Below are 51,881 nucleotides of genomic sequence, written 5' to 3'. Positions count from 1 at the left end.
CTTGGCAGCTCCTGATGCTTGAGGTCAGCCTGCATATCAGCTTCCTGCTGGAGTTCCTGTTGTGTTTGGCAGACAATAGATGAAATGGGAGATCTGGCAAAGGACAGAACAAGCCCTTAAGTTGTTTCTGTGATTCAACAGTAGATTTTTCTTTTGTTAAAGAACTCATACCAGTGACTGTCAGCTGAACAAGATGTATCTGTCTTCTAAGGACATTTTCTAGATTGCCTTCTTCCTCAGCACTCATCAAGATACAAATAATACTGTCTTTTACTTTAGTGCTTCCTCAGGGAGTGAGGTGGACCCATGGTCACCTGGGTCACTTATCCACACTTAGCATATTTGGCTACACAGGTTTGTCTGCACGCATGTATCTAGTTACACATACAATGTGAGATTACAGCTGCTGTATGAAGTAATTCATGGTGCCCTTGGAAACCATCCTTATATTAATTATATATATACATAAAATCTCATGGAAAGCTTTACTGCATTTTTCCTGCAAGAGGCCTTGACAGATGCACTGACTACAGCTGGGTGAGTTAATGTCCTGATAGGTTTCATCTCTCTCTGGGAGTACACAGTGGTACTGCTCGCTATGCAGCCTCTGCTTTGTCCAAAGATGGTTTCAGAGAGTCATGAGTGACAGGCAGGCTTCCTCACAAAGCACTGCACGTGCCCGTGTTGATTTTGCCAGCCAAGATGAAGGGCTGGGTGCCGACCTCTGGGCATGCAGCATGAGTACAAGGAGAGCGGCTGGAAGGAACCTGCTTGATGCAGGGCCCTACCCTGGCCAGGCAAGAGAAGCAGCTGCCTCCCCCCACCGCCGTGCCTGGATGAAAGCTGGGGCTGGCACTACTGGGTGACTCATGCCATGCTGGTTGCCCTGAGCGCGGCCGCGCCTCAGCCCCAAGGCGCTTCACCACAACATGGCAGCCCTGCCATGGCGGCTGGGGCTGGTTGCCCTGCTGGGCTCTGGCCTCGGGCTGTTTGCAGGCAGCTGGCCTGTGCAGCCATGGGGCCCAATACGGGGGAGCGAGGGGCAGCAGTGGGGAGAGGCATGGGCCCACAGGTGGGGCAGAGGCAGTTCCAGAAGTGGGCACCAGGGTTCCTCGTTTCAGCCCTCTGCTCCCACCACAGTGTGGGACTCTGCGTGGGATCTTGGGACATGCGTCTGCTCACTTCAAAAGGGGCGAAAATGTTCCCCTTCATGTCAGCAGGAGCATACACAAGTCTTAAGCTTCATCTTTTACACTTTGGCTTAATTCTCATCCTACTGTGTGACACCACAAAGTCAGCTTCCTCCTCTTCTTTACCAGAATCCATAATTACAAAACCAGGAGGAGGCAACAGAAGCACACATAATAAGGTAAGCCAGCTATGCATTACCCCTGGAGAAAGTGCTGTTGTTACACTGCTCCCCCACCACATGATTTTGTACTGCTATTTTTTTCCTTCCTGGCAGAAGTGGCAAGTTGTTCAGTATTGGATATTAAAGTGTTCCCGTTTTGTCATGAGAATTTTCTAGTGACTTGGAACATTATTCCTGTTATCTGCTAAGCAGTAGATGACAAATTATTAACTGTCCAAATGAGTTTGAAACCCTGCCCCAAACTTATCGATCAATGCAGTTTTATCTCCTGAATGTAGGGTATGGGTGGTGGGTAAATGATCTGATATAAATACCATGACATTTAGTACTAAGTGAATAGATCTTTGTTGGAGGATTAATCTTGCCATTTCTGAACCAGTCACTTTTAGAATTACAGTTAACAATCACCAGGGCTGAATATGGAAGAATTCCCATCCTTGTGAGAAAGCTGCTCAACTCCTAAAAGCTCTGGTAGATACACGAGTGCATATTAGAAAGGGACAGTTTACTCTGTCTTTGTATGGCCTAGGAAAATGGGGCCCTCTTAGTGAGATGTTTGCTAATCAGGCCTAAAAGACATGGAGGAAGGTTATCAATACCAGTGCTAATTGCCTCTAAAACTCACTAGGAAATTGCTGACAGGGAATCTGTGAGCACTTTTACAAGCCTTGTATTAACTCATATCCCAGGAAATACCTAAGCCCTACAAACATATTCCTGTACCACTCAATAGGTGCCAGATACAGAGGGAATACCACAGGTTACCACGTTCTTTACCAGTAAACATTTTTTTTTTCTATCATGAACATGTTTAATATTTTTGATACAAACTACTTAACAGGTTATCCTTTCTGGCAGATTTTAAAACTTAATGACTTGGTGTGTCTTGGCAAAGTGCACTTATTGCTGTAGTATATTTGCCATATTTTTTGTTTCACATATATATCTGTATTTTCTCAATACGTAGCTTTAGCCGTCAAAAGGATTTGCAGAAACATACACAGGAAACTTATCCTCAGTAATCTGTCCATGTGTAATACAGGAGTCAAAAACAAAACATGTGAAAAGCTTCCTTTCCAGCTTTCTCTTCTGTAAATATCTTTTAGATCTGTGCCAGTGGTTCTGACCTCAGAGAAGAATATTCTCACTTATTCCTCCACACCTTTTTAGACCTCTCTTTCACATAGCAATGGATATCATCATTTAGTTGTTTGCAATTTATTGCTGTTTGCTGTGTGTTTTCATCTCATAAATACCCAATGCCTATTATGGCCTTCTCTTTTTTTGTCCTGTGGCAAGCAGCAGATTCTATGCGATACCATGCAGATCAAAGGCTTCTTTACAGAGCTGGATACTGAGTTATTTTGATGCTTCTTCAAATGGAAAGAGCTTCCATAATACAGATCCTGTTCTGTATCTTTAAGCTGCCAAAATGACTCTTCCCTTATTGCAGCCAGTGGCATGATTTGAGCATTTATGGTCATCTGGGTTGAAATCAGAGTGGGAGTGCATTAGAAACAAAGGGCCAAATTTTGGAGGGTGAGAATAGTGTGAGTGTTCTTTCAGGTGTCTTTACCTCTGCTGTGCTCTCAAATGTATTTTCTGCTCATCTCCTTGTGATCTCTCTGTGTGGAAGGTACTGGTGCAATATTTTAGCTCTCTGAATTACTGCATTCTCGTATCTGTGTGAGCATGTATTTTACAAATTCTCTTACTTATACACAATAAAACATTTATGTGTCACTGATCTTTACAGATGAGAGAATGACTCATTTTATAGTTCCACCTCTCCATTGATAAACAACTGGCAAAGCTTTTAACTTTCTATTTGTGTTGTCTTAGGGAATTTCCCCAGGTTAAGAAAATAAGCCAAGGGGAAGTATTGAGTGAGCCAACATCAAGATTATGTATGCTGTTAATTTTGTCTTGCACCTGCTCTTTTCTTCCAGTTATGATGAGTTAGGAGGTGAGGGGGAACTTTATCTCTTGATTAAAACCTGAATGCATTTATAGTTATATTTTTCTGAGGTATCCTGCTGTGTGATTGCATCACTATTGAAAGCTGCTTTTTCGTTCCTGATTCAAAGCTCTCCACTTCAGCCAACAATAGTTTGGTTGAAAACAGTTTGAAAAACTAGCATACTGAGCTTCTGACAAGGCTGGAATTCAGCAAGTATATTCACTACACCAGCTAAATATACTCACCTGTGGTGGCAAGTGACCACAGTTTGGGTGGTAAAACATGAGAACATGGACATGTTGGAGCAAGTCCAGGGGAGGGCCACGGGGATGCTCAGAGAGCTGGAGCACCTCTCCTGTGAAGACAGGCTGAGAGAACTGGGGTTGTTCAACCTGGAGAAGAGAAGGCTTCAGAGAGACCCTAAAGGAGGTCCTACAAGAAAGCTAGAGAGGGACTTTTACAAGGACATGTAGTGATAGAACAATGGTAAGGGCTTTAAACTGAAAGATGATAGATTTAGATTAGATACGAGGAAGAAATTCTTCACTGTTAGGGTGGTGAGGCACAAGAACAGGTTGGCCAGAAAAGCTGTGGATGCCCCATTCCTGGAAGTGTTCATGTCCAGGTTGGATGGGGCTTGAAGCAACCTGGTCTAGTGTCTCTGTCCACAGTAGGTTTGGAAACAGATGATATTAAAGTCCCTTCCAACCCAAACCATTCTATCATTCTATGATTCTAAATATGGTTTGGGAAATTGTTCCTTCCCAGTGCTAATACACAGTAAACAAGAAGAATGAGAAGGTTGTCTATAGATACAGACAGCTAATCGTCCTGTACAGAATAAATTTGTATGTAAATAGAAACACAAATAGTCATGGACTTAGCAGTGCCAGCGTGGATAAAGCTGTCCAGTTTGAAACACCAAATCAAACAGACAGTTTCAGACCAAATAAAGAAGAAATATGAGTACATATTTGTAAATTCAATTGATGCATGCATTGACTAATCCAGTCGTACCCATTTTTGCTGGGTCATACTTAATCTTTGTGCTCTTGACATCTCTTCTCATTGGCTCTTGGTGTGAGTACGCATGGCTTCTAGTCTGACGTTGGTCACAGGTAAACATGGGGAGAGAGGGAAGGAGGAAGGACAGGAGAGTGGATCTCACAAACACATCTCCTGTTGAAGAGTAATGGTGTCTGGGAAACAGTAGAGGCCTGATGGATGACGATCCACTGATAGTGACAGCAGAAGTCCCCCACAGAGGATGCACTCAGACCAGAACTAGTGAGATGTATGGGAAAGGGCAGAAGCTTTTCCAGCTTAAGACACTTTTATGTTATCTTCAGACTATCCAAATACATCTCTGTAGGTTAAAAAAGGAACACCTTGAGTTGACGTCATTTGCCAGTACAAGCACTAAGCAAAGAAAAGGCCAATATCTAATATGAGGTTCCAATATAGTATGAGGTTTCTACTCATTAACAGAGGTCACTGCACAGGTCTGAGACTTCAAAGGCAAGTGCTGAAGTTTTGTGTGCATTTGTCAGCACAGGCCACCATACATCCAGCTTGCAAACATTCCAGAGAGTTGCAGAGCTAAATAAACCTCATACCTAAATGCTCAGTCCACTAAGCCTCTTTGCCAACATGACCTTTTGGAGACCTGCTGTGCTGGTTACTCAAAGCTTCAGTTTTGCCCTGCTTTCCAAGAGATCTGCTGGTCCTGAAAGCTGATCTGGTTACCCGACCCCTGGGACCCCAGAGTTGGGATGTGATTGAGCTGTGGTTTCTTCCCAATATTCCTCTCAGGTGGTGTAGTCCTGGTCTTCTCCTTCCTCTTTCATGTGTATCTAGTGCCAGCGGAGTGCAATCAGCCACAACATGCCACCGTAGTAATAATGGATGATGGGAAAAAGCCTCAACAATCCTGCTGTCGAGCTATGCCATTAGGCACTTACACACATCCTAGCTCCAGGAGCACACAGAAAATAATGTAGTGAAACAAAACAAAACAAAACAAAACACAAAACCACAAATCCACAATGATAAGATCAGAACTTGCACTTCTTTTTTTTTTTTTTCTCCTAAAAAAATAAAATAGCAGGTTCTGATATTTGTAAGTTAATTTTATATAGTTGTGATATCAACCATGGTGTTTAATTGGACAGACTGTATAGTGAAAATTGGAGCCAGGTTTATAAAAATGTGTTCACTCAGCCAACAAATAACACAATTAAGGAAGAAACCTATAAGGTGGCATGTTTCAGGGTTATTTGTATTCTTGTATATATTTAAATACCCTGGCTGTGTACTTTTCTTTACACTTGTATATAAATCTTTTCCCCTACATTTTTTTTCATGTGCTGTTTCAGTCATTAATAGGATAACCGGAGGTTAGCTGGCAAATTTCATTTCACTGTTAACACTGCCAAGTACGGTGAGGTCTCTGGATTACACGATGGAGGAAAGGCCCCTTCCTTAGCCTGTTTCCCCATTCTCTTTGCCTCACCCACCAGTGTGCCTTTCCCTCCCCTTGTTACTCAGCAGAGCTGAACAGAAAGCTGTCTGTCAGCAGCCTGTGCCAAGACGAATTAGGAATCTTCTGGTTAGAGCAGTCTTCCTGGGGCTGAATTCACAGTTTCTTTCATCTTTTCAACTGTAGTTGGAGGAAAGGGTGGATAGAAAAGCTAAACAAATATTGTTGCTCGTTTGTCTTAAGCTAGGGCGGGGAGGCTAGTTTGGCTGACCCTTTGTAGGACATGACTGTCCCTTCTCTTAAGGGATTTCAGTGTAAAAGGTGATAGAAATAAGCATTATGTGAAATGCCCAATAATTGATCTAAAAACGATTTAGGTTTATTTTTAAACCATACAGTATTATGTCTCCCATACAGTAATGTGTCACATCCTAGAAAAGGAAGTTAGTTATTAACACCTCGTGTTCTTCATGGGTTTTATTTCATGTGTTCATATATTTATGTGTTCCCTACGTACTTTTAAACTGTAGGGACACATAGTCCGTAAAGACCTTGGCACTGAGGTTTTTTCATTCCAGCAACTTCCTTTCTTGAGGGAGTATTTATGGTTCATTCACACTATAGGTACCACACTCCATTTTTAATCCATCTGGAGAGGAGGGGTATATCTCAGAGCCTTTAGTAAAAGGCAGCTGAAAGAACTTTCTATTAAATATTAAGTCACGGTGATCTGAAATGATGCACTGCTGTGTAAAGTGAACTAAAAGTCTTAGCATCAGTGATGTACTTGTGCATCTTTGAGAACTTCTCTAGGAAGGCCTCAGAAGCATCCTGACCTCTTCTGCAGTGTGCTGTGGTTGCTGGTTACTGCTACAGCCTAGTGGATCCGCAGTAAGTGAGTATGTCATCCAGTCTGACAGTTTGAATATAGAGATAAATATCTGCACGGATGCAAACAGCCATGAAGATGCTCTGTTGTGTGAGTGAAGGGTGTGTGCCTTTCCAGCATGCAGGCCCATAGTGATATCGTGGCTCTGGATTTAGAAACCAGTGAAATGTTTCTTAGGTGCAACTTGTGGAACTTAAAATGGATCTTCAAGAAAACCATGTATGGAAAGATGATTTCCAGGCATCATTTCCAGTTCACATCTGAAAAGAAGTAAAAGGGATCTGCCATCAATACCTGTGTTTTTCCTGCTTTCCTTGCTGGAGAAATAAATTCCAGAAAGGCAACTAAATGAAGAGAAAAAAAATATAAAAAAAAAATAATCCAAGAGTTGCTAAGTGTTTTCTGAAAGCCAGGAACTCTCATTTTAATCCCACATTATTATTACCCTTGGGAAGACTTTGCTGAGAGTGAACTGATGCCAGACCCATTGGCGGTCAGTCTTCCTGCACAGGGCATGTACTGGCTGCTAACTTTGTTATGGTGTCGTCCATTGCAATCTGATAATCTGATCAGTTACAGAACTGGGGGGTCTCGAGTGAAATTTGTGTGTCAAAGAATTCCTCTGTCTCCTGTTAGTGTAACCAGATGCCTGCAGAGCCACGTTTCGTAACAGTGCTAACAGAAATGCCATCCTGATCTTACGTAAGATGCCTGGGAGAAACAGCCTCCAGTACACGGTGTAACAGAATACTGGTGCTGGCAGTCATTTAATGAAATGTCCAAAACTTTAAGTCTTGCAGTGAAATGGCTGGTTTCACACTGTGACTGTAACACATAAATCATAAGGAAGTGGCACAGCTTTCTTCTCAGAACAAAACAGGGGACTTAGCAAAGTGTTATTGCTAAAGCTTCTCCATCCCCATCCACCTACCACACAGTAAGAGTTTCTACCTACAGTTCTCCCCAGCTCACTCTGTTTGCATTCCTACTGTAGAAATAAACAAACAGGATACATATCTTCACGTCTAATAGCTTAAATTTATTTGGCATTTAAGCTTTCTTGAGGGAAACAGAAAGTTTCCCAAGTGTTTGAAATTTCAGCATGCTAGTCCTCCACCTCTCTGTCGTACCGGTTGCTTTGCTGCACCCGTTCACTCGAATGCCATCTCTAGCAGAAGTAGACAGATTTCTAGATGCTGAGTAGTGGTACCCGTGGTCTTCAGGGACTCTTCTGTGTAAGTAAGCTATCTTATGGTGAGGAAGCAATCTAAGCACTTGGTTTCTCTGTTGAGAAAATCCAGGAAATGGAACTCAGTGAAACCCTCAAGGCAGACGCACTGTAAAACGTAGTCAAACCATGTTTGTAAATTGTTCTGAAAATCTCACATGGCAGGTGCTGTGGAAATCGTTAGGCACTGAGGTCAAACAGCTTTGCAAATGTTTGTATGGGCGTGACGTTTGCTCAACTTATTATGAATATTTTTTATGATTTCAATATTGTTTTATTCACTCTTGCCCTGTGCATTCTACACTTGAAATGTTTTCCTGTCTCAGCTTTGTGTTGTCAAGCTGTAATCCAGAAGCCACTAAAGTACCTACTTGATTATAAATACATGCTCATGGCTTTTGCTCCTTGCTTAAACACTTCTATACACCAGGAATTGTTTCACAGAAGGCACCGAATCCGCACCATGACAGTACAGCCATGCCAACCTGATACCTGGGAGCTGCCAAGAAGGACAGTCCCACCCTCTTCTCTAGCCATCTGCCCTACGTGCCCAGCACTAGTTTCAAATCCCATGATTTTGTGGTCTCATGAAGAGTCAGTTCAAATAGTACATCCTGTTAAAATGTATCCCTCAAAAAAGATGAAAAAATTTTGAAAAGAGTTACAAGTGTTATGCTATAGAACGTAGATCTTCTACATGAGGGGAACTTCTCAGTGATGCTAGTAAGCTCTATTTAGGAAAATAATAATAATAATAATAAAAAGATCTGGGTTAGGAGAATGAGACATGAAGAGAGAACCTGACATTGAAACAGGGGGTATCAGTAGCCACATTGACAGGAGCTTGATCTCTTTGTGTCTAACATCAGTCTCCAAGACAGTGTGATTTTCCTTGGGAATCATTGTTTCAGTTTTGGATGCCAGCTCTATGTAATGAACTTTTATTGTTATCATTGGCAATAATTCCTGGCTGAGCACTGTCTTTTGAATTCTACCCTGGAAACCACAGCTAATTTCTTAATTCTCATCTGTGGTTTATGATTAACATGGATATTTGTTCTCTGGCAATGGGCTATTTGGATGTCTTTCTGGAGCAGATGTTGGGTGAGTGATGCTGCTTGGTGGAGAACTGGACTTTCTTGTTCAGAGTCATTTTCTTTTCTTCCTTTTCCTGGGCCAGTCTTACAGGAACAATTTTTCTACACAGCTTTATGTGGTGCTGTGTTACAGAGTCCCTGATATAGCTGTGACTGCATTAATGCATCTAATGCACAGCACAGACCAAAGTCAAGAAAAGTTGCTAATCAAGTCACAGCAGCAGCATAGTCTCATTAGCATAATGCTTTTTTTTTTTTTTTTTAGTTGGTCAGGACTAATTAATTGTGATGAATGTCAGGGTTTCTTGGGCTTTCCTGATTCTGATTCTAGAGCCAGCTTAGATCAGTATCTTTATGGAGGGCTGCTGGGTGAAGTAGACATGTTCTCTGATGATGGTGTGCTTTTTTTGTTTTGGTGCTCTGCCCAAATGCAGGACTTGCTTCCCTTCTACCCAGAAGACATGCCTCCTCTTCCACGTGAAAAGCTTCTCTCTATTTTATGCTGTTCTTATTTCCACAGTAGAGCATTTTGACAAATCCATGATATGTCTGTCTGGAAGCTGCAGTGTTTCCAACCTACATTGTGAACGCTGGGTATTGATTCAGTTAACTGTAAACTCCGATTCTTTATCCATGCTGTTTGCTATTTTCTGGTATTTTGTATTTGATTTGTCTTCCATCCGCTCCTTCTAGGATAATGCAATGCAAGTCTGAGAAGGAAAATGTGGGCTTTGAGTCATCAGAGCTAGCTAAAGTACACTGATTACTTCTGTGACTCTCTACTCAACACCATGCCTCATTAGCCCTCCACAAAAGGTACTATGTTTTGCCAACTTTAACAGGAATAGTTTCTAGGAAACCCATTTTATCTTACTGAAAACCTATTGGTGAATGATTCACATTTAAAATATATATTTAGATTCCACTTGCTTTTGAAATCAGTAATGAAGAGTGACTTTTTAAAAACATGTTCTCAGTGATTTTGCAACAGTAAAAGCAGCCTGTCTGTTCCCATTGCTATAAGGGGGTAACTCCTTTCAGGCTTTGCTGTAGCTTTTCATCTGGGGTGGCAAAAGGTGAGAAAAGGACCCCCTACACAGGGGTGCAGCCAATATAAAAAGTCCCCATTCAGCTGTGAAAGTTCTCCCTCCAGATTACTTCACTGCTAATGTTGAAGATCTAGATGCAGTGAGTTACAGCTACTCCAAGTGCCTTAACTCACAATACGAAATACAGTCTCAATAACATTTCTTGTTTGATGACATTTGTTTCTTAAAGCCTCAGGCTCCCATAGATAGAAAGGCCTTCAGCATTCCTATTTCTTCCGTCCTCAATTTCTTAGGAATACAACAACAGCAAAAAGTATCTCAATGTGAACGTCAGAGTTTCCCAAATCTAGGAGGCAAATAAAAGGCATCTCTCGCCCTTGTTTATTTCCTTTTTTTTTTTTTTTTTAACCCGTCATAATAACTGTGATTTTTTTAGCCTGATTGTGTTTGCTTTGGATAATTAGGTATGGGGAGATGGAATTCAAATGAGTTCAAGGTTCTTGGGAAGTGTTTCTTTGAATTAGGCATTTTGTTTATTTGCTTGCTTGCTTGCTTGTTTATGATATTATATGGCCAGAAACTAGTTTTATCCAACTGGGAGTGTCCTTCCTCTCCCCTTCCTCCACATTACACCAAGCCCCAAATGGCTGGGATGTGTGCCATATGCTTCTTTTTAGTGGATCTTTGTCTTCACAAAGCACGGCTTAGAATTGTCTTATCATCTACTCAATATGCATATGTGCTGTGCATAAAACCCACTGTGTTTCATTGCCAATGAGTATTGACTGGTCATTTCAGAGCTGGCAGCATGGTTTCATGCAAGGTGGCCTGAGGACTCAGAAATGACTTTTGTGAGCAGTAGAAAATATGTTTCATATTTGTGTGATTGGAACATCACAATGAATTAGAAAATGATAAATCAGTTGCAAGTAGGAGAGTTGTTGAAAAGAGAACATTCTCTAGCACTGAAATTACTACATGAGAAGGTAATTCTTCAAGAAGCTCTTCTGGACAAGGAAGAACCTCACTTCCATTTGTTATTAATGAGAAAACAAATACAAAATAAAAAGGTAAGAGACAGTCTTGGGTTAATATATAATAGGCTGATATTAGAACAAGCACATTGCTTTCCACTGAATAATGTAGATATACATTGTTAAGGTGAGCTGAACTCTTTGAAATGAGGCTCACCCACTAAGTAACTGAAGATAAGTTTGAATAAGCTTGATAAAAACTGAAGATAAAATTCAGTGATAAGGCACTTCTTATGAATGTGGAAAGAACAGTTAGTGCTTGGAAGAACACTTTTTCTTTCACTTCCCAAACCCACAGAGCAAGACCATGAAACACATCCTCACTGACGGTACCGGTATGTTTTAGGAGGTTCTTGTGTGTGTTAGTTTGGTATTGCACCATGATAAAAGAAATTAAAAACAGTATTGTATTCTGCCCCTGAATTGTAATGTTCCCCAAGAAATTCCGTCTTTGACTAATAAGTGGGCAGGTGAGAATCTGGAAATGATCAGTGATGGCTGGCATTAGAAGAATGAATACATCAAAATGGGTTATTTTTCTTTCATCTGTGAAGATTTCTCCTCAATTTTGTCTTCTAGTGATTCAAGTTGACTGAGGGGCTTAGATGTCCACAAGTATTTTTTCCCCTGTTGTATTAGTAGACTTAATAAAAGATAACTGCATTTCCAATTGCATCTGCCCTCTATATTTCTTTTAACTTCCATTTTATTGGGAAGCTAGGGTCTTAGTAAGCATAGTTTTTAAACAACATGCTCTTAAACAGGTGAAAATTAATATCTCTCTCTTTTTTTTTTTTTCAAAATTATGTCTAGAGTCTGAGCATCTCAAAGGAATGCCAAGGTCTTAAACAAGTGAAGTCAATGGAGTTTCAATCATGTTGTTTCCTTTTGTATGCTCCCCTACTACCTCTAAGTGTAACATGACTTTCTTCATGAGCTTTGCAAGATATATGTCAGAAGTAGGTGGTCAGTCAAATCTTGAGTTGACAGGTGAGTAAGGTGAATCAAAAGGCATTACAAAATTTAAAAAAGACAGAAGTTTGATACTGGCAACTCTCATATCTTTAAAGCACATGGTAAAACTTGTTTTGCATTTTAGACAACTTTTATTTAAACAACTTTTATGGTAAAATGTATGGCAAAGTGAATTAGAGATAAGTTTGCCCTTGGGGCATAAATTGTCACAGGTATAAAAACTGTGGAATCCAGGCTGCCTAACAGGGAAGCTTATTTTTGCCTTGGCATCACAGCAACAGGCTGTGATGAAACAAATAGCTTGTCTACTTTAACTAGCTCACAAAGAATAGATTCTATTTATTTATTTATTTATTTATTTTGTTAAGGTAATATCCTGTTTGCTTTATAGCAGTAAAAATTGGCCTATACTACTAAATCTAAACTTGGTTTGTTCTTTTGGTTCATGAAGAACTTCCCTTTTAAACAAGTCAAGTGTTGTTGTATACTAAAAAACAGCAATGTTTCTTCTAAGATAATTAAAAACCTGTTTTTAATAGATAGACTTTTCAGTCAGTTTTCTATGTCTCATTTCATTACACAGATGGTGATCTTGGCTAGGTAATGAGGGTAATCTTGCCCTTTCCTCAAAAGGACCAGAGGGCTTGTTCACAGGTAAGTAGGACCTGCAGAGGGCATGGGAGGTTAGGTACAAAAACTACCCTTGCATGTGGAGTGGTACTACCATAAATGTCCAAACAGAGCATGAGCTGAAGAGTGGTGTGAGGCTAGTGGGAGTTCAAAAGAGAGAAGAGCCTGAAGACATTGGACTCCTGGGCAAGAGGAAGATGGAATTTCCAATGATTTCTGCAAGAGAAAATAGCTCGTATGCATTCTTTAAGCATTTCCGTTGAAACTGTAAACAAGTGATTGCTAAGAAAACATCTGACTGCGTCAGGAGTTCCTACATCAAACAAAGCACAAAAGTGAAACCTGCTGCCTTGCACCAAAGAGCAACAATACATTTTTCTGGGTTCATTTCAAGGACTATTTGCCTTGATCTCACCTGCCAGTCAAAGGGAAACCTAAATGAAACTAAGTTTAAAAAGCGTATCTTCTAGAGCAAAATCTAGGATTAATGTAGTTATAGATGTTCTAGATCTTGAAAAGTTGACAGATCCTCAGGTAGGTGATGGTCTTTCATCAAGTCTGTGATCCTAACATAGAGTATTTTCAGTGGAAAGCCAGAGTGAATGTCCCAATAACAGTGAAACAGATTCTGCTACTTTCATTTGTATCTTTCATTTCCTCACTCTCTCTTAACAAATGATGAGAAAGCTGGAGAATTAGTGTCCTAGCTTGTGTGACTAGGAAAACAGGACCCATATAGTTCTAAAGAAACAAGATGATGAAACAGAGTGAAATCCACCCAGGAAAATGTAGGAGAGAAAAAAGACACAGGATAATACTTTTTGTAATGGAGGCACGGGAGGTTATCAATTAAAGACTAACTAATACAAGTATATATATATAATACAAGAATCTCCACTCCAGACAGGGATTGCAGGAAATTCAAGTACTCTTGCTGTGCCAGCACAGGCAGCAGCCCCCAGAAGGTGGGTATTAAGACCCTCTGAGCTGCAGAGTAAGAGGGAACTATTTCCCCTTGTGAAGCTCCCCAAGTGCTCTATCTGTTTAGCAGCCCAAGTATTTTGTGACTGAAAGCAAACCTGAGGCAGGAAAGACTATTAAAAATATGAGATAATGTAAGTGTTTAGGTCATTGATGAGCTCCCAGGCACAGAGATGTCTGGGGTTTCTGTCATTATCGGTCACTGAAGAGAAGGAAGGTGGGTGAAGATGTGACCCTGGACAGGTGGCAAGCTGTGTCTGTCAGTATCAACTGCCTATAGTTAGGGGGTGCTTACTTGCTAAAGAAAACACGGACAAACTCAGGTAAGAATGAGAGACCTGGTTATCAACTATTTTCCACCTAGTCCAAAGAGGTGAACTAGCACAGATTTGTGGCTGCTACAACCTCTTTATAGTATTGGAAAAAACAAAGGTTGATACATTTGGTGCATTTGTAGCAATTTGGCATTCTGATCCAATAAAAATACATGTTAAAACTGAATACTTCAACATCTACTCTTAAATAATTCAAAATATTGCAAAATGTGGTTGGGGAAAAAGTTGTATCTTTTGATTAGAGCAAGGCTTTTGAACTCAAAACAACAAGGTCTGCATCTTAATCATGCATTACCCAGCCCCAAGATTGCTAAAATACCCTCCTGTTCAAATATCAAACAGTGTTCAGGTGTGATGCATTACCCACTGAATTCTGCAAGTCTTTCCTTTTGACTCACTAGACTTTGAATCACGTTCAGACTTTGTTCAGCTAAAGAAAAGCAAGCATACTTCAACAGGAAACTTCAGAATTTATTATAGTACGAGTCAGGTGTGAGAATTTCATTACATTGGCTGTGATCCCACCTGTGTAAGGGATTAGCTGAGGCTGAGACGTAACAATGCAGCCTCACCCTGTTTAAATTACTGACTCCTTCAATACAAAATGTCAGTTTTACAAATGGAAAGAGTACAGTAAGGAGGAGAAAACTTATCATGGGGACTCGGAGTTACCTTTGGCACTTCGTTTTCTCTCTTCTGTGTAAGTTAAAATCTTACTATTTACTCTCGTGATATATTTTGAGGTCCTGGAGATAGATTTGAAACAATAATCTTGAGAGTGGTGGGGTGGTGGTTAAAAATCAACATAAAATAAATGCACATAATATTTACAGTTACAATTTATTTTTAAATTTCTATTGAATATGTATATTTCAGTAGGTATTTTAGTGGGGACATTTTAGTGGGTATTTTAGTGGGGTATTTTCAGTAGGTATTTTAGTGGGGACATAAAGCTACAAGTAAATACAATAGTGAGAGCAAAGTATGTGGAAGACTCATCTAAAAAGATGAAACACAGCATTTGACCAGATTTTCTGATGCCTTTTGTTCTTAAATTTCGTAGTTATGAGACCATTGAACACTGTTTTGCTAAGAAAATGATATGATAAGAAATGTGGAAATTTTCTTATCTATGATAAGAAAATGTGGACAGGGTTATATTAATCGTGCTGTTCACTCACTGTAATGGAAGATCTGTTTGAAATACCTAGAAACTAAGAGTCCTCCCTTATTTTACTATTTCTGTCTAGCTCCATGTCATTCAATACAGATGAGTGTAAGTTTCTTTAGTGATTATCAGTAGTTGCTATTAAGAATCCAAGGGATACATACAGAGAGTTGTACAACTTAAGCTGTATTGGGATGCAGAAAATTTATTGGTCTGTAGGAGGAATTTTGCAAAATAATTTAACTTCTTTACTGAAAGGGTTGTTAGACACTGGAACAGGCTGCCCAGGGAGGTGGTGGAGTCACCATCCCTGGAAGTCTTTAAAAGACATTTAGATGTAGAGCTTAGGGATATGGTTTAGCGGGGACTGTTAGTGTTAGGTTAGAGGTTGGACTCGATAATCTTGAGGTCTCTTCCAACCTAGAAATTCTGTGATTCTGTGAAATATGTCTAAATTACACACTGTTAAGGATATACTAAATGATACAATAAATGCCAGTTTGGTTATACAGGCATATTAGCCAAAAGAAGTTAACTAGTATAGTTCTTTGATTTAGCTACTTTAGTACACATGGTGCATGTATCCTTTATGATACACACAGCTGAAAATAAAGAAATAGCATATTAACTAGGTGTTGCTAAGGAGTGATATTACATTGAGGAAAAAACAAAACAAAACACACAACAGTATCCATGTTTTAGAAGGGGGAAAAATAAAAGACACCACTCAAAATCAAGATAGAATAAATAGGGCAAGTAAATGAAATAAGTCTGAACTAGTCTGTATATAATCACAACAGAAAAAAGATTTGATTTTCCCTTTAAAGAAATATGAGGAGGGTAATAAATGTTACAGTCTTCATGCAAACAACAGTAGTTACTATTGATTAATAATCAGAGATACAGGTAAACAAAACAAAACAACAACAAAAAAAGAATTTTCTCCAAAGACAATTAATGATTTTGGTAATATAAAAAAATAGATCCAGGATAAATGCTCTACCATACCTGAGATGAACAGTATAGTGAAGACATTAATGCCTTACAAAGGAAAAAAAAAAAAAAAGACTAAAAAAGACAGAATTATACTAAAAATTGCCATATTTGAAAAACATATTTTCCTAATTATTTCTCTAAAATAAAAAAAGATTTAGATTTTCTACAAGAAAAAATAAATTCTCAAAAAAAAAAAAAAAAGAAAAACAGCGCACACAGAAAGCTGGTTAAAATCTATTAAATGATGTAGAATAAAAATAAACGTTTGGAAATCAATAAAATAAAAAACCTTTAAATATATATAAAAAAAGAGAAGGATGATAAAAATAGAAGGATGATTAGAGAGAATAAATGAAAATATCAGAGAAAAGAAAATGGAGAAAGTTAGTCCAAACATAAAATAAAAGATTATGAAGTTTATTGCAGTATAGGAAAGTCAAAATTAAGTATAAAAACATGACTGCAAAGCAAAACTGTAGAGTAACTAAAACAGCCATTTAACATGGAACATGCATTATATGTACATCAATACCAAAATGAAAGGAGGAAACTGGTGAAAGGCATTATGTCCAATGGGCAAGAAATCATTTAAAATTCTCTCCCTCACACATCTTTGTCAACTGCTTCCATAGACATGACGGCAACTCGAGAAGTCAAGGCGTACACGACGACGATTACAACATCTAGGATGGGGAGCTCGCTCGGGGTGTCTGGCAGGAGCGAGGCCACCAGCGTCGACTACATGTCCATGAGTGGCAACTCCAGTACAACCAGCATGGGCACAGCGAGTGGCAATAACAGTTCTGTCTCCCTGACAGCCAGATCGACAGCAGATAGTGACTCCCCTGCCCTTGCTGGCTCCTCAGCTGCGCCGTCCAGCAGCGGGCCAAGCAGAAGCAGCAGTAGTGATGAGCCGAGCTTGGCAGCCACGTATCAGCCATCCAAGATTCTCACGTCCCCCGTACCCTGGTCCACTGCTGGAAATACGAGCGTTGGACAGGGAACTGTGACAGTGCTCACCACGACCGCCCTCAACGAGGAGCAGACCACAGCAGGTGTGGGGTCCACATCATCTTCCACAGCCAGCCCGTTGCCTTCTACACCTCTGGCCTCTGCTGCTAGTCCTGCCACCACTGATACTGGCTTAGGTGAAAGTTCCACCATGGCCCATGTGAGTGGTACTACATCTGACGCACGTGACAAGACTTCCATTTCCCTCCCTGTGACAACTTTATCAGCTGCTTCCATGGATACCATTGGAACTGGAGAAGTGAGGACGCAGACTGTGCCCACTACGCCATCTAGTATGGGGATTTCACTTGGGGTGTCTGGCAGTAGTGAGGCCACCACCATCACCTACACATCTGTGAGTCACGACTCCAGTATGACCAGTGTAGACACAATGAGTGGCAGTGCCAGCTCTGTGTCCGTGACAGCCAGAGCAACAGCAATTAGTGACTCCCCTTCCCTTGCTGGCTCCTCAGCTGCGCCGTCCAGCAGCGGGCCAAGCAGCAGCACGAGCAGTAGCACGGAGCCGAGCTTGGTAGCCACATCCCAGCCTTCCGCAGTCCTCACGTCCCCCGTACCCTGGTCCACTGCTGGAGATACGAGCGTTGGACAGGGAACTGTGACAGTGCTCACTGCAACCAGCCTTAACCAAGAGCAGGCCACAGCAGGGGTGGGGTCCACATCATCTTCCACAGCCAGCCCGTTGCCTTCTACACCTCTGGCCTCTGCTGCTAGCCCTACCACCACTGGTACTGGCTTAGGCGAAAGTTCCACCATGGCCCATGTGAGTGGAACTACATCTGACGCACGTGACGAGTCTTCCATTTCCCTCCCTGTGACAACTTTATCAGCTGCTTCCATGGATACCATTGGAACTGGAGAAGGGAGGACGCAGACTGTGCCCACTACGCCATCTAGTATGGGGATTTCACTTGGGGTGTCTGGCAGTAGTGAGGCCACCAATGTCGCCTACACATCCTTGAGTCACGACTCCAGTATGACCAGCATGGGCACAGTGAGTGGCAGTGCCAGCTCTGTGTCCGTGACAGCCAGAGCAACAGCAATTAGTGACTCTCCTTCCCTTGCTGCCACCTCAGCTGCGCCGTCCAGCAGCGGGCCAAGCAGCAGCAGGAGCAGTAGCACGGAGCCGAGCTTGGTAGCCACATCCCAGCCTTCCGCAGGCCTCACGTCCTCTGCTCCCTGGTCCACTGCTGGCACCACGAGCGTTGAGCATGGTGCTCTGACGGTGCTCACCACGACCGCCCTCAACGAGGAGGAGGCCACAGCAGGTGTGGGGTCCACGTCATCTTCCACAGCTAGCCCGTTACTTTCTACGTCTCTGGCCTCTGCTGCTAGTCCTGCCACCACTGATACTGGCTTAGGTGAAAGTTCCACCATGGCCCATGTGAGTGGTACTACATCTGACGCACGTGACAAGACTTCCATTTCCCTCCCTGTGACAACTTTATCAGCTGCTTCCATGGATACCATTGGAACTGGAGAAGGGAGGACGCAGACTGTGCCCACTACGCCATCTAGTATGGGGATTTCACTTGGGGTGTCTGGCAGTAGTGAGGCCACCAATGTCGCCTACACATCCTTGAGTCACGACTCCAGTATGACCAGTGTAGACACAATGAGTGGCAGTGCCAGCTCTGTGTCCGTGACAGCCAGAGCAACAGCAATTAGTGACTCCCCTTCCCTTGCTGGCTCCTCAGCTGCGCCGTCCAGCAGCGGGCCAAGCAGCAGCAGGAGCAGTAGCACGGAGCCGAGCTTGGTAGCCACATCCCAGCCTTCCGCAGTCCTCACGTCCCCCGTACCCTGGTCCACTGCTGGAAATACGAGCGTTGAGCATGGTGCTCTGACGGTGCTCACCACGACCGCCCTCAACGAGGAGGAGGCCACAGCAGGTGTGGGGTCCACGTCATCTTCCACAGCTAGCCCGTTACTTTCTACGTCTCTGGCCTCTGCTGCTAGTCCTGCCACCACTGATACTGGCTTAGGTGAAAGTTCCACCATGGCCCATGTGAGTGGTACTACATCTGACGCACGTGACAAGACTTCCATTTCCCTCCCTGTGACAACTTTATCAGCTGCTTCCATGGATACCATTGGAACTGGAGAAGTGAGGACGCAGACTGTGCCCACTACGCCATCTAGTATGGGGATTTCACTTGGGGTGTCTGGCAGTAGTGAGGCCACCAATGTCGCCTACACATCCTTGAGTCACGACTCCAGTATGACCAGTGTAGACACAATGAGTGGCAGTGCCAGCTCTGTGTCCGTGACAGCCAGAGCAACAGCAATTAGTGACTCCCCTTCCCTTGCTGGCTCCTCAGCTGCGCCGTCCAGCAGCGGGCCAAGCAGCAGCACGAGCAGTAGCACGGAGCCGAGCTTGGTAGCCACATCCCAGCCTTCCGCAGTCCTCACGTCCCCCGTACCCTGGTCCACTGCTGGAGATACGAGCGTTGGACAGGGAACTGTGACAGTGCTCACTGCAACCAGCCTTAACCAAGAGCAGGCCACAGCAGGGGTGGGGTCCACATCATCTTCCACAGCCAGCCCGTTGCCTTCTACACCTCTGGCCTCTGCTGCTAGCCCTACCACCACTGGTACTGGCTTAGGCGAAAGTTCCACCATGGCCCATGTGAGTGGAACTACATCTGACGCACGTGACGAGTCTTCCATTTCCCTCCCTGTGACAACTTTATCAGCTGCTTCCATGGATACCATTGGAACTGGAGAAGTGAGGACGCAGACTGTGCCCACTACGCCATCTAGTATGGGGATTTCACTTGGGGTGTCTGGCAGTAGTGAGGCCACCAATGTCGCCTACACATCCTTGAGTCACGACTCCAGTATGACCAGCATGGGCACAGTGAGTGGCAGTGCCAGCTCTGTGTCCGTGACAGCCAGAGCAACAGCAATTAGTGACTCTCCTTCCCTTGCTGCCACCTCAGCTGCGCCGTCCAGCAGCGGGCCAAGCAGCAGCAGGAGCAGTAGCACGGAGCCGAGCTTGGTAGCCACATCCCAGCCTTCCGCAGGCCTCACGTCCTCTGCTCCCTGGTCCACTGCTGGCACCACGAGCGTTGAGCATGGTGCTCTGACGGTGCTCACCACGACCGCCCTCAACGAGGAGGAGGCCACAGCAGGTGTGGGGTCCACATCATCTTCCACAGCTAGCCCGTTACTTTCTACGTCTCTGGCCTCTGCTGCTAGTCCTGCCACCACTGATACTGGCTTAGGTGAAAGTTCCACCATGGCCCATGTGAGTGGTACTACATCTGACGCACGTGACAAGACTTCCATTTCCCTCCCTGTGACAACTTTATCAGCTGCTTCCATGGATACCATTGGAACTGGAGAAGGGAGGACGCAGACTGTGCCCACTACGCCATCTAGTATGGGGATTTCACTTGGGGTGTCTGGCAGTAGTGAGGCCACCACCATCACCTACACATCTGTGAGTCACGACTCCAGTATGACCAGTGTAGACACAATGAGTGGCAGTGCCAGCTCTGTGTCCGTGACAGCCAGAGCAACAGCAATTAGTGACTCCCCTTCCCTTGCTGGCTCCTCAGCTGCGCCGTCCAGCAGCGGGCCAAGCAGCAGCACGAGCAGTAGCACGGAGCCGAGCTTGGTAGCCACATCCCAGCCTTCCGCAGTCCTCACGTCCCCCGTACCCTGGTCCACTGCTGGAGATACGAGCGTTGGACAGGGAACTGTGACAGTGCTCACTGCAACCAGCCTTAACCAAGAGCAGGCCACAGCAGGGGTGGGGTCCACATCATCTTCCACAGCCAGCCCGTTGCCTTCTACACCTCTGGCCTCTGCTGCTAGCCCTACCACCACTGGTACTGGCTTAGGCGAAAGTTCCACCATGGCCCATGTGAGTGGAACTACATCTGACGCACGTGACGAGTCTTCCATTTCCCTCCCTGTGACAACTTTATCAGCTGCTTCCATGGATACCATTGGAACTGGAGAAGGGAGGACGCAGACTGTGCCCACTACGCCATCTAGTATGGGGATTTCACTTGGGGTGTCTGGCAGTAGTGAGGCCACCAATGTCGCCTACACATCCTTGAGTCACGACTCCAGTATGACCAGCATGGGCACAGTGAGTGGCAGTGCCATCTCTGTGTCCGTGACAGCCAGAGCAACAGCAATTAGTGACTCTCCTTCCCTTGCTGCCACCTCAGCTGCGCCGTCCAGCAGCGGGCCAAGCAGCAGCAGGAGCAGTAGCACGGAGCCGAGCTTGGTAGCCACATCCCAGCCTTCCGCAGGCCTCACGTCCTCTGCTCCCTGGTCCACTGCTGGCACCACGAGCGTTGAGCATGGTGCTCTGACGGTGCTCACCACGACCGCCCTCAACGAGGAGGAGGCCACAGCAGGTGTGGGGTCCACGTCATCTTCCACAGCTAGCCCGTTACTTTCTACGTCTCTGGCCTCTGCTGCTAGTCCTGCCACCACTGATACTGGCTTAGGTGAAAGTTCCACCATGGCCCATGTGAGTGGTACTACATCTGACGCACGTGACAAGACTTCCATTTCCCTCCCTGTGACAACTTTATCAGCTGCTTCCATGGATACCATTGGAACTGGAGAAGTGAGGACGCAGACTGTGCCCACTACGCCATCTAGTATGGGGATTTCACTTGGGGTGTCTGGCAGTAGTGAGGCCACCACCATCACCTACACATCTGTGAGTCACGACTCCAGTATGACCAGTGTAGACACAATGAGTGGCAGTGCCAGCTCTGTGTCCGTGACAGCCAGAGCAACAGCAATTAGTGACTCCCCTTCCCTTGCTGGCTCCTCAGCTGCGCCGTCCAGCAGCGGGCCAAGCAGCAGCACGAGCAGTAGCACGGAGCCGAGCTTGGTAGCCACATCCCAGCCTTCCGCAGTCCTCACGTCCCCCGTACCCTGGTCCACTGCTGGAGATACGAGCGTTGGACAGGGAACTGTGACAGTGCTCACTGCAACCAGCCTTAACCAAGAGCAGGCCACAGCAGGGGTGGGGTCCACATCATCTTCCACAGCCAGCCCGTTGCCTTCTACACCTCTGGCCTCTGCTGCTAGCCCTACCACCACTGGTACTGGCTTAGGCGAAAGTTCCACCATGGCCCATGTGAGTGGAACTACATCTGACGCACGTGACGAGTCTTCCATTTCCCTCCCTGTGACAACTTTATCAGCTGCTTCCATGGATACCATTGGAACTGGAGAAGGGAGGACGCAGACTGTGCCCACTACGCCATCTAGTATGGGGATTTCACTTGGGGTGTCTGGCAGTAGTGAGGCCACCAATGTCGCCTACACATCCTTGAGTCACGACTCCAGTATGACCAGCATGGGCACAGTGAGTGGCAGTGCCATCTCTGTGTCCGTGACAGCCAGAGCAACAGCAATTAGTGACTCTCCTTCCCTTGCTGCCACCTCAGCTGCGCCGTCCAGCAGCGGGCCAAGCAGCAGCAGGAGCAGTAGCACAGAGCCGAGCTTGGTAGCCACATCCCAGCCTTCCGCAGGCCTCACGTCCTCTGCTCCCTGGTCCACTGCTGGCACCACGAGCGTTGAGCATGGTGCTCTGACGGTGCTCACCACGACCGCCCTCAACGAGGAGGAGGCCACAGCAGGTGTGGGGTCCACGTCATCTTCCACAGCTAGCCCGTTACTTTCTACGTCTCTGGCCTCTGCTGCTAGTCCTGCCACCACTGATACTGGCTTAGGTGAAAGTTCCACCATGGCCCATGTGAGTGGTACTACATCTGACGCACGTGACAAGACTTCCATTTCCCTCCCTGTGACAACTTTATCAGCTGCTTCCATGGATACCATTGGAACTGGAGAAGTGAGGACGCAGACTGTGCCCACTACGCCATCTAGTATGGGGATTTCACTTGGGGTGTCTGGCAGTAGTGAGGCCACCAATGTCGCCTACACATCCTTGAGTCACGACTCCAGTATGACCAGCATGGGCACAGTGAGTGGCAGTGCCAGCTCTGTGTCCGTGACAGCCAGAGCAACAGCAATTAGTGACTCTCCTTCCCTTGCTGCCACCTCAGCTGCGCCGTCCAGCAGCGGGCCAAGCAGCAGCAGGAGCAGTAGCACGGAGCCGAGCTTGGTAGCCACATCCCAGCCTTCCGCAGGCCTCACGTCCTCTGCTCCCTGGTCCACTGCTGGCACCACGAGCGTTGAGCATGGTGCTCTGACGGTGCTCACCACGACCGCCCTCAACGAGGAGGAGGCCACAGCAGGTGTGGGGTCCACGTCATCTTCCACAGCTAGCCCGTTACTTTCTACGTCTCTGGCCTCTGCTGCTAGTCCTGCCACCACTGATACTGGCTTAGGTGAAAGTTCCACCATGGCCCATGTGAGTGGTACTACATCTGACGCACGTGACAAGACTTCCATTTCCCTCCCTGTGACAACTTTATCAGCTGCTTCCATGGATACCATTGGAACTGGAGAAGTGAGGACGCAGACTGTGCCCACTACGCCATCTAGTATGGGGATTTCACTTGGGGTGTCTGGCAGTAGTGAGGCCACCACCATCACCTACACATCTGTGAGTCACGACTCCAGTATGACCAGTGTAGACACAATGAGTGGCAGTGCCAGCTCTGTGTCCGTGACAGCCAGAGCAACAGCAATTAGTGACTCCCCTTCCCTTGCTGGCTCCTCAGCTGCGCCGTCCAGCAGCGGGCCAAGCAGCAGCAGGAGCAGTAGCACGGAGCCGAGCTTGGTAGCCACATCCCAGCCTTCCGCAGTCCTCACGTCCCCCGTACCCTGGTCCACTGCTGGCACTACGAGCGTTGAGCATGGTGCTCTGACGGTGCTCACCACGACCGCCCTCAACGAGGAGGAGGCCACAGCAGGTGTGGGGTCCACGTCATCTTCCACAGCTAGCCCGTTACTTTCTACGTCTCTGGCCTCTGCTGCTAGTCCTGCCACCACTGATACTGGCTTAGGTGAAAGTTCCACCATGGCCCATGTGAGTGGTACTACATCTGACGCACGTGACAAGACTTCCATTTCCCTCCCTGTGACAACTTTATCAGCTGCTTCCATGGATACCATTGGAACTGGAGAAGTGAGGACGCAGACTGTGCCCACTACGCCATCTAGTATGGGGATTTCACTTGGGGTGTCTGGCAGTAGTGAGGCCACCAATGTCGCCTACACATCCTTGAGTCACGACTCCAGTATGACCAGCATGGGCACAGTGAGTGGCAGTGCCATCTCTGTGTCCGTGACAGCCAGAGCAACAGCAATTAGTGACTCTCCTTCCCTTGCTGCCACCTCAGCTGCGCCGTCCAGCAGCGGGCCAAGCAGCAGCAGGAGCAGTAGCACGGAGCCGAGCTTGGTAGCCACATCCCAGCCTTCCGCAGGCCTCACGTCCTCTGCTCCCTGGTCCACTGCTGGCACTACGAGCGTTGAGCATGGTGCTCTGACGGTGCTCACCACGACCGCCCTCAACGAGGAGGAGGCCACAGCAGGTGTGGGGTCCACGTCATCTTCCACAGCTAGCCCGTTACTTTCTACGTCTCTGGCCTCTGCTGCTAGTCCTGCCACCACTGATACTGGCTTAGGTGAAAGTTCCACCATGGCCCATGTGAGTGGTACTACATCTGACGCACGTGACAAGACTTCCATTTCCCTCCCTGTGACAACTTTATCAGCTGCTTCCATGGATACCATTGGAACTGGAGAAGTGAGGACGCAGACTGTGCCCACTACGCCATCTAGTATGGGGATTTCACTTGGGGTGTCTGGCAGTAGTGAGGCCACCACCATCACCTACACATCTGTGAGTCACGACTCCAGTATGACCAGTGTAGACACAATGAGTGGCAGTGCCAGCTCTGTGTCCGTGACAGCCAGAGCAACAGCAATTAGTGACTCCCCTTCCCTTGCTGGCTCCTCAGCTGCGCCGTCCAGCAGCGGGCCAAGCAGCAGCACGAGCAGTAGCACGGAGCCGAGCTTGGTAGCCACATCCCAGCCTTCCGCAGTCCTCACGTCCCCCGTACCCTGGTCCACTGCTGGAGATACGAGCGTTGGACAGGGAACTGTGACAGTGCTCACTGCAACCAGCCTTAACCAAGAGCAGGCCACAGCAGGGGTGGGGTCCACATCATCTTCCACAGCCAGCCCGTTGCCTTCTACACCTCTGGCCTCTGCTGCTAGCCCTACCACCACTGGTACTGGCTTAGGCGAAAGTTCCACCATGGCCCATGTGAGTGGAACTACATCTGACGCACGTGACGAGTCTTCCATTTCCCTCCCTGTGACAACTTTATCAGCTGCTTCCATGGATACCATTGGAACTGGAGAAGGGAGGACGCAGACTGTGCCCACTACGCCATCTAGTATGGGGATTTCACTTGGGGTGTCTGGCAGTAGTGAGGCCACCAATGTCGCCTACACATCCTTGAGTCACGACTCCAGTATGACCAGCATGGGCACAGTGAGTGGCAGTGCCAGCTCTGTGTCCGTGACAGCCAGAGCAACAGCAATTAGTGACTCTCCTTCCCTTGCTGCCACCTCAGCTGCACCGTCCAGCAGCGGGCCAAGCAGCAGCAGGAGCAGTAGCACGGAGCCGAGCTTGGTAGCCACATCCCAGCCTTCCGCAGGCCTCACGTCCTCTGCTCCCTGGTCCACTGCTGGCACCACGAGCGTTGAGCATGGTGCTCTGACGGTGCTCACCACGACCGCCCTCAACGAGGAGGAGGCCACAGCAGGTGTGGGGTCCACGTCATCTTCCACAGCTAGCCCGTTACTTTCTACGTCTCTGGCCTCTGCTGCTAGTCCTGCCACCACTGATACTGGCTTAGGTGAAAGTTCCACCATGGCCCATGTGAGTGGTACTACATCTGACGCACGTGACGAGTCTTCCATTTCCCTCCCTGTGACAACTTTATCAGCTGCTTCCATGGATACCATTGGAACTGGAGAAGTGAGGACGCAGACTGTGCCCACTACGCCATCTAGTATGGGGATTTCACTTGGGGTGTCTGGCAGTAGTGAGGCCACCACCATCACCTACACATCTGTGAGTCACGACTCCAGTATGACCAGCATGGGCACAGTGAGTGGCAGTGCCAGCTCTGTGTCCGTGACAGCCAGAGCAACAGCAATTAGTGACTCTCCTTCCCTTGCTGCCACCTCAGCTGCGCCGTCCAGCAGCGGGCCAAGCAGCAGCAGGAGCAGTAGCACGGAGCCGAGCTTGGTAGCCACATCCCAGCCTTCCGCAGGCCTCACGTCCTCTGCTCCCTGGTCCACTGCTGGCACCACGAGCGTTGAGCATGGTGCTCTGACGGTGCTCACCACGACCGCCCTCAACGAGGAGGAGGCCACAGCAGGTGTGGGGTCCACGTCATCTTCCACAGCTAGCCCGTTACTTTCTACGTCTCTGGCCTCTGCTGCTAGTCCTGCCACCACTGATACTGGCTTAGGTGAAAGTTCCACCATGGCCCATGTGAGTGGTACTACATCTGACGCACGTGACAAGACTTCCATTTCCCTCCCTGTGACAACTTTATCAGCTGCTTCCATGGATACCATTGGAACTGGAGAAGTGAGGACGCAGACTGTGCCCACTACGCCATCTAGTATGGGGATTTCACTTGGGGTGTCTGGCAGTAGTGAGGCCACCACCATCACCTACACATCTGTGAGTCACGACTCCAGTATGACCAGTGTAGACACAATGAGTGGCAGTGCCAGCTCTGTGTCCGTGACAGCCAGAGCAACAGCAATTAGTGACTCCCCTTCCCTTGCTGGCTCCTCAGCTGCGCCGTCCAGCAGCGGGCCAAGCAGCAGCACGAGCAGTAGCACGGAGCCGAGCTTGGTAGCCACATCCCAGCCTTCCGCAGTCCTCACGTCCCCCGTACCCTGGTCCACTGCTGGAGATACGAGCGTTGGACAGGGAACTGTGACAGTGCTCACTGCAACCAGCCTTAACCAAGAGCAGGCCACAGCAGGGGTGGGGTCCACATCATCTTCCACAGCCAGCCCGTTGCCTTCTACACCTCTGGCCTCTGCTGCTAGCCCTACCACCACTGGTACTGGCTTAGGCGAAAGTTCCACCATGGCCCATGTGAGTGGAACTACATCTGACGCACGTGACGAGTCTTCCATTTCCCTCCCTGTGACAACTTTATCAGCTGCTTCCATGGATACCATTGGAACTGGAGAAGGGAGGACGCAGACTGTGCCCACTACGCCATCTAGTATGGGGATTTCACTTGGGGTGTCTGGCAGTAGTGAGGCCACCAATGTCGCCTACACATCCTTGAGTCACGACTCCAGTATGACCAGCATGGGCACAGTGAGTGGCAGTGCCATCTCTGTGTCCGTGACAGCCAGAGCAACAGCAATTAGTGACTCTCCTTCCCTTGCTGCCACCTCAGCTGCGCCGTCCAGCAGCGGGCCAAGCAGCAGCAGGAGCAGTAGCACGGAGCCGAGCTTGGTAGCCACATCCCAGCCTTCCGCAGGCCTCACGTCCTCTGCTCCCTGGTCCACTGCTGGCACCACGAGCGTTGAGCATGGTGCTCTGACGGTGCTCACCACGACCGCCCTCAACGAGGAGGAGGCCACAGCAGGTGTGGGGTCCACGTCATCTTCCACAGCTAGCCCGTTACTTTCTACGTCTCTGGCCTCTGCTGCTAGTCCTGCCACCACTGATACTGGCTTAGGTGAAAGTTCCACCATGGCCCATGTGAGTGGTACTACATCTGACGCACGTGACAAGACTTCCATTTCCCTCCCTGTGACAACTTTATCAGCTGCTTCCATGGATACCATTGGAACTGGAGAAGTGAGGACGCAGACTGTGCCCACTACGCCATCTAGTATGGGGATTTCACTTGGGGTGTCTGGCAGTAGTGAGGCCACCACCATCACCTACACATCTGTGAGTCACGACTCCAGTATGACCAGTGTAGACACAATGAGTGGCAGTGCCAGCTCTGTGTCCGTGACAGCCAGAGCAACAGCAATTAGTGACTCCCCTTCCCTTGCTGGCTCCTCAGCTGCGCCGTCCAGCAGCGGGCCAAGCAGCAGCACGAGCAGTAGCACGGAGCCGAGCTTGGTAGCCACATCCCAGCCTTCCGCAGTCCTCACGTCCCCCGTACCCTGGTCCACTGCTGGAGATACGAGCGTTGGACAGGGAACTGTGACAGTGCTCACTGCAACCAGCCTTAACCAAGAGCAGGCCACAGCAGGGGTGGGGTCCACATCATCTTCCACAGCCAGCCCGTTGCCTTCTACACCTCTGGCCTCTGCTGCTAGCCCTACCACCACTGGTACTGGCTTAGGCGAAAGTTCCACCATGGCCCATGTGAGTGGAACTACATCTGACGCACGTGACGAGTCTTCCATTTCCCTCCCTGTGACAACTTTATCAGCTGCTTCCATGGATACCATTGGAACTGGAGAAGTGAGGACGCAGACTGTGCCCACTACGCCATCTAGTATGGGGATTTCACTTGGGGTGTCTGGCAGTAGTGAGGCCACCAATGTCGCCTACACATCCTTGAGTCACGACTCCAGTATGACCAGCATGGGCACAGTGAGTGGCAGTGCCATCTCTGTGTCCGTGACAGCCAGAGCAACAGCAATTAGTGACTCTCCTTCCCTTGCTGCCACCTCAGCTGCGCCGTCCAGCAGCGGGCCAAGCAGCAGCAGGAGCAGTAGCACGGAGCCGAGCTTGGTAGCCACATCCCAGCCTTCCGCAGGCCTCACGTCCTCTGCTCCCTGGTCCACTGCTGGCACCACGAGCGTTGAGCATGGTGCTCTGACGGTGCTCACCACGACCGCCCTCAACGAGGAGGAGGCCACAGCAGGTGTGGGGTCCACGTCATCTTCCACAGCTAGCCCGTTACTTTCTACGTCTCTGGCCTCTGCTGCTAGTCCTGCCACCACTGATACTGGCTTAGGTGAAAGTTCCACCATGGCCCATGTGAGTGGTACTACATCTGACGCACGTGACGAGTCTTCCATTTCCCTCCCTGTGACAACTTTATCAGCTGCTTCCATGGATACCATTGGAACTGGAGAAGTGAGGACGCAGACTGTGCCCACTACGCCATCTAGTATGGGGATTTCACTTGGGGTGTCTGGCAGTAGTGAGGCCACCACCATCACCTACACATCTGTGAGTCACGACTCCAGTATGACCAGTGTAGACACAATGAGTGGCAGTGCCAGCTCTGTGTCCGTGACAGCCAGAGCAACAGCAATTAGTGACTCCCCTTCCCTTGCTGGCTCCTCAGCTGCGCTGTCCAGCAGCGGGCCAAGCAGCAGCAGGAGCAGTAGCACAGATCCCAGCTTGGTAGCCACATTCCAGCCTTCCTTTTCCCTGCCTTCCACAACTTTGTCAGCTGCTTCTATGGTCACAGTTGGTGGTGGAGAAGTAAGCATGCGCACTACTATCTACATGGCTAAATTAAGTCCACCTGCATCCGTTCATCCATCTTTGTCTGGATCTTGTGGTAAGTGTTTCTTATTTTAACTGTGAATTTTTGCATCTTTTGCTAGTATGTTTGAATTTGGTTATGTTTTTGCTTATTTTAATTCTTTTTTTTAAATTTCATGTTTTTTCATTTTTTTTTCATTTTTTTTCCTGTATTGTGAAATATATTGTAATATATAATTCCAACTTGTTTATTTTCCAGTCTTCATTGTATTTCTTTTTTAATACTGCTTTCTCTTTTTCTTATTTATTCAATTTTTAATATATTCCTTAGTTTTATTTCATGTTTATATTTTGTGTTATATAATACTCAGTGTATCCTTTCACTTTACTTCAGTTCTCTTTTTATTGTTTTATACTCTATCTGTAATCCCATTCTTGCTGAAATTTGTCAAAAACATTTTTGTCCTTTCACAGCTCTTTTTTCTTGCATTTTTTCCCCATGCAAATATTCTAGTTTTTATTTATTGTTTTCCAAACGTTTACTGTTCTGCTTCACAGAATATGCCATAATTAATCTATTTTTGATTCTAATGGATGGAAATGTAATCAGGGAATGAAAAGTGGAGAATACTGACCTTTTCTCCTTCAGAAATTAAATATATATTCTGTTTTGGGTATTATTTGGTTTTAATTTTTTTTTGTAAAATTATAATCTTCTTGTTTGAAAACAAAGCTATTGGGTTAATCCTACCCTAACTTTTTTTCATAATGTTGTCATGGTATTCATGATGGCATATGCATGTGTATGATGAATATGATGAAGAACTTGTTTTTTCATACCTTTATAAAAGCATTTTAGAGGTGTTTGTTTGTTTGTTTTCCTGTAGACTACGAGTTTTGGATTTATACAACATTCCTCGCCACACACATACTATAAGAACATGTCTTACAGGGATTTCCTTTTTCCTTTTTAGTTCCTGTCTCTCTCTCCATACGGCTGGAGAATGTAACAAGCACAACGATACAGTTCAGCTGGAAACCTCAAGGTGGCTCAAGAGACACTCCTTATCGCGTGCGTCTGTGGGAGGGATCCAGAGAGATTGAGAACAGGAACATAAATGAAACCAGTATTGCATTTGGAAGCCTGCTTTCTGATCACGAATACAAAATATCTGTGGATGTTTTAACTTGCTCTATGAGTATCAATACCTCGATGACAGTTCGGACAGGTATTTTATCAGGATCTTTTCCATTTTTTTCATTAGACTGACAGTATACTGACATACACATGGCCTGACAATGAAGCCCTTTTCCATTGTGCACCTTCCTGGACATGAATAAGCTATAAACTGAAACGAATAGGAAGAGGAAGGCCAAACTTTCAGACACTAAAAAACAATCTTCAGATTTTAAATGGAGCTAAGATCCAAAGCTTCCTTTATCTTTCTGCCATATTCAAAACATTGTTGAACTAGAAACACTGTTCAACAAGTCTGTCGCTCATAGCTCCCTACTCAACAAGCCTGCCCTGCTCTTATATCTTCACATGCAAGCTGTGTCCTCTTTTGAGTTCCTGGTTACGTGGTAGACAACAGGTTCAAACACACAGTTGTCCTGTAGCCATGTAGCCTAGGAAATCCTGGAGTCCTGCAGCTCCTACTTCTCACTTCTCAGCTTCTTCTTGTGAGCAGCAGCTCTATGGCAAATGCTTTCAGTAAGATCTGCCAGTGCAGTTAGGTTCCCAGCTGAAATACCTGGAGTCTCTACCTTGCTCTGTCTTCCCATGGGACAGCATGATTTGTGATTCTAGGATTAACTGTCTGGTACATGAATCAGCATCTTGGAAGGTGCAGAGTCAGTGGGGTGCAGGTCAAAGGGATGCCTCTTGCATTTTATTCAAAGCTGCCTTGCTGTGAGACACACAGCCCAAGGGTATGGTGTATCATCCTTTCTCATAATGTCTTCTTGTCCTCTTCTCTCAGAGACGCATTGAATAAAAGGTGAGGAATACAGTGGTCAGTGAATGGCAAAAAGTGTTTAAGAGTTATTATGCTTTGGCCAGCTGGTGTGTAGGGAATTAACCTGTCCACATACACCTCAGGTTTGCACTTTTCCTTAGAGGTGTTTATCTGAGGACACATTTTTAAACAGTACCTATACTTTGGCTGGTTATTCTGTTTTTAATATCTTCACAGCTGCAAAAGTCTTAAATGGAGCCACTAGGATTACTAATGAAGTTTTCTCGCCTGAATATGAGAACAAATCAAGTAAAGCATTTAAGAAGTTTGAAACTCGCTTCATTACGGAGGTATTTTCCTTAGGAATTTTAACTCCAAATTTATTTTCTGTTGGGCTCTTTCTCATGTCAACAATCACAAGGGTCCAGGTATGAATAATCTTAAGTATGGTTGTGAAAGAAGGTATGATGGTTAGAAACAAAGCAGAACTTATTGAGGTCTTACATCTCATTTATGTTGTTGTTGTCCTCTGAAGCCCTGATTTAAATGAAATTCTGTCTGGCAGTTACACGTACTCCCACCCTATCAGAGGTGCTTCTAAATGAATTATAGGCAGCATATTGCTGTAACAATTCTTAGTTTTAAAGGAGAAAAAAGATAATAACTTAAACTTTTTACCTTGCAGATAAAACAACATCTGCCAGAGGAGATGCTAAAACTAATAAATGAAGGAAAAATGCGTATTGTAATTAATAGCATCAGGAATGGAAGTGTGGTTGTGTTCTTCGACGTTGTGTTGAATGTAGGAGAAAACGTAACAGTGACAGAGATTTCAGATGCTTTTACGAAGTCCCTTAACATGAGTACAGTATTCAAAGCTGACCTTAAAAGGACTGTTATAGAAGGTATGAATGCATGCAAGACTACGAATTCAAATAGTGGTGTATCTTTAATTAATGATAACATCCAGTGAAATGGGATTTAGGTGGGATTAGGCAATTGCAAATAATGTTCTATTTATCTCTTTTTCATAGCTGATTTAAATTTTTTCTTTCTCTTCTATTTTATCTAACTGTACTGTAGCAAGGAATAGTTGTCAGCCAGGACTAAATGACTGTTCGCAATATGCTACCTGCACTGCTGAAGGAGCAAGTTATTCCTGTCAATGCAACAAAGGATTCACAGATAACAGTCCACAAGTTCCAGGGAGAGTGTGTCAACAAAAGAAGAATCCACCTTCACGTAACTATTTTTATCATATATGAAAAATAATATTAAAAAAAAAGCTTAAAAATTTGCATATAATGTCTTTTCCCTTCCTGACCCTCTCTCGGATAATAGTTTATTATGTTTCCTTATACTGGCCTTTGATGGATGGAATTTTATATGAGAATAGGTGCTATAGCTAACTAGACAAACAATGGAAGCATATTTTCTGGGCTTGTTTTTTGAAAGTTGTTTATGAAAATAAATCACATAAACATGGTGAAACTAAAAGAAATTCTAGTCATTGCCTCCAAATTGCTATTTTACAGAACAGATGACTACAGTCCCTCCAAAAAGTGCTCCAGGTAGATTTACAGGATCCACAGCTAATTCTATTTTTTCTACCGCATTTGCATCAGGAGCTTGCAGTAAGTAAATATTTAATATTGAACGCCAGTATAAAAATGTTCTGAGATTAGTTATTAAAATCAGATATGATAATCTTTTTCATCAGTCATATCAGCTGTGATGTAAATTTTCCAGATATAACTTCAGAAAGAGAAACCTAAGATAACCGCTGAAAACATATAGTTACACAAATATTAGCCGACGAAGTTTCTACATCTTGGTAAAACCATTCTGGACCCAGTGAGGTTCCAAAAGGTCAAAAACGCCTACTACTACCTCTAGTGGTTTATCACTGTGTTGTCTGATTTTTGTAATGTTATTATGAAGCACAGTTGTTATATTTCTGTCTACTTCTTCAAACTTAGGGTTTCATGGTAGCTTTTTAGTGAGTCCATCCTCCTGGTTATATAAAAAATCACTATGAGTCAAATAGCAGTCTACCTCAGAACACTCATCACAGCAGCTGCCTTGCTATGGTGAAAAAGACAGAAGCAAGCAGAATGCCACCCATTTATGCTTTGGAGGCATCAAATAATGTACATTAAAGTATAATTTATCTTTATAGAGCCAACAGTTTCTTTCTGCTCTTGCAGGAGAATGGGATGAAAAGCTGAAATTAGCCCACAGAAAACCAACAAAAATTTATACTGGTTAAACTTGTTCTTTTTTTTTTGATTAAATATTAAATGTTTAGAATTACATAAGTGAAATTAAGTCCCTCTCAGCTGCGTGAAACATTTTCACTTTGCAGTGCCAGTATCCATAAAAGTTGAGAATGTGACTGGGGAAGCAATACAATTCAGCTGGACCACATCAAGTGGCAAGAGAGGCATCCTCTACACCATCTCCCTCATGGATGGAATCCAAGAGATAAATAAAATCACCAACGAGACAACAACTATATTTAAACATTTGCTTCCTGGTCATGTATATACAATATCTGTAAAAGTATTATCTTGTGCTGAGAATAGCAGGACTTCAGTGAGTGTCCGAACAGGTAATTCCTTGATCATACTGTCATTTCTTTTTAATGAATATACTCTCAGAATATCTTTTTATAGTATGGTTTGGATTTGATATCATAGACTACTGTTCCTGTAAGTTGTCTTTATTTATCTGATTCATCCCCTTACTTGGATAGAACTGCTTGGATCAAACAGGAGTTTGCAAGACAAAGTGCTTATTCTGTAAAATTTCTGTCCATGCTGTATTATTGGACCAGGTAGTTTTGTACAAAAGTCAAGATATTTTGGTGGCAAATTTAACAGTAAACATTGTGGTAATGCAAAGCTTAGATTGCACATTCTTTTATGAATGCAGGAAGTCCTGAATTGCTATTTTTATCTTTTCAATTTCATCCTAGGATATAGACGTTAAAACAAACTGTTTAGTTTTGTCGCTGTACTATATCACAAAAAAGTAGAACATATGCTGTATTTTTTTTCCTTGAAATTTGAGATACACCTGGAAAGCATCTTTTGGGAAGTGTGCAATCCTGACTGCTTACATCCTTTCCCTACATCTAATGCTTTTGACTAAACTTTTCATATTATGCATACAGCCTCCCAAATGACACTGCCTTTCTTATGAATCACTTAGGGACTGTATGTATTATCTGGATCCAACAGTTTAGCTTCCAGGGCATTCAGAAGGACTGTCTTCACTGTCTGTACACTGATAGTTATCACGTCATAGGTACCTCTGCAAAAAAAATGTTGCAGGCAGACAGGAACGTGCTTTAATTGAAAAATACTCCTCTGTCTGCCTGTGACCACACAACAGCTGTGTAGTGCCCTTAGAGCAATGCTGAGCCATATGTGTCTCTTAATAAAATTTGCAACAAGTGGTCTGTTAAGTATAGGTATGTATTTATAAGGTTAAAACTATCGAGGTTTCTCATCAACTCATTTATCAGTTGTCTTGAAAGGCATTGGGCATTTTTCCTATACTATTACAAATAGCAAGTAGTTCCAAGGTTGTAATGCTCTGATGTTCTGAAAACACTACCACCTTGCCAGCCTAAAAGTCCAGGACAAATCCATATCAATGTGCTTTTATGCCAGCATTGTCCTCTAATTTAAATAGTTCCTCTCTCTTCCTTTATGGTCCTTCCCTGCCATATTAATAAACTTTTCTGTGGACAGTGCTCTCAACCTTTGTTTGCTAGGCAAGCCGTTCTTTTATAGTTTTCTTTCCTAAGAAGAGTTCTTCTTTCCCTTGGAGGGCCACATCATTCTTCATTTCTTTGAAATGGAGGTCACCTTTCTTGAATGTGAGCAACTGGGATTACACATAGCAGTCCGGACAAGGTTGTATGAGTGCGCTTACCACGTCGTTAACATTCTCATCTCTACTGGAATTGTATTGAGCAATGCATCAGAGGGTGACATAGCTGTGATCGGCTCAGGCACTGAACCCCTTTTCTTTTCAATGCCTATAATCCCAGGTTAGAGGATTTCTATTATTAGTCCCCAAATGCCCAACCTGCAGGGAATTTTATCCCAGTTTTCAGGAAATGTCATCCCATTGCTCTTAGCTTCATCTAGTTCTTTCTGGAAAGTATCTCAATTCTCCCATGTCAATGACGCCTGCTAACCTTATGCCATCATCACATCTTATGAGCAAACTCCTGTATTTTCTGGCAAGATCTATAATGGAAATGCAAAGCAAGTTCTATGCCTGCACTGATTCTCAAGGAACAGCACATGCAATACCCCTTTAGAACAAGAATTCTTATTTTAAAGCTACCCATTTACATCTTCCCATTAGCCTATTCCTTTAGGCACATTTTTTCCACTAAAAAAAATATTACTTGGCACTGTATTGGGAAAGATTGGAAGATATCTTAGCCAGCTCGTCAAAGGAAGCTATTAGGTTATTTTAGCACAGTCCCCTTTTGATAAAATTATATTGTACTTTATCATACCTTATCAGTGGCTGAGAAAATTCTCATGATTTCTTTTAATAACTTTTGAAATATCTAATTTTGACTTTTTGCATTTCTTACTTTCTTCCAGTATTTCTTGACATCTAAATGTAACTCTCTTTCTAGCAACCTTGTTTTTCAGTTCTCTCATAGGTTATCTGATTATTTTCAAAACCCTTCTAGGGCTATTATTCTAGCAGTTAACTGTGAGGTCCCATCTTATAGACTTCCCTTCTATCATCAGCTTTAGGAACACAGAGCCAAGAAATTGTCAACATAATTTTCATCCATTTTTTTTCAATGCTTCAGTCCAGTGGCTTTCATTTATTAGCTCCCCTATTTTCTAAACAACAACAACAAAACTGCTTCCTTTTGTAGTCTGAAGCCATCTGCCTTACTAGAAATATGTTTGTGAGGCAATTGAAAAGATTCATCTTGCCAATAAAGACCGAGTCATCTGAATTTTATGTGGAGTTACGGATTACATTACACAGTTCTGTGAGGAGAACTAGAGTTGTACCGTATGAGCTAACCATATAAAAACCACAGTACCAGCCTTTACTGCTATTTTGAACCATTATAAGTAATTCTTATTAGCCAATCTAGATAAGCATTCTGGGGTTTCGAGTCTCCTTGGTGCATATTGTTTTCAAATGAAATCGTAAATGACTTTTACTTCTGAAAATTCTATCTACAGCTTACCCAAGTAGTACAAGCACATAGCAAAACATGTATCTTTATCTCCCATAAGAACTTAGAGTTCTCAGTGTTATCTCAGTGAAGTTCTCAACTACCACCTACCCACCCACCACCTGCCTCTTTTCTGATATGCTCCATTTTTATAGTCTGCAGTTCTAAATTCTCACAGGGCAAAGGGCCTGCTACTTCAGTGATTCCTTGGTTATGATCAAATCTCTTTCACCTATTTCACTTCGGACGTGTGATGCACTAGGTAGAGTGAAGAGAGGGTTTTTCAACCCATCATTTTCTTACCAGCAATAATCACCCATGCACAGAGGCAATTCTCTTTTATTTATTTATTTATTTATTTTACAGATCCGGTTTCCTGTTTCAACAGAACTGGGTTTTGCTTATCACAGAATCGTGACTGTCCTGACTTAAAATATGTCATTTGCTCAAGTAAGTTTTACAGAGTTTTACAATTTATTTGTTCATAAATATAGCATATTGTTTCACAATATAGTATCTTTCATGAGTATTTCATCATCTGTTTTGTTATCTCAATTCACATAGCATCTGAAGTTCACACTTCTTTGGTAAGGAAGCTGCCTTCATCAAACTTCAGTGTCAACTTCCATGTCTATTTTTAGACTGGACTTTTCTATGTAAAGAATACTTCTTTTGGTTTAGGGCTTATCCACCTACTCATGAGGATAGAAACATACCAAGTGTTTTGCAGAATCTAATATACTGTTCTTGCTTCTGCTGAGATCAGTGGGAGAATGGCTGTTGAATTAGGGAGTAGGATGTGCCCTAAATTATAACAGGAATGACTAAGAAGTCATAAGGATTGCGATGGCGGACAAATTTGAAGAGGAAAAGGATTCAACTCTGAAGGTTCAGAAGCCAGTACATTAGACACATTTACATGATATACTTCTTTCCTTCTATTTGATTAGTTTCTGTTTCTATCGATTAGTATTATAAGCTGATAACATGAGATAGTGAAGTCCATAAAGCAATTATAAAGTGATATCTCAAGATTCACCTAATATACATATTTTTTCAGATTACCAAGTATTTGCCTGCAGAGCTTTGTTAAAAAGCCAGACATTTAATCATACACTTTATGACTCTGACAGTGAAGACTACAAAGCAATGTCTGAAAGTATCAAAACAGAAGTAAGTTCCTGTAATCTCCTTTGCCACTTTAAATGTGCTAAGAATTTTTTTTCAATTAGCAGCATCAGTCACTTAGATTAATTATTAAATCAAAGTTGTGACAGGAGAAAAGATAATACCACCTTGATAAAACAGCAAATGAATCACTTGCTCAACAAGGACAATCTTGACCAAAGCATGTTGTCTGATGAGGATTATATTACTTACCTAGTACTGAAAAATAAAATATTTGATGAGAAGCAATTTAAAATTATTTTCTTATAAGCACAAAGAACTTCCCATTATCTGTCAAAATTTTATTTCGTATTTTCAGTCACAGACTCCATTGTTCCCAAATCCTCCTTCTGTAAATATTGTAGTGGTACAGACAAAAATTACTGTCATTATTCAGTTGTTTGTTATTCCAAAGAGATAGCCCTGAAGAAATGATAAATGCAGAAAGTGAATATCCTGATGTGTGTATGCAATAATTCTTGCTCTGGCTCATTTTACTGACACAATGGAACAAATATCAATTCCCATTTACACAGATTGTTAGAGAAATGCGCATCAAACTTAAAGATGACCACTTTGATATTGTGATGGTTGGATTCAGACCTGGGAGTGTGATTGCTTATTTTATTTCCCTACTGCAAAAGCAAGAGCCTGTTGATGTGAACGTTGTGCAGAAATACCTAAGTCAAATATTAAAGAGAAAGTTTGGTGACCAAGTTGAAGTAACTGTACAATGTAAGTGATGTTAAAACATCTTTTCCTTGATGGTGTGGGGATTAGAGTCAGATCTCCTACCCTGCATAAAAACTGATAAATTAACTTCTTCCTTTTAAGAGATTCACATATTTCAGATAACGTATTTAAACATTCACAGAAAACATATTCCAGCTATCCATGTAGTTTATAGAGCTATCTTAATGAGCCAATGCATGTACCTAGTTCCAGACTTAAGGGATGGATTCTCATCACATAGAAGGAGGGCTAAGAGAGCTTCTTGTCATAGTGTGTAGTCATTTTTGTACTATCCAAATGGATCCTAAATGATGGGCTTTTGGTGGAGAAGGGGATGAGGAGAATCCATATTTCTTCTCTAGTGGCATCTGCAATACTGCTCTCTGGTACGGATTTCTTCTTGTCTGATGGACAGCCCTCAAAAACCATTGGCACCTGCTTCCCTGACCAGAGGCAGTGTGTATTTACCAACTCAGAGTACTGCAGAGCTGCTGAGAGGCAGAGAGGGAAAGTAGAAAGTGTGCAGAAGGGTATTTATCCAAAATACAGTATTTGTCATGCTCAAAGGTAATAAGGTAAAACACTTATTACCTTGAGCTGCTATGAGCTGGGGGGTGTCATACAACTTTTCTACCTAAGTTAATATACTCTCTTTGTACCAGGCTGGCTAGCACTTTTAGTCTAGCACTGTTAATCTGTGTGCCTTTCCACCGTTACTACATGCATCTTTACTACAGCGATGAGATACGCTTACATGGGCTACAGGCCTTTCATTGCCTTTATCTGGAGCCTTTATCCTGGAGTAAGAAGTGCAGGTATTAGTATGGATGGCAGACTAGGTCCCAATTAATTTTACAAAGTTGCTTGTGCATGTCTAAGGAGTACTGTGAGGGTTACATTATGTACAGCTTCATTTCACGCTCCTTTTTCACACTATAGAGAGACTTTTTACTGAGATATAGACTGGAGTTCTCCCAGAACCTTCCAGACACTTTCTACCAAACAAATCCACAGATCTGCTGATACTGAATGTCACTAAGAGAGCTCAAGGACCATCAGAGAGAGAGATATCCATGAAATTTCATAGTTAGCAAATCTTTACTACATACAAACATGTTATTATATTATTCAATAACTTCAAAGCTATCCAAAAATGAAATGCAGCTGTCACTCAGGTCTCCAGGCTGTCTTATGCCTACTTTTTTATTGTTTCTACCTAACTTACATGTAATATGCTTTACATTTTCAGCTCTGCCTTCTCAGTCATCGACTGAAAAAAGTTCTGCCTGGAGAGTGGCAGTGATTGTCCTTGGAGTTTTACTCGGAGCTGCATTGCTGCTAATTTTTGTGGTAATATCAGCTTATATTTGGATGAAGAGAAGATCGGGTAAATACATAGTTGAACCTAAAGAACTCCTAGGAAATTTTGTCTACAGGCACTTGTAATATAAGCCACAAGTTTGACTTACATATTTTGGATGGGGTGGGGTGGGGGGAATTAATATATTTGTCTTAAAATCCTTTTGTCTTTGTTAATGGTTTATGTTAACTTAAGAAAACTCTGCCCTTTCCTTCTCAACGTCCATTCCCGATCTCCTAACAACCTCTGATGAATTAGCCTTTTGACATTGCTCTTGGGTGTGGAATGGGGAATTTTCCTCGTTGAATGTGTGGGGGACTGAGGCACAGAGAAAATTCTGTTCAGACGATCCCCTGTAAGTATTGCAAAGATCCCTAACCATTGGCTATAAAGAGAGAATCTGAACTGCTCAGTACTCTCTTATGTATATTTAGGTGACACAGCAAACTGACTGATCCTAATACCTATAGCACGTCACTTGATTACACATCTAAGCCCAGAGTCATTGTGTTGAGCTTTATGCACTTAGCCAAAGGTGATTCACCTCACCTGAGACTTTTATCACCATATGAAGATGCCTCTTTCTCTCCAGTTAGCAGAATGAGCCAGCCCGGGACAATTCAGCAAACGCAGCTTAGTTTTGAGTCTGAAAGGAAGAGGGATAGATCTGGGCTATACGGACTCACCATAGGAGTCTCTGGGAGAACAGACACCTGATCCAGAGGCTGCTAAATTCAAGGCTGGTTCCTTAATTCCTGGGCTGTGAAGAAACAAATGCCCATGTGTGACAAATATATGGCATGTTAGATACAGGTGTGGTTCAATAGGTAAACCAGTAATTTTATAGCCTTAACATGTTACCAAAAGATGGTACCTTCATCTAGTTTTGTCTGTCAAAAACAGCTGAGCAAGTGTGTGTCACATAGAGCCATTTTGCCTTGCTCCTTGTAATCCCAATGTGGAGTCCACTGAAAGCAGCCCAAGGGATCCTGTGGCATGGCTTGAGACCCTGTGTACTAAAGAAATGGGGAGAAACTTTGTCTGCTTTCACCGCTCTCAGCTGCAGTCCCAATGAGGTTACAGACTATTTCTTCTATGGAGTATTTTTCTCCTTGGAACACGTTGAACAAATAATAAATGGCAGTATTTTGCTGTACGTATTTTCAGTAGTATTTATGTATTTCATCTCAAAGCAGTTCTCCCTGTGTCTGTGTATTTTGTCTGTATGCCAATGCTCACCATTCACGCTGAAGCACTGAATATCCTGTGATCTTCTGAGACCCTGCCTCATGCCCCTGAATAGTTTGTGCCCCTTGTCTTTTCAGGTTATGTTATGTTTAGTTAGCATGGCTTAGAGTAAGGAAATGCCCAGAACAGGACATCAGCACACAAAGAGCATCAGTAGAGCAATGGCACACTGGTTATGCTGCTCTCCTCAGGGTGCAGCCAGGTATTTATACTTCCTCTCCTGAGCTACAGCTTGGCTCCTGGATGAACCCTGTCAAGGGCCCTGGTTAAGCAGAAAGGTGAAGCCGTCTGTGTGCTGGCCTCACTGCACGTAGGCTGGTTTAGTTCAGGTTGTATCAGCACCCGGATGAGGGAAGTCACACCCAGCCATGCTCCTCTCTCCTTGGCTTAGCAGCACTGTCAGTGTCTGAGGCCAATGGACACCGCTGGCTGAGAAGGGAAGGCTCTGTGTGTACCTAGGGGGTCTTTGCACACAAGGCTGTGTTGGTGATTTATACTCCTGGCTGGATTTTGCATTATTTTATTTATTTTTATTTTATTTTATTTTATTGTGTTGTAGGGATCTGTGAAACAGGGTTGTTGCACGAATTGTAATCCCTTATCCTTCCACGTAGTATCAGCTTGGCTCTCCTTTTGCTTAGATCTGGGATATGAAGGCATGGCCCAGCTCTGATGGAAATTCAGTATGCTTAATATTTGTTAAAATTCTTTCCTGTAGGTTTTAAACATAGCTGGCTTTGCTGTTATACTCACTGAGCAGTCACTTAACAATGCATTCTGTCAGCAAATACAGGTTCTCTGGTGAGCTGTGTGTTGAAAATACAAATGAACACTCTTGCTTATGTTGATACTTTTTTTTCCTTATTTTTTGAGGAGTGTACTTTGAGCAGCAATCTCTCATTGTTAATAAACCTTTCAGATGTCTTTGCAAATAATGTTGAACTAAAGACCATGTACAGCAGGGTTGTACTATGGAACTCTGGGACTTGCTCCTGCAAAAATATCTTTATATCTGAACATTTTTCAAAAATGTTGTACAAATAAAACCTCTATTTTTACAATTTTGTATTTTGAAAGTATCTCTTCTTTCTGCTCTTTTCTCCTCTTCTAGCTGCAGGAGGGGAGGGTGGCCAGTACTATCAACAGCTCTTGAGCTTTTCCCTAGTGCAAGCAGTATTAAAAACCTGTGATTTTCACCAAACTTCAGTAACCTTGGTGTACTTGAGCCTGTCTTTAGAGGCATCAGCACAGCTTCAAGTTTGACCATGAGCTGCAACATTTTTGGAGGGGAAACAACTGGATAGACAGATCGGCTGGTAAGCTGATGGTCAGCCCAGTCACACAGGTCTCATCTTCTTAGAAATTTATATTAAACAACACCTGGCTAAACATTATTTTGGGAGTTACACTCTATTTCCAAACATTTCAAATGCAGCTCCCATGCTGGGGATCTCTCATGTGACTGACAGTAGAGCTGCTGTGAAGGCTGCTGGGCAGCCTGGCTAACCCTAACAGGGGTTACTGGGGCCATCATCTTCTGGGATGTAGCACCATTCTTGGCCCTGGAGCTCTCCTGCCTCATGTCTCACTGAAGGCTGGCTGGCACAAGCAGCTCAGTCCTCTTATTGCTTCACTTTGATGAAGTCAGGGTGGTGAGGCACTGGCACAGGCTGCCCAGAGAAGCTGTGGGTGCCCCATCCCTGGAGGTGCTCAAGGCCAGGCTTTGGGCAGCCTGCTTTAGTGAAACATGTTCCTCGCCATGGCAGGGGGGGTATAATTAGATGATCATTAAGGTTGCTTCCAACTCAAGTCATACTACGATTCTGTGATGAAGTTTGTCCCCCTCTATGATACAGGTGGTTGGAGTGTCTCACCACTGTTGTACACAGTCTGTCACACAGGAGGAGAGAAAATATTTTCACACAAAGGAGTTCTGCAGATTGTGGTGCAGAGGGAGAAAGTTTCTGGGACAACTCATCTGTGGTACTGACAGGATTTCCAGCCCAAAGGGATTCTCTGCAACAGTAAAAATTAGAAGTAAAATACTTAAGGTTATAAATGTGGAAAAAATAAACTAAGCAGTGAGTGAAAACTTAACAGTGTTAGAAATCAAATGTTGTAGGACATCATGAAATATGTTAGTAGAAAGATGAAAATAGAACACTGCCCCAGCACAACCATCGCTTAATGTATCACACCTTTTTTTTGTAGATATAGAAGAAATGTACCCACATAATGATAATACACGTTTTACTCATGTGAACCTCTGTAAGTTGTGCCCTCTGAAGTTTTTGGAGTGGCATTCAAATGAGAGAATTAGAGAAGGTTCACCACAATCATCAAGACGCTACACTTTTTTACAACAGTTGCAAGATTTGGATGCTCCCCTTTTCAGCAGCATTTGCCCTCTGGCCTCTAAAGAGGCTCATGACATGGTATTTTTCCCATGGGTGTCAGTACTGTAAGTATCTGGAGATTTATTTCAGCTTCCTGTGTGAGATTTGCTATGTTGCCTTAGAAGATGAGGTCCACCGAACCCAGTATTCCATCCACAACGGCTTGCAGGTAGAAGGCCATCTCTCTCTCTCTTTGGTGGGTCTTATCCTATGGTGGGTGGTATTAGCCTCGGTTAAAAGTTTGCCCTGAGCGGCTGAAGCTGCTTTGTGCTGTGCGGCCCCAATCACACCTCTCTTCAGTAGCTCTTGCCAGCAGGGGGAGAGCTGAACTTTGCATGGTCAGATATAAGTGAAATTATGCTAGAATGTGTAGTGATATACGAAATACATAGAAATAAGAGCTTTCTTTACTTGTGTGGAAAATACCCTTTTCTAAGCTCGCAGTGATCCTTTGCTGACAGCAGTGATGCAGGTTAGGTGGGATTCTAAAAAGATCATGATCCTTTTAGGAGCTCTCGGTCCTTCCACGGAACTAATTTATTGCCTACGTAGTCACTGAGGTTACTTTAGCCAAGTCCAGCTTATGTTTTTTTTTTTCTGCAGTTCTGTGTTCTTCCAGTTTGGTTCCAGTTGTTGCAGTGCATCGGTGTAGCTGTGTGGTTCCATGGCAGATGTGTATGGTCAAGCAAACAATGTAAAAAAATCCGAGGTTAATGAAAAAAGGGAACGGGGGGGGACCAACTTCAAAGTTACTTTAGTGGCAATTATCCCTTCTCCTACTTCAATAAAGAAACTTCCAACTTCATTAAAAAAAAGGTGTTTATTGCTTGTTTTTGAGACTGGATGAGCATAACACTACATCTGCACTTCTAAACATCATACAAAATCAAATACATTGATTAGACCTGGACAGAAAACTCTATTCGTGGAGAAACCGAGGAAATGCTGCACTGTGCAGCAGTGCCCACCAGATGGTGCTCCCTGCACCCGTCAAATCTTTCAAGAATTACAGAATTATTGCATGCAGGCTCTCCTTTTCTCCACTCCCCGGTGCCGATGTGCAGATGTGCTGAGCAGGCCGTTCGGAGAGGCTGAGCTGCCCGTGCTGAGCCCCACAAACACCGCAGGAACAGCAGTGAAAGGACACAAAGTTGATGCCCAGAGTGGGAGTGGGTGGTGGGTGGCACTTCCCTGGTAGCCCTCTACACAGTGGGAGATGCTACCTGCACTTTTTGTAAGTCTGTTGTCTAAAGGCTAGCATATCCCCAGCAGAGCCAAATGTGCAGCCTGTATTTGGGAGGGTGGCTGGCACAACCTGGTGAGCTGCTGTCCCCACCTGTGATGCCATTGCCTGTGTCTCAGGTATTCCTCTCCCAGCCAAAGGGACCTGGGACATGAATACGTTTCATCATTCTGTGATGAAGACTGTGATGAAGCAAGAGATGAAGGTGTCTGTGGGAATCTCAGTGTGATCCTACCTGTCTTCTTGAGTGCCTAAATACCAATTTAAAGCCTGGCCCCGAAACCCATGAAAACATTCAAAGAAAAAGGGTTTGATTTGCTTCCTCCACTTTCTACTCTTCTGCATGTTCTGGGTTGGTGCAAGGTGCCATATCAGCAGCACGTGAAGGACTCACTTGCAGCCTGAGGCAGGGACTGATGCATTTGCTGAACTTTGCCACCACTGTTGAGGCATCGTCTCTGTGCTCTGATAGCAGCTCTAAACTTCAGTTCACCTCATTTCACCATTAAACATCCTGTTCTCCCTATTAAAATGTTAATTGTACATCAAGTACATTCAAAATGTTAATTTGTTTTCTGCTCTCACATTCAGAAGCCTCACAGAACTAAATGGATCTTTACAGCTGTTTCTCATGGGGATTTTTGCATTGGATTCACTGAGTCAGCACCTTAAGTAAATAACTATTACAAAGATATAATTTTAAGAGCGTGGCCAAATTATCTGTTTAAAAAAAAATAATCCTACAAATCAAAAATGTAATTAAATATTAGCTCTCAGCTAATTAAAATGTCTGATATTCCAAGTGTCACTTTCCTTAACTATTATACTAAGGTCATTTCATCTGGCTAATCACTCCTCTTGTCTAGGGAAATGGATGGCCGCAGAGTGCCAGCTATCAGTAAGTTCACTTGCTCTTCAGTGTCACGTAGAAGAGCCTGAATATTGTGCTTTGGTTTCTAAACCCTAATCGGTGTTTAAAGAAATCAGTGATCATTTTCACTCCCTCCTGTTGACCGGTGCGTAAACCCATGGGGCACAGCTCCCCTAAGAGCTGCCAGGATCAGGGGCAGCGTGTCTGATGTCCCCAACAGGTGGCAGGGATTTGCTGTGTGATGTTGTGATGGGTATGAGGGCATTTGTGGTGGTCAACAGAGAAAAGTGAGCATCTTTGGGACAAGTCTCATCCACCCTTGTTTTAGGCGTCTGTTTTAGATGAGCTGAAACCACCCAGAAATGGCTCTTTGTCTCCATTGACTGTGAAGAGAAACTAGACCAACGCTAACTCATGGACCTCCACATTAGGAGACAGTGGCAGGTCTCAGAGGAAACCCCTCCCCAGCTTGCATGCCTCAGCAGAAGGAAGGTCCCAGCTGTTATAAATGGCTCAGGATTCAATTTAGGATTAAATGAAAAATAGGATTTATTAAAGTAATATAAAGGAATAGAGGTAAGCAAACAGCGCTGGGTGCACCGGGAGTCTCCGCTCCACCAGGACGCACACCAGTTACATCAAGCAGCTGATTTTTATGCACCTAGACTAATACATATTCATTACTACTTCTAAAAAAGGTAGATTATTATAATTAGCTTCCGGAGTCCGGTTCCTCCTACTGGAGCATGCGCATCAGTCTCCTCTGGGGGTCTCTAGGGGTCTTTCATGCTGAAGGCTCGTAGTCTTCCTCTCACCCTTTGTACTTACTTGGCACTATTCCAAGTTTATGGAACACTCTCTGTACACTCTCCGCAGGTCTTGTCTCCCAACCGTCCTTCAGCTTCTCTTCTCTTCCTCTTAATCTCTTGGCCCCCCTGGCCAGATACCAAGGATCCCATAACAGTCACCAGCAGTCACCGGTTATTATCAGTTGTTCTGAAACTCCCAAACAGGTTGGCGATTCACGAGCAATTAAAACATTCTTTCCCAGCTATTCACAGTCATCTACATAACATCTATAGCAGTGTTAAATCAATCTCGACAGAGAAGACAGAAAAGAAAAACTGTAACCGTTAGAACTAGAAGTCAGGAATAACAAAAGCAAACAGGTTCATAAATTTAAGGAGTGTTTTCTGAAGACGTGATAAACTGACTGGAATGAGGGGGAGACCGGAGCACACTGCATCTGTGGTTCAAGAATTAAATTGCCAGTGCAGGGCCCAGAGGCAGGCAGGATTCAAACAGAATTATTACATTATTACGGACTTATTTATGGACACGAATTTATGGACACGAATTGGAATTGTTAAAACATTCCTCACACAGCCTTGCCCATCATGCCAGCACCTGGTGGGCTGGGTTAGCAGGTCTGCGGTGGTATAGGCCTGGGTAGGGCCTATGTTGGGTGATGGAGAAAGAACAGCAATTTTTGCAGGCTTGGGGAGTTCAGCCACAGCAGCGTCTGACTGGGAGCCTGCAGCTCTAAGAGGCACCACTGGCACAAGACTTTTTTTACTCTGCTGCAGGATTTAGCCAGTAATGGCCCACAGGTCTGCTTTCCTTCCTTCTCCTCTTCAAGTGCAACCAGGATGGAGGGCTTACTGAGAAGGCTTGGGCTTTGAAGAAAGACAGGTGGGATAGGATGTACATCCCTCACGTCTTTCTGTCCCATACCCCTCTCACCATGCCCGTCAGGATTCATCCTGACCCCAACACACCTGTGCTGGAGAAGATGTGCAGAGGCACCAGGGCATTACTGCACATGCCCTCGTCTCCATCGCTGTGCCTCCCAGCCTATGTGTCCTGCATGTAGAGAGCTGCAGCCAGGCCATGTGTATCAGCAAAGACCGGGCAATCCAGAGCCTAAAGAAAATATGTGCGTATGCGGATCATGCAGGAGGACTGGGGAAGACAGGGAAATAAATAAATAAATAAATAGATAGATAGATAGATAAATAAATAAATAAATAAGATTACAGCAAGGACAAGCTGAAAACTCCTTTAGTCGTAAATCCAGGACTTGTCAGCGCGTACTGACAGAGCTAAGGAAAGTGGTAAAGGAGAATTGTGACTGCTTCACTCCTCTTCATGACAAATCACCACCCAGGCTTGCAAACTCATTTTGCCTACTGCACGGGGCTCTCAGAGAGGCGAGGAAGCAGGGACGTGCTATTGCTGTGTAAGCCTGGCAGGAGACGCCTGCTCTGATTCTGGCTGCTAGCAACCCGCCTGCCTCAGACCAACAAGCTGGCAGCAGCGGGTGTCTCATCCGATAGCATAATGGAAACTGGACAAACCCCTCCGCCCCTTCTTTCATATTTTTTATGGTCAGGAGCCTTGAGGTTGACCTGCCATTAATAACGAGTGTGGTCACAGTGCTCTGTGAACAATTGCCTTTATTCTTGCAGAAAGTGCTGAAAGTCCTGTTTCGAGGAGAGAGAGCGTTTCCAGCTTATGCCATGCTTGAATTCTCCATTCACCTCGAGCTGTTCAGTCTCGTGCTAATACCTGGTACCTGCTTCGCTATGATAGCTCAGTACTTGCTGGGATGTCCTTAATGCCTTTTGCTACACGGTGGTGCAAATGTATGGAAGGTGTATTCACAGCTCAGGAAAACAAGGGCCAGGCTGTCACTGCTGAAAAAAAATTCTAGCATAGGAAGCTCTTGGGTCACTGTAAAGGGTAATCCGATTTTATTTCGCTTGTGCAATGTCAGAAGTGATCGGTATCTTAAATATGAGGAAATAGGGTTTCCTGCTTTGTCCTACAGCCTGTATTGCAATTGTCTCATTCCTTTTTATTAAATGATGTCTCCATGGGTAGCTGGGAACAGTCTCCCTTTTCATTCTTTATGTCGTACAATGCAGCATGTAATTATTTCATGATGACTTTAATTAGTCATTCTTTCATTAAGGTTACAAGCACAATATTTAGTGATTTCTTTTTTATTTTAGTTGATTTCTTGGCTCTTAAGAGAGGTGGGGGAGTTGAGGGGCTTAAAAGAGAGTGAAATGGCTATTCAATTTTGGAATTACCTTTGACACAGACTCAAAGTACAAAATTGCTTGTCATTTTTTCAAGTCCAAAAGCATTACACTGGAAAACTGCCAGAGTCAAACAGCTCTGCAGGAACCTGCTTGTTTTCCTGTCAGCCTGCTCAGGCTCTGGCTGGGGAGGCTGCAGGTGCTGGCCTTCAATCCACCACACCAGCCAGGCTGGCGGGAGCTGGGAAGTGAAAGCTTCTATCCATGACTTGTCTGTGGGCTCCTTCTTTCCCTCTCTTCTCCTCACCTTCCTTTCCCAACAAAAAGCTGCTAGGCTGCCACAATCCCAGAGGGACATCTTCAATGAAAGGATGCTCAATTTTCATCAGGCATTTTCATCAGATGTGGGGTTACCTTGTCACATCCCTCCTGCCCATCTTCTCCTTCTCAGAACAGTGATCTGAGTTCAAGGAATTGCAATGTCAGCGCAGGGTGTTTGGGCATGTGGTCCTGCCCCTACTGACACATCCTTCTGCCACTGAGCACCGGTTATACTGGGGGCATGTGTGTGTGTGGTTGCAAGGAGATTCTCACCAAGGCTGCTCTACATCTGAAAGCTCCAGATGTCCACAGTGCGTGCACTGATGATGTGGAAAGCAGATCTGAATAATTTAATTCAGAAAAGGAAGAAAAGAAGAAGAAAAAAAAAAAAAAAGAGGGATGCTTACTGTTCATGCAGAGTGCAGCTCGATGGAAATAAAAGTAGTTTTTAACATGGGAGAAGCATCAGTAGTGAACCATTGCTGCACATCTACAGTTACCAGTTTGGTAATGTTTAAAGCACTGTGCCTAACACAGGGACTGCTATGAACCTGACATGCCTGAAAACACTGCAGAAAACAGCAGAGTAATTTAACAAATATTTCCGTTTAGTGTTCAGAAAGGAGCTGCATGGCACGAGTAAGTCAATAAGTTCAAAGAAGTGCTTTCCAGACCCCTAGGGTGGAGCGAGATGCTACACAGCACTTGCTGGCACTAAACTTTTAAATCACTGGCCTGGACAGTTTACATTCATTTACATGAATGTATAAAATATCTCATTAGACAACTTCTATGAAGTCGTTCAAAACTTGGAATCCTGAAGAAATTTCATTATTCTTAAAAATGTTGCACCAGAATTTAAAAAAAAGGCCAGAGCAATGGCTATGCTGGGTTTGGGAGTGTGACAGCAGCTTGAGGCAAAAAAAAATGATTTAATGGCTTTAATAATGATCTGTGCCATCAACCATAATACATAACACTACACATTGATAATACTGCCCTTTTTGGAGCCTGCCCTAGACAGAACGTGGCTCCCTTTTTTTATGAGCAGGCATCACAATGATTTATGACAATATATGCAGGCTCACACATGATGCAGCTACTTTCTTGTGAGGTTTAACTTGGTGTCTTATGAGAACCTGTCCAGTATTGGACAGTATCAAAAAATAAGCAAAATAGTTTACCAACTGGTAAACTAACATACCTTAAGGCAGTCATCACTGGAGAAACTTCTAATGGATATGTTTTGATTAAGATTCCTCTGGTGGTAGGCTTGAAGTGATTAAATATTTGCATCAGTGATTCGGAAGTAAATATAACTCCTTTACTGATTAAGGTGTGTGACTTATGCAGAATGGTAAACAAAGAGGCTAGGACTGTTGCACGCAATGATCTTGACTTCTTGATAAGCTTGGCCCATTTCAGTGAAATGTATTTCAGTAGCTGGCTGCATAGATGCACTTTTAGGAATAAAGAAAGAAGGCCATGCCCACAGGATAGGATGCTGCATCCCAACAGGAATGGACTCAGAAAAGGATTTGGTAATCAAAGGATAAGCAAAGCAGCATAATCTCCCACAGTTATGCTGTGGCCAAAAAAGGTTAATGGGATGCTTGGATTAGCAGTGCATGAACAGGGCCGTGAGGTAATGCTACCTCTGGGTATCGCATTAGTGAGATTGCTGGTGGAGTGCTGCAAGTTTTGGCATCAGCTGTTTTAAAGAGATGCTGAAAAGCTGTAAAAAAGCACCCCAAAGATTAGATAGCTGGAAAAACTGCCTCACACAGAGCTCTAAAGAGTTCAGTCTGTTTAGCTGATCAAAAAGAAGATTGGATGCAACTTATTATGTCTAAATATCTAAATATCCATCTTTTGGGGATCAGGGAGGGAAAAATAAGAAACTGTAAGGGTTTTTTTAACCTGATTAATTACACATGTAAGCAAACAGCTTGAAACTGTGGTAGACACACAAATACTGTACAAATTATTTTACAGCAAATGCCAAAATGGTGGAATAAACTATAAAATATAACCTTCTCCTTCTTTGATTTCATACCTTCAAATCAAATCAGAGTGCTTGTCCAGAAGGCAGATGAACATTGCTGTTTTATACAGGGTCACCGATTGTGGCTGAAGGACTGGTGATGGACAAGGGGTCAGACCAGCAGATACGGCCACTTAGTTTGACGTTTATCTGTCTATCAGTTAATTAGCAAATGCTCATCATGAAAGGCTTTCATGTCAAGCCTGTGGGATGACCACTACTGAATGCTATGGCCGTGAGGTCTGTGACGGTGACAAATTACCAGTGGGTCCCCAAGTGCACCATCCTTGAGGTTCTGCCAGGGACTCCAAAGAGCTCGTTTCTCCAAACTGACACAAGCTCTCCCTGCTAACCATGACAAACCTGAGTGTAGTTCAGGGCCTGCAGTTTGGCTGTCTTACAGGTAACGACAGCTCTGCTTCCCTGGGAGGCTTCCCAGAGATCAAGCACCTCTTGTAGAGCGAGTGCCTCACGTGCTTGTCTTGTTCTGAGACGTAATCTTGGACAAAAGCATTGCCAAGTGCATGTAGCAAGCAAATGAACTTGTACTAAGCTTCCCAGCTCCTGCTATGCTCCTTTCTTCTACCATCCTGGTAGGTGGATGATATAAGTGCTCTGGCTCTTTGTTCCCCTGTCAGTCTCATGTGG

The 51,881-nt window shown here is 44.3% G+C and overlaps 1 protein-coding gene across 1 annotated transcript; it reads left to right on the top strand.

The window, feature by feature from the left end:
• The first annotated feature begins 14,316 nt into the window (after positions 1 to 14,316).
• Positions 14,317 to 42,375, top strand: LOC101799709 (uncharacterized). Its single transcript, XM_038173045.2, has 12 exons — positions 14,317 to 14,729; positions 16,826 to 29,695; positions 30,594 to 30,848; positions 31,815 to 31,927; positions 32,263 to 32,482; positions 32,661 to 32,819; positions 33,113 to 33,211; positions 33,943 to 34,188; positions 37,174 to 37,257; positions 37,868 to 37,980; positions 38,511 to 38,709; positions 39,956 to 42,375. The coding sequence occupies exons 1-12, from the start codon at positions 14,684 to 14,686 to the stop codon at positions 40,150 to 40,152; spliced, it is 14,601 nt and encodes a 4,866-aa protein (XP_038028973.2). The 5' UTR covers positions 14,317 to 14,683; the 3' UTR covers positions 40,153 to 42,375.
• Positions 42,376 to 51,881: the final 9,506 nt, after the last annotated feature.

Source organism: Anas platyrhynchos, chromosome 1 (assembly GCF_047663525.1).
Source record: "Anas platyrhynchos isolate ZD024472 breed Pekin duck chromosome 1, IASCAAS_PekinDuck_T2T, whole genome shotgun sequence".
Taxonomy (NCBI): domain Eukaryota; kingdom Metazoa; phylum Chordata; class Aves; order Anseriformes; family Anatidae; genus Anas; species Anas platyrhynchos.
The sequence above is the reverse complement of the archived record's forward strand: the minus strand, read 5'-3'. Positions and strand labels throughout refer to the sequence as shown.

Excerpts from the sequence above, each read along its gene's own strand:
- LOC101799709 (XM_038173045.2), top strand. The coding sequence starts at position 14,684 with ATGGGGACTCGGAGTTACCTTTGGCACTTCGTTTTCTCTCTTCTGT. Across the intron at positions 30,849-31,814 it reads CTCGATGACAGTTCGGACAG|CTGCAAAAGTCTTAAATGGA; the intron begins GTATTTTATCAG and ends ATATCTTCACAG. Across the intron at positions 37,981-38,510 it reads CTGAAAGTATCAAAACAGAA|ATTGTTAGAGAAATGCGCAT; the intron begins GTAAGTTCCTGT and ends CCATTTACACAG.